At 36.5% G+C, this 60948-nt stretch overlaps 1 protein-coding gene across 2 annotated transcripts; it reads left to right on the forward strand.

The window, feature by feature from the left end:
• The first annotated feature begins 19806 nt into the window (after window positions 1-19806).
• On the forward strand, window positions 19807-56489 carry ALDH1A1 (aldehyde dehydrogenase 1 family member A1). Of its 2 annotated transcripts, none has more exons than XM_054186551.1 (14): window positions 19807-19936; window positions 20237-20355; window positions 30463-30567; window positions 34839-34979; window positions 38407-38536; window positions 39595-39656; window positions 41683-41811; window positions 44135-44248; window positions 45930-46032; window positions 46580-46764; window positions 49618-49782; window positions 51713-51870; window positions 53415-53489; window positions 55848-56489. In XM_054186551.1, exons 2-14 carry the CDS (start codon window positions 20266-20268, stop codon window positions 55918-55920), a joined length of 1530 nt encoding a protein of 509 aa, XP_054042526.1. In that variant the 5' UTR covers window positions 19807-19936; window positions 20237-20265; the 3' UTR covers window positions 55921-56489. The 2 variants fall into 2 exon arrangements, with proteins under 2 accessions (XP_054042526.1, XP_054042527.1); XM_054186552.1 differs by lacking the exon at window positions 19807-19936 and adding an exon at window positions 20051-20069.
• The last annotated feature ends 4459 nt before the right edge of the window (window positions 56490-60948 follow it).

Genomic DNA, 60948 nt, shown 5'->3' on the forward strand with positions numbered 1-60948 from the left:
GACACAAATAACCACAGCCAGCCAAAAAGAGCCGGCTCTTTCCTTCCCGCTTACCTGTCACATCCCCTCGGCTGTTGTTAAACCAGCCGGCGCTTTTATTAACCCCAATCCAGGCCACGGTAGAGAGGCAAGCACATGCATGCACGCATGTGCGCATGCGTGTCCCAGCACACGCAGGCATGGAGTCCAACAAGAGCATCTGATTTTGGCCTGAGGGTAGTGGAGACGAGGCTACACCGCAGCCCTTGCCTCCCCGCTGCCTTCCTTTTCCCCTTCCCCTCCCTGCTGCACGCTGCCTGTGGAATCTCCTCCTCATCCAGCCCCGGTCTGTTTTTGGCCTCTCCCACCTCTCCGCATGTTGCTTTCCCACTATTTCCCTCATTTCCCCAATGTGAAGGTTTGACTCCTTCTCCCCCTTCCCTTCCCTTGGTCTGACACCGTGTTTTCTTCACTGCCATTTTCCTTCAGGCTGACTCACAGTGACTGCCCCCAGCCTGCCCTCCTCCTTGTCATCACCAGCTCTCCCCTTCCACCTCCACTTCTCCTATTGCTTCCCTAGCTTTTATCAGCCCTTTTTCTTCCTGCCTGGCCTGAATCTCTAGTGGGGACATGTTGAAGTTGTGAAGTCCCACTTTGGGCAAGCCCTACAGCCTCAGTTGCAACTACAGCAGACATGCTCCCATCGTCCCCTCCGCCTCCAGCAGGCTTCCGTCCCCATCTCTGCACGTGGAGAGAGGAGACCCCAGGCACAGAAACATGGGATTGCTGGCCAGAGCCTTCTCCTGGCACTGGGGCAAAAAGGCACCCCTCTAAACATGACATTATGCGCACTATGTGCGCACCTGAAACTCAAGTCTAATTTCACACTTGCTCTGCATTAAAGTTGGTCAGTGCTATTTTATTATAGGTTGCGCTACCAGGCCCAGCAAATACCCTACTGGTAACAGCAGTGTGAGAGCAGAATCAGGACAGCACTGAATGTATTTAAGATCACTAGAGATTCAGATTTGTGTATGTACATAGGAAATCTTCCAAAGAAGGTCTATCAAAAAATGTGTTGTAATATATTCTGTTTAAAGATGTCTACATACAAAATAATTTGTAACAGTAAAAATGAAGAGTGAAAACATCTTGTACATGAACATAAAATCTAGAAATTACTCTATCCATAGCTGAGAAAATTACACACTGTTTTTACACTGGGACCATTCACTTCTACCTTCCTCTTTGTGCATTTGTGCCCATTTCTGACTCCTAGTATAAGGAAAATTACACTGAAGTTTGTTCGGTACAGTACAGGAAAACCTGACATTTCCCTGGTATTTTTTTTGAGGCTTAGAAAGAACAGACCACTTTCTTCCATGAGTAGTTCACATGGTATTTTGTTGGCAAAAATAACTACGTCAATAAATTTTGGGTACATGCTGGAGAAAGCTGTTGATAGCAGAGCAATAGCTGGATTTTGGAATCTGAGCTGTTCTCCAGTGGGTGCTGAAGTATTTCCTAACAACAAGCAAGAATCTGACCTCAGTACAATGTTGGATTGCTTATATTTCTTTGGTGTTTTTGCAAGGCATCTTTGCCTTTTCTTGGAAATAAAGGGCAAATCTGTTCTCAGGTCCTTCTCCCCTACTTCTCAGCCTAACTGTATCTGCAACTCCTCCCCCTCCCCTCCTTTTTCTTTTCCTTTCTCCATCCCCTTTAAGTTGTAATTCAATCTCTTCCAACTCATGATCTCTTTTCTCTTTCTGGCACTCCCTCCACCCTCTCTCTCTCATTAGTTTAACTTGAGTTAATTAGGAATAGTAGGCAGCCCTCAATCTGTTATGTGTTAAAATAGAACAATCCAAAACAGAGAGGCACAGACACAACTATGTGATTTCATTGTCTACGGGAGACAGAAAACCAGTGGGGATTCTCTTATCTAGACTAACATCTTCCCAATGGTTAATCTAACTGGCTTTAAAATGTTCCGCAAATGCAGATCTAGGATAACAATCTTTCCGTGTTTCCTTTTCTTTTTTTTTTTTTTTTTTCATTTCATCATTGGCAAGAATGAGTGAATTGGATTGACATGGAGGTGATAGAGGAAGAGAAATAGTCTACACGTCAAAATGACAATGTATATTACATGGTTAACAGAATGAGTGGTACGTGTAATGGCTGCGGGTATTTTCATCTGCTGTGTTGTACAATAAGCTCCTTTTTTTTTCCCAAGTGTATCATCAAGATCATTCCCAATTCAATGCAGATTAAGTGTTTGCTTGAAGGATCTCTTTCTATGAGTAATATCATTTGATAAATGTGGAACTGAAGTAAGAATCTAAGTATTCACTTGTTGCTATTACTCAATTGTGTATATATAGAGGTCATGCCTGGTACTCTGACTGTAGTGCTGATCACAGACCTTAGGGCAGAGAGTGCTGTGGAAGTGAAATATAACAGATCTAAGAAATCAAGCCCTGATTGTAAAGGTAAGGCCTTGCATTTTTGATTGACTACATATGGTACTGTTTGATTGAAATGCATGCTCAGGAAAGACAGGTATAACTGTGCAACTAATACAAAAATATGTAAATCCTATGTAAAACATATATATGTTTCTGTGTACTTGTATGTTTATATATGTATATGTAAAAACACAAATACATAAAGTTTAAGTCTTCAGAGAGAGTTGTGCAAGATTCAAGGACTATCCACAGTCAAATTTACGGCAATGGTTACATTAAATTGCTAATTTTGTATGTATGTGCCTGCCTGCACATGAAGATGTGTGGCAGTAATTAGTGTTAATAATTTATGCATTAATTAGCAATGCTAATGCAAATATGTTTGAAATTAAAAGAATTCCATTGGTCTTTTTGAAATCTGACATTCAGGAAACAGAATGAAAAATCTATTTGAAAAAGGGAAGAAAGATATTGAAAGTACTGCAATTGAAATGTCATTATACATGTTAAGAAAAATTAATTTCCTTTCTGCCAAAAACACCTCTTTATGATAGAGAAAATTTCAGGCTAATGGGGCACAAAAGGAATGTGTAATGAAAGACAAAGTATAAGCTTGATTATGAGAACGTACAAGAATGTTAAAGCATTGTAGAAGATAATATCCCCTGAAAAGGTATCCTTGGCCGTTTCTTTTGGGGGAGTGTGAGGGAGGTTCTAGCTAGCCAGAATCAACATGAGACCAAATAAGGAGATGTTGCACTAAGTTTAGGGGATTTTTACAGTTTATGGTTAATATATTGATTATTTATTTCACAAAATATTGGTACAACTATGTGCAAACTGTATTAGATCCAGTGAGGAGAGACAGATTTGGCCCTTATAATGATCCTCTGTTTGATTTTTGCTTTATACAGTAATGCAAAAATGCAGTGATGGCTGTTGGTCTATTTTACACCACAAACAAAAAATACTTTTCTTTTTCCATGTAATGAAAAGAATTTACAGTAACACCTCTGTTTCAACATTGATGATTAAGACTGTTTAATTTACATATCATCTTTTTCTATAAGCATTATAGAACACAATGGGACTGTTGCATAGGAAAAATGTATAAACGTGATTAAATAAAATTCCAGGGTATCGTAAACCTGTACACTAGATGACATTAATAATTTTATGCAGTTTTAACACCTGAAATTATATTAATCCCAGTTCTACATGGATGCTGAAACATCTTCAGGAAGCCATAAAACACATATGAACTCACGCTTAAAAACATTATTTAGTCAGAAAGTAAAATAGTAGGGAAAAAAAGTTAATCTAACATCTATCCAACAGATATTTAGAAAGTGCATACCTTTAGAAAGGCAGAAATTAATTGCCATTCTATCACATATAATAAACGTACTGGTGATTTTACAAGAATAAACATATTTATTCCCCCACATGCAGCAGATTAGAACCAGAGTTTTTGTCATTCCTTATTGCTTTCCCCACATAAAACTGAAGTGCAAGCCCCTGAAAATGTTCTGTGCCCATAACAGCACACTTTTCAGTGCAACGCACACAAAACCCCCGTCTTCCATCAACATATATACTGGCATGGCAAAAGCAGGAGAAAGACAGTGCTGTGGTCTGAAAAGAACCACTTCAGTATGTAAAAAGCTAGGGCAAATATTTGTAATGAGCTGAGCGGAATGACTGTAGAAAATTGTTACGTAATGCAAAGAGGAATCCACAGTCCTGAGTGTTTTCAGCTCACTGCTATCTATGAAATTTAGTCCTGACAGAGTTTCCACAACAAGCTCAGTTTCAGCCATACTGGGTATGAGACTTTGTCAAAGCTGCAGAATGCAGCATCAGATAATAAACAGCTACAGGACCGAGAGCGAAGTAACTTTTAAAATGCACAGGTAGTGAAGGGGTGGCTGTGTTTTGTGGGAGTTAGTGACACACAGCTATTCATACATGTGGTTATCTAGCCCAGAATATTATAAAAGTATGAAGCCAATTGTTTTAGAAAATATCCTTTAAGAAACACTGTATCAAGTGGATTAATAACTTTGATATGAAAAACTGCTGTAAATCATTTTGGTGTGACGACAGTTTATCATGTGTTATCAGTGTTTATGTTTGTATTGATTCTGCTTTATTCTTGAGCCATAGATTCTCTATCATATAGAGAAAGATTTTATAACACATAAAGATTATATATCATATAGAGAAAGATTCTATATCATATAGAGAATGATAAATATAAATATAGAATGAAACAACGTATTTTGGCACTTGAAACAATGGTGGGTTTAGATTTGATATAATGCTTAAATTCACCTCAGAACTAAAACTCAGATTAAGAAATATTTTAAAATGCATTGCTTATATATTTAGGCAGACTGCTAAAAATTACATAAAAATTAATTCTGCCACCTAGACAAAGAAATCCAGGAAAAAAGAAAAGAGGTACTGAAAACATAAAGGCAATAAAGCTCACAATGTTCAAGCTGTAGCAGTATAATTCATGATCTCAAAGAATTTAGTTAGGCTAACTATAGAATATTAACTATGATCAGAGTCATCTTACGTGATATCTCAGGAACACACAGAATATTAATCAGATTGCTAATTTTCTCAGAAGCCAGAGGTTCAGCAGAAAATTTTGAGGGTTAATAAGCTTTAATATGTTAATAGGGACACTGGAAAAGGATTTAGATAGTCAGAACAGCTTGCTGTATGTAGAAATAAGCTACAATTTTTGGACATGCTCCTACAGTATATTCCATTATGCTTACTATTGCCTTTGGCAAAAAAAATCAGTTTAATTAGTTCTGTACCTTTAAATACATTTGCATTGTTGGACTGATGCTAAAAAAAGTATGATATATTAGACAATGAGGCCCTATATAAATGTTATAAATCTAAATCTAACATTTTCTCATAAAATATTAACTCCATACAGCAAAGTCTTCCTGGGATTTAGATTTGAACAGATTATTTTTGGTATCTGTGTGAGAATAGCAGATTGGGGGGGGGGGGGGAATATATATATATATAAAAACTTCATAAATGAAATGGAAAATATTGAGAAAGGACTTCAAGGTCCCAGCAGACACAGGAACCACCCACAGCTTTAGGTGAGGAAGCTCTGCTTGATGACACCACCATGCAACGACCCTGCCACTGTAAATAATTCACTCTCACTGACACATGGCATGGTCCTTTCTTCTGAAAGATGTTTTGTTTCCATAAAACAAACTCTTATTTCAAGGGTTTTCAATCCTGATGCAATATGGTGTGATTATTCTAAATGTTAAGGAAGTTTGCTTGCTGTTGGGGTGTGGGGGACTTGTTTTTTGGTTTGGTTTGTTTTTTTTTTTTCTTCTTTTATCTTTTGACTGAAAAAAATAGAGGTATGTGGGTAAAAATACTCACTAAGATTTTGGATGGTGTCTGTATCTCAGGTGACAGCATTCTTTTTTTCATCCTCGTACAGCAGCAAAAAATCTATAAAGAAAATATTTTCAACTTTTATGCAGAGATATTTGAGTGCTTTTATATTTCAGTCATAGAGAGAGATATCTGATATTATTAGGACAAAAATCAGACAGATTCTTACTGTACTGTACTGTAGTGTACTGTACTGTGGAGTCACCCACACAAAATAGCCTTTCCTTTTTTGAACCCTGACCATCCCTATTCACAAACACTCCCTTTTTAATCCACTGCTTGGCATTACATAGAGTCCCTGCTTCTGCAAATTCTCACCATACGGCAAAGCACTTTCTACCATGAATATTCATGCTGAATTTCCCATATTGGCTGTCCAGCTGCAGGGACAAACATATTTGACAAAATGTCTTTACATAATACTCAGGTTAGTATCTTTTCTTGGTTGTTGGCATATTGCTTACGCCTGAATTTGAGTAAGTGAATTTAATTTGTCTTGTTTCCTAACTTCTATTAACATGAATAATTATTCCAAAATTAGTAAAGAAAGTTCAGAGCCCTAAGAAGTATTATCTTTTTAGATCAAAGCAAACAGCTTTTCTTGTTTTGTGGTCAGGTCTGGGGGAAACTGAAAAAGAACTCAGAGAACATTTATTTGGAGATATTTGTGAAGTCATGACATTCTCATGTGTTTGGAATTTTAAAACTTTTTCCAAAACAAATTGCCATGACTTACGTTAAGAAATGTTCTTTGCGGTCTTTGTATAAAGTGAACAATGAAATGTTGTACAAAAATACATAGCCTTAAGAATACGTTGTCAGTGTATATTATTTAACTAACTCTATAGTTTGTTATAAAATTAGGGACTGGATAGCACACAAAGGGAAGGGATTTGAAATGCTTTATCAGAACTTCATTACTTTTTAAGTTCACTCTTGCAGTTTCCACAGAGGTAGCATGGCCAGATAGTTATTCTTTTATCCTTATTAAAACACTTACACAAAAATTAGTAGATTTGCTGTTGGCTTGCATTTGAATGCATTATTTGTACAACTGTAGCTACACAAAAACTAGACAAGACGTGCTGTCGCAAAAAGAAGAAATGGGAAAAATAAATCATGAGACTAATATTGTCAAAACAACTCATGCACTTTGCCTTTCAGAGATTCTTACGTTGATTATCCTTCCATCCAAAAACTGCTGTCTATGATTAAATATTTTTAACTATATTAGGTGAACTGAAAATGCAATTCTGCAAACACTGAACATTTCTGAACTGTAAGTACTGAGTATTTTGGTAAATTTACTTACATACCAAGTGACATCTTAACAGTCCCCTTTGACTTAATATGAACTTGCATGACTTTTCCAGATAGATGAATCTGCTCTTATCTTGCAATTGCTCTTCCTCTTCATTGCAAATTACAGCACTTGAATCTCATGTAATTTCCCCTCAGAGAACAGATAGTCTGTAGTTTTTCTAAGAATGATCCAGAGGAAAAACAACATTTTCTCCACTTTTGTAGAAATACGGCAGTATTCTCTTTCACTATTCATTAAGTGTCCTTGGCAATGCAGGACACTTTACAAACAAATGAATTAACAGATAGGTTTCTGTTCATAAGAACTTACAATATCATGAAGATATTAGACAGGTATTGCACAGGTATTACACAATCATTACTAGTATCGTTTTATTATTATTTTTTCATTTGATTTCTAACAAGAAATCAGCTACATGGATTTTGCTGGCAAATTGGAGGCTGAAAGAGGTGCTATTGATGAAAGATTGAAAAAGGGAAGGGAGTCTTGTGAAAAACAGACCACAAAAGGTAAGGATTCACAGACTCCAACTTGATACTGCAGTTGCATCAGTGCATAGAGTTACTTGAGAGAGAACAAAATGGAACATATTCTAGTCTACGGCATATTCTAGCTGTGAACTTTACCACTCACGCTTGTAGTGCAATATAGTGATTTAAAACAAGGCAGAGGAAAAGCAGATTTATTAAAGGGACATGAAAGAAAGTAAGACGTTTCAGTGTTAGACAGAAGTTCAAGAGCCCCTGTATGGCCCCAACCACAGTGATTAACTGGTTAGAGTGAAATGGAAGAACACTGGTTTTAAAAATCCATTTGCTGCAGTTCGAGCCCCAGCTCCCAGTAACTGACAAGCTTTACAGTGGCTTTGGGATTATTTCTCTTGAAAAGGCACATCACAGAGATACGGATGCTAATGCACTGAAAGAGAATGTGAGTTGCCTGCTTGTGCTCTCACTGAGGTAGTGAAAGGGGGATTTGGCCATCATTGACCTATATTGGGATTTTCCCAATCAACGTGCAAACTAAGAAAATAAAATTTGCTATTGAGGTCTTTTCTAACAATTTTGCTTGCATTTTCTCATCTCATTTAAATAATTTGATACACACAGTTCTCTTAGATTCTAATGCATATCTTAGCCCACAGTGGCTAAGTCTTCATCTGCTCAAACATTTCTTTATCTTCATCAATGTTCTAAGTTTTAGCTTGCGTGTATTTTGATAATCTCTTCTTCTCCACTGCTTCTCCCTTCAATCTATCTCCTTTTTTGCCTTCTGGTCTGGTAAAAAAGTTTTCATACTTGCCTATGCTGAATTAATATGAAATTCCAGGTGAAACTGTGAGATAATGTCAGAATTTTACTTATTTTTGATCTGAAATTGTAATTTTTTCTTGGCAGTGATAGGAAAGGAGTAGTTTTATTCAAACCTTACCCTGAGCAAAACAATAGTGAATTTATGTTGGTTGTGAAAGACTAAACACTGTCTTCCACAGCCTGCAAAACTTCTTTGTCAGTGGAGTTTGGCAAGCTAACTAAACAAGAAATAGTAGAAGTATTTTAATTGTTCAAGCCAAATTTATAACTTTAGCTACATGCGACTTGTTTTTCAGGGAAAAAATTGTAAGGAATAAATAGTAATTCTACCTTCGAGCACTGTCTCCTGCCTGTGACTCATTTTTGCCTCTCTACTTTCTCCAGAATCTGCTGATCACTGGTAAATTTCAGTTTATTACTATCTTTATCACCACCACACAAAACAACTTTGGGTTGTCATGCACATAATGTAGAATTTGTAGAATTTTTTGAGTGCTCAGTATAAGCATAATAATTGTGCATAAAGCTTCACATTATCACTACCAAAGCGATAAGTCAGAGTGTATATATTAGACAAGCCTCAGAAGGATGTTGAAAAATGCACTAAAATGTTATAACGTGCACTGATTTTTCTTGAGAATATGAAAACTTGATGTTTTCTGTTCTCAAATGCTTCCTTACACAAAGTGACAGAATTAAGAAGTTTTTTTAATTTATTTGTTATCTAGTAAATGGGGCAGTCAAAACAAAGTAAAACCTCATTTTATTTGAAAATTTTAGAAAGATATTAAAGTCCTCAGAGATTTGCTTTAAAGGTCTGAATTTGTTTCTTTTTTTGGAACACTTTGGCAGCAACACCCAGATGATGTTACACAGAAATGGTGTAAAAAAAGGGTTTATTTACATTCTTAATTATATAGACTACCAGTGGCCTGGATCCACTAATGATCAGAGCAAGCTTTGGAGCATTAGCCTAAAGTTACAAGAAATCAAACAAGATGAAAAACAGTGTGAGACTCAAAAGGTACTTTTCACTGTTTAATGTGCTTATGGAAAGAAAAGCAGTGCACGCCCCACAACTCTCTGACAAAAAAAAAAAAAGAAAAAGAGGAATAGTTTTGTTGCTCCTGTTTTCTTAGAAATTGTGTAACAATCTAAAATATTTGCAGCCATTTTTTTTCTCAGAATTACAATAAAGTAGTTAAGTACTGGTACATTTTATTGGTCTACACTGTTCCCAGGTCAAACATTCTCACTCCTTAGAAAATGGAGAGCGTTTTTTTCACTTTTCCTATTTTTCTTCTTAGAAGGGATGTGAAACATATTTGTTGAATGAGTCCCAAAAAGTGGATCTCGTTCTGTCACTATCTGCAATAATCTACATATATATTCAAATGCACACACGTGCACACACACATCCACAAAACATATTTCTAATTTTAGATTAAAAGTGAATAATGTCGCACACCACATGCAGAGATGTTGTTGTCACTGTAAGCTTGGCTCCTTCCAAGATTTACTGTTACTGGGTTTGCATTTGTAAATCTGCTGGCTAACATGTTTCTGTAACAATGCAGGAAATTGGTTCCCAGAGTGTATGTTATTTATCTGATTTCTTGTACTAGGATGTTATCATCTTTTTTTGATCCTGAGTTCATAGGATCTTACAGAAATGACTAATATAAGTCAAATTTGTCACAACACATATTCCATTTTAATTACAATTATTTAATTAAATGGTACACAGGACTTAAAACTACTCCTTCACAAGACAATGGGAAAGCTCCTGACAGCATTCAGTGGAAGCTAGGCTAATCACATCATCTTTCTAAAAATCATAGTCAAGTATTTTAGCTGTTAATTCTCACTTACCAGTGATGCTAATGAGTAGCGTATGTAGACTTGTACAATACTTCTATCAAAAAACACATGAGATTTGGATTATAACCATGAGAAAGTACAGAAAAATGGGTATAACAAATGACAAGCTAATGGGATCAACTCACTACAGCTAAACTTGAAATTCAGATATAAACTACAGGACAGGGGATAATGTCAATCTTACTAATTGCCTTAAAAGGAGAGTAGATGTGCCAACAGGAAAACAGAGACTCTTCATAAGCCTTATTCTGTAGTGGGATTTGGATTCTGAGTCCTAGTTCCTCAGAGCACATGTATGCAGAGATCTACAATCTGGTTAAAGTCCATTTTTCATTAGAAACACTGACCTCTGACAGCATCCACAGAAGCCTCCCTGAAATTTGCAAACAAAGAGGGGTCTTTCTTCCTGTTTGTTGTTTGTTTGTTTAAGTTAAACTAAATAGTTGGGAAATAGAGGAGTTGGAAATCCATCAAAGTCCTCCATTGGCATTATAACGCAAGGAAAATACTTGAGTGTCGCAGTTAATTTGGAAATGCTGTATGATGAATCTCTGTGCCAAGTTATTTTTTATTTCTAATAACTCGTATTCCTACTGCAAATATGGTTCTTTCCTAGCATTTCTTATTCTGCTTCAAATGTTATAAAGGTTTTTGACCCCAAGATTGCTTACCCATATGGGTGGTCTCTAGCCAACTCTGTAGGAACTTTCTGGGAATAATCGTAGTAAAAGCAAGTTGGGGAAGGAAGGGAACAGGATGACACAAATTAACTGTTGTTAATTTCATATCAGTTTTACATCAGTTTAATTGTAACTTCAGTCAACATTTGTTTGATTTCTTCTAATAATAGCAAGTTTCAAATCATGTCTTAGCAGTTTACTACCATGATGTAAGGAAAATGCTCACAGGCTCTCGAGTGAGATGGTTTTTGTTATTTTCGCTGCAGAGACCTCAGGGCCCAATATATCCTATACCAAAAGATACAAAAGTAAATCTCACAAAAACACTGTAGTTATAATCATGATGATTATTAATATCAAATATTAACACTAGGAATAATAATAAATGACACAAGGAAACTAAGGAATACACATTTAGAAAATTATTTTTATATATCAAAAGAAAAGGTGGGTTAAATATACCCCTGATGTTATTTTGTTTGCTTGTTTGTATCAGCTGTGCAATAACTTTTTTTTGTATGCTTTTTAAAACTTTAGAAGTAGAAAGAGGGTTATTCTGACACGTGAGGCTTTCATAACTGAAGAACACAATCACTACGCAAAGGCTTATAAAGCACACAGAGCAATTATGTAAAATCAATTGAGGCTGTCTAAATCTTGGCTTTGAAACAAAGGTTCATGGAGGAAATGCTGAAAATTACTTGGCAGTAATTGTTGCTAACAATGCAGGTTAATAACTAGTCTTGGGTCTGATTCTGATCTAACCCTGACTAGTTTTTCACTTGCATGAACTCTATTGATTTGCATCAAACTATTCATGATGTTAACTGATAAGAGCTTTTGTCTGTGACCTGTGGCATAAAATCTACCTCCTTAGTCATAATCAATTATTTGAGGAAACTTTAAACTATTTCCTTACTTATTACTTGCTCTCATTTCACCTGTGTATTGAAAAACAGTTAAAAAAAAATTTAGTTTAATTTTTAACAGTAAAAAGGAATAAATTTGTTGTTCTGACTCATGCAAAATGGACTTTATTTACTGTCACACTTTTTAAGCATAGAATAGAGACAAAAGTAACAGTATCACAGAAAGATATTCTAAATATAAAAGTAATTCTATTCTTCCAAGACTGCCGGGACTGAAACTATAGTCGATAAAATTGCACTCATTTATTAATTAAGATGTTGTTGTGATCATACTGTTCTTTTATCAGTTTTCATTTTTACAGCCCATATATTCTTTCCAGTTTTCTCAATGCACCATTGCAAAAGATAAATGTCCATTAACTTTCAGCAATAGTTAGAAAAGCAATAGACCATTATTAATGTTTTAATTAAATAATATCCTGTTGACATGAAAACTAGTTTAGCCTGAGTGAAAAACGCACACTTTTGCCAGTTGCTAATTTATGAATGGACTGTTTCTGTGACCTTAATTTTGCAAATATTTGATGTCATGATTGAATAATAAGGAGGAATTAGTAAAGTAGGAAAAATTCTATTGATATAAGTAAAATACAATTCTTATGTTTTATATTTTAGGGCAAATATGAACATAGATCTTTACAAGTCACAGATACATTTTTTTGGTATGCTTTATTCCAGTTTTATGAGAATTCCCTTCTTCTCCAGAAATGTAGACACATTTTTGATGCATCAGACTTTAATGAGTTATTTTGGTTTGGTTTTATTCATTTGATTGCCTTCTTTACAGAAACTATCACCACTTTTACTTTTGTCTTGTTTGATAAATTCAAGAAGAGAGAAAAATAATTACAAGTCATATCAATTTAAGGAAATTAGATATATTACATGTTACCAAATATTCTCGCGACTTTTAGGAAATGCGGTAATGCTGAAATAGCTAGCACTTAGTCTGCTGATTTGTGTTACAAAGAAAATTGCTTACTGTGGCCAAAATAGGTTATATAGATAACTGTTTTTAAAAATGGTGTTAATAATTCCTGAAACACTACTCTATCTCTCCTTGTCCTACAACATATCCAGTTCCTTTTTCTTTTTTTTTTAATGTTATTTTTAGGATTGCATTTTAGTCATTATTCTGTATGCAAATTGCCCTATATACAAAGATAAAACATCTGTCCCCAAAATCAATACACAGTATGGAACATGCCACAGAAAATAAAGACCTCAAAGAGCAGATGTCCAGGTAGCAGAAAGAGAGATGAGTGCTGAAAAAATGTATTTAGACTGATGTACATGCTTCTAATAAAACATTTTGCTCTAAATAAACCCAGCTAGTTTTTAAATACATATTGCTGGGCTCCCAGTCAATCTTTTAAAGAGTAAAGACTCTTCAGCAAAGAGGATGTGTTTGTCTTGTCCTGAGGGCCTGCTATCCACAGAAGGATATTGTTAAGCTTATTTGCACTCCAGAAGCAATATAATAGTTCATAAGTGACAGATAGGAAGCCCTCTCCCTTGAGCGGGGGGGGAGTAGGGGGGGAAGTGAAAGCCATCTCACTTGACAGTACATATCTCCAGTAAGGTATTTGTTTCAGAGGCAGATGAGTAGACTTCCTTTATAGCCACCGACAATTATTTACCTATGGGATACTGCTCAGTTTACTGGGATACTGAGCTACTTTAGAGACCTCCTTTGGAGTGAGAGGATTTCTGCTCTAAAATATCTTGTTTCTCACCACTGATTATGGAGAGTCGCGACACAATTAGCTCAGACATAGGTAGCTGTATGGGTGCGACGTAAATTTGTTGAAGCGTGCCCCTTTCCATTGGGCTAATCACGATACATCATGTTGTCCCACCCTACCAAAATCTGAGAAAGTGGAAATATGGTTGCTTTTCTAAAGGTGATTTTTGAATGGTTTTCTTCATCAAACTTGATTTGCAGAGCCACCGACTGCTCCACAGGCCAACCTTGGTACCATTGCACTCAGGCATTATGTGTTATCGCACTGTTGCTAATCCAAGAGTGAGTAGGCATTGTGGACTTTCGGCTCTGAGCCCCAAGCTTCCTTTCTAGGTGCTCTGTTCTCTCTTGCTCCATTGTCATATTTTGTTATCTGTTGTGAAAGGATTTATGGTGAAAAGGTGAATTTATCCTGAAATTTGTTGTGAAGGTCTGTGTTCAGCACACAATTGAACAGACAGTGTCTGATCTGTGTATGAAATCAGAAGCAATGATCTTTCCCCACTAGCAGGCAGGGCTCTATGTGAATGAAAATAAACATCCAGTTGCTGTTGCACAGGCTTCTGTGTAGGAGCAGAGGAAATGCTTATTTGTCCCTCCCTGCAGAAGGTGTCTTAGGACCAATGTGTCATTAAAGATTCAGCAGAAAATAGGCCTCATGAGAGCATCCAGTGTCAGCCCAAGCACTGATATCAAGAACTTATTCAATATCTTTTGATACCAAGATTACAAAATTAGTAGCACTAGTTTTTCTACTTCTTGCTATGCCTCTGCCCTTGTTGCAGTGAACCAGCTCAAGTTAAATCTGGCCATTACTGGAGCAAAGGTGTTAGCATGAATCAGCCAAACAGTAGCTAGTATTATGGTGTGTGTTCAGACTTGTTTGTGGAGGCATTCTGCAGAAATATCTTCCGGGACATTTCTTCATACACTTTTATCGTCCATGTAGCAAAAGGGAAAGATTTTTCACTAAGTGAGTTCAAATTTCAAACTCAAATAAATAGTTATGCGCCTGTCGGATGCATCACTCCATGAGTTTATACCTTACAGAAATTTTATAATGACTAAAGAACTGCTAATTGTGCTCAGAGATACTTGTATTTATACAAAAGGAACGCTTGGATTTTCAGAAATCCAGGTTATCCATTGTGCTGCAAAAGCCAATGGAATTTGTTCAGTGGCCTTGAAAATATTGTCATTTTGACTTCAGTGCTTCACAGTTAGAGTTATCAGAGCTTGTACATCCTTTGGACTCTCCATTTAGATGGGCAAATATGGCAGAAATTCCACACCAGTTCTGCCTAGTTTCTGATGTGTCTGCCTTTCCACATCACGCTAAACAGTGACCACTGTTTCTGTTCTACTGCCATTAATGGGATGTCATAAGAAAGATTAGCAAAGTGAATAAAGCATTTCACAGTGAGAGTCCAGTGTTTTCATGAATCTCAATGATTTCCACTTTTTAAACATATTTTGGTGTTTCTGACACTTACATGCACTTATATCTTTCACTCTTAACCTAATGTCAGTTTCTGCCAGTATCAGCAGGGGATCTCTATGAATCACTGAATAACTCCCTTTCTTTAACTCCCTGTATAATTTGAGTTTGGAATAAGTGGTTCAGCTGATCAGAATTTTCAGTAACAGTGATATTGTCTCCATAGAGATTTTTTGAGTGAATTATTTTTATAAGGTTTTATAAAGTGCAAACACGTACGTAGGCATGTATAAATTCATCACAGATGACACAATACAGCTACCAAACTGTGGAGTGCTGCAGCCTATTCTGTTCATATCCTATTCCAGGGAACAGTGCCCTAAGTCACCAGGAAAGATTATTCACCCTCAGTGCTTTAAATTATAGCAACTTTAACTTTCCGGAGGTTACTTATGTTTTTATGCCACCTTTTTGAAGGCATAATTGTTACACAGTTCAAGATGTAATTTTGATAGATCATCAGATGCCAAAAATATGCCATTTGGAACATTCCCAGAGCTATAAATGACAAAAAACAAAAGTAGAGAACATCTACTGTCTGTTAACCTGAAATAAAATTCTTGCACTGTCCTAAATTAGAGGTGGTCCAAGATAAATACATGCAGTGTTATCTGATCTGCATAGCTTTGAGCATGTCTAGTACAAGATAATAGTTAGATTTCTTTAATGATCTAACATATGTAATTTGAAGGGCAAAGTCTGCTTTCTGTAGAAACCTATGGACCAGAATTTCTTACGGCTGTGATTACAATCTCGGCATTACTCAAAGAGCAAGTCACCTGTCCCCTATCGCAGGAGAATGGAGACACCCAGGCTGTGGGAACTGGGAAGATAGTTTGGCAGTCATTCAAGAAAGAAGAAAAAAAAGAAAAAAGAAAAGACTGCTTTGAAAAAAGACAAGCTTGTACCTACTTCTGGGGAAAAAAACCCAACAGCCTCTGTCCTTTAGGAAAGTCAAAGTAGTTTCTGGATAAGAGATAATTCCATTCTGCGAATAATCTTCTACAATGTAAAGTAAATATTTCACTATTAAATGCTGGAAGGGGAATTTCTATAACAAGTATATGGCTTTCAGACTGTATTAGCCCAGCATTCACCAACATAAAAATACCAAGTAGAATCATAAACCTTATGGTCAAGTCATTTCCTCTGACATCAAGTGCCACTTGAGCTGCACAAGGGGTTGAAGGCACTGATATAACTTTGGCAAGGTGACATAGGATCTACAGGACTCTCCTGGACTGACATGTCAGAGCAGCTAGGAAAGGCCAGGGCATTTCAGATAGTGATAGTATTGTGTTTAGGGAAGTGAACCCAGTCACAGTTTACCTCTGGCTGATTCTTGTGACACACTGATTTCATTAGTTGGATTGCCAGCTAGCCCAACGAAAAGCTCTGCTTTTGACTGTGTGCTGCTGCCTATTAAATCATATCTCTGTAATGAATATTGGGCTGCAATGAATCTCAAGGATATAAGCTAAATAGTTTGCCCACCTAGACTACAAAGAACCCAATCAAACAGTAACTGCTAACAACATAGGTGATATCCCACTGTATGATCACATCTGAGGACAAAGGTTACTACATCTGAGAAGAAAGGTTATTTGTACTCTGGAATGCCGTGTTTGGTTAGTTATTAATTATTTTTTTAAAATCTTTCTGAAGAAACACATAGACAAATGATTTACAGCTTCTTCCAGCATAAAACTTTCATTTAACTTACTGACACAGACACATCAAACCTAAAGTTCATGCAGCCCTAAATCTTGTGTTTTAGCACCATCAACGTCACACAGTAAGGCATCTCATAGCTTAATTACCGTTTGCATGGTGAACCACTACCTTTTGTTTGTTCTTCTTTGATCTTGCATTGAATAAGGGAGCTCAGTAAATTTAAATTGTGAGAAATGTTACGCATTAAAGTGTAGAAAGCAGTATCACATAGTCACATAATATATCACGTAGTTCTCTGAGGTGTGAAGTGTCTAAGGTTCATTCCTTATCAAGGAAAAGGCAACAACAAGTAACATTCAAATTATTGACTAAAAGAAATGAAAAAAATAGATAGAATCTAACATTTTCCATGAAAGTATTAACAACAAAACTATGTAAACTTCCATGTAGAATATCTGTAATATCCAAGTGTAAAAGCCACTATTTGAAAGAATATAGTCCACTAACATTGTAGTGCTTGAAGTGTACATCTTAATTTATGTGAAACGTGTAACAGTAGTGATGCAGGATAGGGGAAAAAATGTCACAGAATGAAAATAGCAGGAAGCTGTAATAACCAGGAACATGAGACATGAAGAAAAGGGTATAATTTCTACACTAGGCTAAAAGGAATCCTAGGCTGAAAGTGAATAGGAAAGTTATTGGATGGGAGACGGGAGTGAATAGGAAAGTTATTGGATGGGACATGATTGAGATGGTCATGAACAGCTAGTCTAAGCAATAGTTAGAATTTCCTAGAAAAAGGGAGGAGATTCAGGCACATGAGAACACAGAGAAGTTAAAGGAATTATTGACATTAAAGGTAATGCCTGGAACAAGTCTCAGCAGATAAGAAACTATGATAGGATAAGCAAATTGCTCAAGATAGCAAGTAATCTTTTTAAGACATGAGACCTTTTTAACAATACAGACGGTTTATAGAGAAAAGGAAGGACTTAACAGAAAGCATGGTAGTGAAGGTGATTCATGCCATCCAAGAGTGAAAGAGGGAAACAGAAAGGAAAAAAGAGGGTAAAGTATGTGTTAAATGAATGACTGGAGTGGAAAACAAAACAATGATTACCAGCATGTTTGGAAAAGTTGAAACTTTTCACCCAGGGCTGTACCTCTAAAGCCTGTCCAAGCAGATTTCAGGCTATTCTTACAGGCATGAGATGAGAATAAATGCTATCATTTTCCAAATAAGCTATCATAATTCATTCCTAGTTTAATCATTTTAAAAATATCAGGAAGGCAACGGTACCTAAATATGAGAATGTATTTAGAACACTGCTGCCTGGGAGAAATATTATTTGTTTTGCTTGAAACCAGACAATTCCACTGATCTCTGTCTTACAACTCCCATTAAATTCTGTTTAATTTAGGCAAATCTGAGCAATTAGTAGGTGAATTAACTAGAGACAAACTCTTTGGCATTAATGGAGAAATGAGTGGCAGGAAGATTATTAGAGTAGACTTTAGTGTCTAAACCAGAAAATCACATGTACATTTAAAAAAAAAAAAAAGAAAGAAAATCACAAAAATTTGCTACATGAAGATAGCACAGAAAATATATATTCCAAATAAAAGTGAACAAGCCCTATTTAGATATTGTCTTTTTTCAGGAGATTCAAAGACATTCTTTACGACAGGCAAACATTGTAACCCAAAATGTTAAGGCCTGAAAGTGATGTTCACAAAACTTTCAAACATACCATTCTACATTGAGATGTCTTGAGCCAGCCAGCAAGGGCAGAAGAGCTAAGGGATGCATCCAAAAAGAAGTAACTGAGCTGGTAACCCTGGATCTCATGGCATTATGGCAATGGAAACGGGTGCCCTTCATTTCCATAACAGAGTGAATGGTTGAAACTTGTTCAAGTCCCCACAGCTTTTTACATCTCAACAAGATGACTATTATGAGAAAAGAATTCTCCCTTAAGCAGAAATTACTTGGACCTTTCTAAAGGCCAGAAATTGTTGCTCCAACCATATGTCCAAACACAAAAATCATCAATGATAATTACAACATGCTTTTTAATTCAGAAAGTATGTTACATATAACTAACGCATCGTAATTAATCTCATGATAAGTCCTACATCATCCACCAGTTAAAAGCAACAAAGCCTCCATTGCCAGATAGTTTAGATGATGCCTGATACATGAATTAACTGATCTCAGTGACTTTTTCAAACATCTGTGTAGTCTCAATGAAAGCAATAAGATCATTGCTCTTTATTACTATTGCACAAATCCATTCTGCATACATTAGAAGCTTAGCATATAAAACCAAGTGCTAATTCAGTCCCAGTTTGTTCTGTGATAACATTCATCAGAAAAGGTAGGACTTAATGAAGAAAGGAGTTTCTTCTGCCTTATGAAATGATTTGCCAGCACCAGAGATATTTTTGTAATTGAATAATCAGAACTGGGTATATATACACAACGTGTTCCACCCTGGGTAGAAAAGTCCTGTCTATTAAATAACTTCTTTTGAAAGGCACAAACTCAGATTTTCCAAAGAGTACTGTAGTAAAAATTGTGTCCCTAAAATTGTAGTGCTACCTGGAAAAAAAAAACAAGTTTTGCTTGGTTCTACCCATAGACTATTTTTTCTGGATTGATCAATTTTATCCTACTTTCACATTTCTTGAAAAACATGTGAGACATTTTGTATCACCATAGTCATCCCTTATCTCTGTGATCTAGAAAGCAGGTATTAATTACAGGAATTATAAAGTACTCTGAACGCATTAAAGTGTAACTTAAGGTAGCTTGCTTTTTAGTGAACACTTTCCAGCTCTGGGAAATATTCTTGCCAACTGTCCAGAGAGAAGGGCTTAATTTGTTTCCGGAGCTAACAAGTCTGTCTTTTCCTTCAGAGGTGCCTTCAAGAACGTGAAGTACTTCACTTAAAATCTGGGGACCTGCCTGCTGAGACAAAGAAATTTTACAGGTAAGATGAGGAGGCCTTAAACTGTGTTCCCCAATAAGAAATTCATACTGCCTGGCTAAGCAGATTGTTTCAGCAGCGTTTGTTTCATCGAGGTCTCAGCTCGGTGAAAAGGCTGTTGCTTTTGGTCTTAAAAGTAAGTAGTGTCATTTTCTCTTTGCAATGAATTCTTTCATCCAATCATATTCCTGTATGCAAATATACCATAGCTGGTACAGATAAAAAAGCACAAATAAAGCTAAGAGCTCAGTCAGGACAAAAATCACTGCGCTTCCCTTATATCTCATTTCACCTGTGTTTCAGGAACATCCTCAAGCTCCTCAACTGAAAATATGAAGAAGCAAGGTTCAGACAGCAATCCTGCTCCAGTTTTGCCAGCGCTGCCAGAACCACTCAAAGATCTGAAAATTAAGTACACCAAGGTTAGTAGTGTTTGGGTTTCTTAATTTTTCTTATGCATTCAGCTCAAACAGTAGGATGTGCTCATTTTAATCTTATATGAACCATGGAGGCAACTGTAAATCAGTGCTTAAAATGTTTATTCTGACCTGCTTCTAATATTATACATATTAGCAATTAATCTTCAGTGATCCTTTTAACCTAAGTATTTCAGGAAGTGTGCAAGTGTGATAGAATCATTTCATATTTCACTTGGGGTGGGTGTTATTTTTCTCCTGAAACAAACTTTCTGCCGTGATAAGTTTCTCCGAAAGTATAAATGGAGCAAAGGAGGAAAAGTTTCTATTATTATTTTATTTTTCAGAACAGCAAGAACAAATTAAAATGTTAGTGTATTGCATCGTATTACAATCAGATTTAAATAATTATACCAAATAAGCTTATGTGGAAATTAATGTGTGAAAATGAAACTAAAATAAAATTCATTCCACTCACATATTTTTCTTAGTGATAATGAATCTGTTTTTCAGCTTAAATAACTATCATTAAAACAGAAAAAGTCTGCCATCACTAATTAGTAAATATTACCATAAACTTTTTGTAATAGCAAATTCTTTCCATATGTAGTTGGAAATACACAGATAAAGAAGGTCTGAATCCAAACTTGCATTCTCAGCTTGAAAAGACCCTTTGCCTGTTTTATATCACAGTATGCAGATATCTGCAAGAACGTAGAACAAACTGTTGGCAGAGAATACTGAAATTTTGCCCTCTGCAACATTCAGGTAGAACAATTGATCAGAAAGGACCTTTTCTCTTTGGAGACTCCTTGGTCACTTTACATTTTTTTTCTCATTACCATTGCAATCGAAATGAATTTTATTTACTAAAACCACTGTTTATTTTCTTTTCCAAAAGCAAGGTGTTCAGTGATTATCTAGATTAGTCCTTTTGAATTCCATTCTATCTATTTTTTTCATGGAAAAAACCTAACCAGATTTCAATGCATATCTTTCTTGAATAAATCACACAGGACCTTACTTTGTAAATATTTAACCAGCTATGAAAGATATGTAGTTCTGCCATGTGATAGCTCTCTACTGCTCTTCCTGTCTCAAAAAAAAAAAAAGCTTAATTCAGAGAAGATACTTTAGTACCTACATCGCAGTGGTGTGTCAGAAACTACAGTTTCGTTTGGTTTTTTTTATTCTTCCAAAGGAAAACAACTAATATAGCAAAACATCAGCTCAGAAATCTGCTGTAACTAAATATGCAAGACATACATAAATTCCTGTAAACACTTCTATCCTTCTAATATATTTAGTTAGCAAAAACCTATTCCATTAATACAAAAAGCAACCATAAGACAGCCAGCGTGGCTGAAATGTCTATGGTGTGCAATCAGGAAGAGTGTCGCATAGCAGATGCATGTTTCTTTTGCCTTGACAATAGATACCACTTCCTTAAAACTTTATATAATGTATAACTGTGCAGAAGTGCAATGCACTTGTTTGCAAAAGTGTATACCCACAAGTGAGCAAATCCAACACACCTTTGCAGAGGGGTGGTTTTTGCACTGCTGTCCGCCTCTCTTGAAATATCACACAGGATTTTCTGGAAGCCGCAACAGTGTACTGAGGGACAGGGAGACGGGATAATAGAAATGTCATCCAATACTCAGCAGTCATCCCACGGTTTAATAAAGCCTTTCCACTCTTGTATTCTTACCCATCCTCTTCCCCTCCTGTCCCATACAAGTGAGAAAGCGGGGTGTGGGATCGTTTTGACTAGTTACATTGGAGGGATCAAGATGAGGGAAGCATTAATTACTGCTGAGGTATTTACCTTTCTGAAGCACCTTGGACGTTGGCAGATCCCTCAGCTCTAGAAACTCATTTTTCTCTTTTTCTACCATGGCACAATAACAACAGGCACCACGCAAGGATCTGAAGAAATGTCTGCAGGAGATGTTCCAAGGACTTTTGTTTTTACTTAACACTCTCTCTATTTTATTTTCTATGAGAGGGATCATTTGGGGCCTTTAACAGAGATCATTTAAGTATTTCCATACGTCTATGGATCTATAGGTTGGTATAGCTACATTTCAGATTATGCCTTTCATGTATAGCAAAAAACTAAGCACTCTTCAGGGAATTTTAAATTAAAGAATTTATTTGAATGCATTTTAAGCAGCTAAATTGGCTTGGATGTTGAACCACAAAGTGAACTTGGATTGGATTCATATCTGAATCTCCTTTAAAGATATTCCAATGAACTGATGAGTGTTGGTAACTAGTAAATATTTTACTTAGTCAACGCTGAGGAATTAGGCAATGATTGTTTGACAAATGATTTCTGTCATGATGCTTTCACATACACTAATCCCTGTAGTGTTCCTTTAATCAGAGAAACTCAGATTAGTTAATTATTAGGTTGTCAAATTACATGAGGGAGAGAAAACAGCAGCACATTCTCTCAATGAGCTGCATGTGGAATATCAGAAAGTGTGCTAGGGTAAACCACTGTGAGTGAAGAAAAACTGTAGCTGAGTATCACATATGTTCCAATCACTTGACTCACAAACATAAATGAGGGGTAAAACCACAAAAATTTAATTAGAATATCTGGGAAAATGTTATCAGCTATAAAGGTACTACAGAAATATGTTCTTTTTATGATCAGCTGACTTTGTAGATACATAGCCACTAACTGACTAATCAAAAAGATCTAATAAATAATTAATAGAAAGGGTATATTCTCTGATTATGAGTTCATTGCAGCAGTAAAATATAACTCCTGCATCAACAATGACATAAAATTCCAAGGTGAAAAAAAGTTATGAGAAATTTTAGACAAATATCAACTTCTTGTATGGAAAAACTGTGGGGAAAAAAAAATAATAGAGATTTCATGGCAAGTATTCTATATTGATATATTGCTCAAAGCTTCAACTTCAACTTTTAGTTGTTCCTCTAAAGAATGTCATGTATTTTAACTGTATTGAAGAATACAGTGAGACTCCATAACATATTTGGGACTAGTAAATCAGAACTTGTAGCATTTGAAATGAACCTCCTCTTGGGCCACAAATGTCTTTCGGGTTTAGGTGTTACTGTAAGATTTACTTCCACCATCAAACTCAAGAATATCTGAATGACTCTCCTAATCTATACGAGCAGGTGTGAATAGGGGCCTGCAACTGTTCAGCACTGTGCATCACCACACCTGAATGATGCAGAATTGCCTCCAGCATGCAGTTGCCCAGCCACGGACCTGGTGCCTTTTCACTGTTCCTGGCCTCTAAAAAAACACTGGTGGTCTCATTCCCTGGTTTACTCTCTGCACTGGAAAGGTTGTGCGCAGTCAGCTGAGCAGCGCTGTGAAACAAGCAGCTGGGCTCATTTGAAGAGCATTGTCACAAAAAATTTCATCATAGCAAGAACTGGAGGCTATCTGGGGGCAGATTTATGGTGGGAAGAGGCTACGCTTTTTCTTGTACTGTAAGTTTGGAAGAGTTTCTGGTATCTAAAGAGAAGATAGCTTAGACATTTCATTCCATATTTATAAAGCTACCCGCAATAGCTAAGTTTGGGAAAGTCCACATTTTAGATAGTTCTAGTACTTTTCTTGGCTACATCTCTGTGTATGGATTATAGTTTTTAACAATAATAGTGAATTACATTAAAATTCTTCCCTGACTAAGAAGAAGTTTATAAACAGATGTTGAATATGGGATCACGCATAGGAATATTGCAAAATCAGAAATAAGTGGTTTTTTTCTCCAAACTGCACTTTTAAATCACTTTGACAGAAGTACTGAGGCCTGAGACCCTGTACAGACTTTGACCCTTTTGTACCTGCAAAAAGGGGATTCTTATTCTAAAGAAGATGCAGCAGGAAGTTATGTTTCAAAAGGTGATGGTACCAAATGTAGACACCCTAAAATCTATTTCAGAGGAGCTACGGTGTGGTCCATCTGAGACAAAGCTGTCTGGAGTCAAATACTTTCTTTCCTCATGCAGCACAGACACAAATTTGGCCCTTCCTACATAGCAGATACTTTATAAAATGAACACACAGTTGTATCAAAATACTCAAGGACTGAACAGAAAAAAACACTGGGATAACAAAGAAAGGCAAACAGCAGGTCTTGTTTCCCTCTTTTCTGCTCAGGTGATTTGAGTGACCAAATCAACTGTCTAAATGATGGCAGAAGTACTGTAGTCTTGCGGGTAACTTCAACCCCAAATGGTGAATGATATCAGGTTATCTGAACGGAAATAAATCATTTCAGAGAATCAAGATCTTATTGCACTCTGGCACTGGGAAATAAAGACAGTCAGAGAGTTTTTGACTGCAATAGCCTGTTACCTGGGCTCTGTTTTAAATACTAAGCTTTAGCAGTGTGCAGTCTAATCTACAAGAAATCTATATACCTAGGTCTAGTGCAAAGTCTGAAAGCCATTAATTCCTTAGGTTGTTGAAATAAAAACCATATTCTTTCCTAAAAATGCCAGTGAAATAACAGTTACAAAATGCCTGCAACAACATTTCTAAATCCTTGCAAAATAAATCTGCAGCCCTAAGTCTCATGGACCATAGTCAGTCACCACAGCCAACCCTCTGCACAGCACATGCTGCAGAAGCGTAGATCTTTCACATTTATGTCTGACAAACCAGCACACAAAAAATAAAAACAAACAAACAAACAAAGCACCTTGGCTGCATTGGAGTTCTGCCTGACAGGCAAAGCACTGCAGCCCATTGCGAGATGATTCCAAATGTTTCTTTTCAGTGGGACAGGGGGAGTCACCGCAGGCAGCTGTTGGCTAGTACTTCAATGCCACCCGGACGTAGAGATCCACACCGTTTGTTTGCAGCATACACTCCACAGCAGTAAATGAGCATGGCTGCATGCACATTTATGAGTGCAGCTGCCCGCAATGTAGGTAACGCTACTTACATGGTCAGTTTTGAGTTTTTCCTTCTTTTTCCCGTCTTTTTATACCTGCATATGCAAGACTTCTATCTAGCATACGGAAGACATCTGGGTAGTTTGATTTATATAGCCCTGATACAATGTTGTGTATAAATTTAATATAATGAGGTTATGCTTTAAATGGGAATGGTATTAGAAACATTAATAAGAATGATATTCTAAACTAATATTGTGGGTGATACTGGTTGGTGCAATAAATGTAGTATTTAAACAAATACTTTAAAAACTTCCAAAAATGGTATGTTTTGCTATTATTCCTTTCAGAGACAGATATGAATTTGGCATACTGTAACATCATAGCAGTGTTATCTTAATATTTACCTTTTACTTTGTCTCTTTTCTTGGCAATGTAGCTAGTTACTAAAGATGGCTTTTTTCATATTAACCATTTAACTGCTATCTTTGCTCATTCATAACAGCCAGAATTTTGTGCGGATATTCCCGTAATCAAATTCATCACATATCTGAAATTTCCAGGGACTTTCATATTTATTTCCCTGAAAGCTTTTGTTATATCAGAAGTTTGCTAGTCAGTCCTGATGGTCACAGGCCGCAATGACGCTCTCTATACAATCATTCCCCCTTATAAACAAGCTGAAATATACAGGAATATATTAATAGCAAATTGTTACCATATCCATTTATAGATAATATTTTTATTGATCTTGGTAGTTATTACCAAACTATTCATCAATTATTAACAATCACCCAGACACTCAGTGTAAGTAATTTCAATAATACGCAAAAAAACTCTTCCCTGAAAGCTGACATGTTTTTGAACATATGTGGTTGTGGGGTTTAAATCCCTGGTCTGTGTGACAAAAAGCATTTATCCTGCAGTTTTGGTGTCTTCTTGACTTTGTACTGCAAGCAAAGCAATCATTGGCTTTGATTTACCTGCCCCATAGTATTTTCTTGTTTTCTGTTCAAATGTTCCTCTTCCTCTGAGCAGTAACAGAGTAGCTCCTTTATCCTCTCCTTTATCCTAATGGAGAGGAAACGGGAATCACATCTTTTCTGCCAGTTGGTCTCGCAGCTAAGCTCCCATGACTAAAGATGGGGCAAGATGCCATGACCCTAAAGATAGGGACAGTTTGAGCAAAAAATACCTGGTACAGTCAGTCATAGCCTGCCATGGTCTCAATGACGAGCATGATCAGTATCTCACACACGTGCCAGCAATGCAACAACACTGGGAGAGAGCAAGAAGGGAGGGCACCAAGCCATCAGCTGCAGAAAGGTGGACTCATGCACTGGGGGGGTGGCTTAGGGTGTGGATCCCGCTCCCACACTGACTCAAATGCAGAGATTGCAGAGATTCCAGATTGAATCTCGAACCCAGATGGTTAGACAGAGGATGGCAGGTACTGTTAAGATTGGACTATATACAATATCATGTCCACTTTAAAGAACAACCTACACAACTCTTGGTAGCAACATAGCCTCCTCTTTGCAACATCTGTGCCATGTATCAGATCTTTCCGATGAGATTTTCCTTTCTGTTTCAAGGCTAACCTGCAGAGCCAGAAATAAAAAGTTAACTCATTTTGACAATTTCACCAGCAGTGGCTCAGAAATGGCATGCTCTAGGGTAGCAGAGATCTTGTGGGTAAGGCCCACATTCTATTTTGCATTTGTGAACAGGGTTAAGTACCTCAAATTTCACCCAGTGATCCTTAGCCTTCACTCTACTTGTCCTCTAAATTTCCACAGTTGTGTAATATCATATAATTTCTCAGTAACTACGACTAAAGTACAGCATATTTTTAGTAGATTGTTTTATTCTTTGTCACTTAGCAATTGCTGAATCAATTCACTTTATATCATCTTTAGTATAACAGAAGAGAAAATTCTGAAATTATATTTAATAATGGTATAAAGTACATCTTTTAAAAGACAGCATTTACCTTTTTAGAAGAGTGCGCATGGTGACATATTTTCCCTACAGAACTGAAGAAATATTTTTCAGGAACAATTGCAGTGGTTTATTTCCTGGTTGGTTGGTTTTGTTTTAATGGAAAAGCAGACTTATTTCCACAGATTTCATCAACACTCTTATTAATATTCAGTAACTAAAAACCTAGAGACTTGCAGGACTTCTCACTCCTAAAACCCTCTTTGGACATAGTTTTAAAGGATGTATACAGTGCAACTGAAATTAGGACACCAGAGCGTGAAAGAGAAGGAAAGTGTCATACCAAAGAGACAACAAAATTAATAGTAAAAGGAAAGAAGACATGGTGGGAATTTTGTGTTGTCTTTGGACAAAGTATTCTTGTATGACACTGATGTCTAGATTTTATAAGAATTTCAAACATTTAATTATTCCTTCAGCTGTAACAGTACCTTTGCCAATTACTTATTCCCATACAAAAGGGCCTAGGTTTGAATTTCTGGTGTTATTACACCACAAAAGATTACGGATCATAAAAGTTCAATATGGGCAACAACAATGCCCACCTTGCTTTGTTCAGGTCTTGTTCTAAGTGTGCCAGCAATGTTGCAATCAAGAATTGATGGTATTTGTTACAGCCATGCAAAGTAAATTCAGCACTCAATGTGCTTTCAGCCAGTATAAAAGTTGAGCAAGGACACTGTTCCTAATGTTTATTAAATGAACTTTTGGATATCAATTTCATTGCTGCTGTGTAAGCTGTTATGATTAACTTTGGTGTAGGCCAGCTGCTGTGCAATTGCTGTTCTTTTGTGCTTCTTAATAGCTAGCTATATATTGAAAAGCTTGAAACAGAAAAATATTAAATAACAAGACAGAATCTTCTAGAAAAAGTAAGGAAAGCACTATTTTACCTCATTTTCTTGGTTTTACCGTTAGATTTTTTTCCAGTCCTTGTCAGGTAAAAGTCAGGAGAAAACAAGAAAACCAGCAATGCATGCTGGCCTGGTTTCCCTGGTACATGGATGTTCCACACGAAGGCAACAGATTAGTAAAAGGGGTTAGATGACTTCTGGGAGGATGGAAAATCAAGAGTGGTGGCACTAGGCAAATTCAGTGTAGAAACATAACAGAGATCCTAAGAGTTGCAATGAAGTGTGAAAAACTATCAAAATTACACAATTCATATTAATTTGTTGTAATATCTCTTGCAGTTCAAATACTAATATTCAGACATCGGCACTAATAGTCAGAAAAACAGGAATATGTTTGCATTTTATGCCTAAAGGCTGAAAGGGGGGTAGGAAAGTCTCACCAATGTCAGTGTGACAAAAGATTTGACAGCTGTGACCATTATTGGTAGAAATTATTGCACAAATAATAAATAGCATCAAATGGCTAGGATCACCTTAAACAGAAGATAGTCATACTGATTATAAACCAATGATAACTAAAATGGCTACCCGAGGGTCATCTTGTCAAAGCCTGAAGTCACACGAGGCAAGTAGATTCACCCTTCAAAAGCAGGAATTGCAGCGTGTGCTGGAGACCAAACCCAGAGAGGTTTGAATTCCTGGTGTTTTGCAGAGAAACCTTCAGGCAGGGAGGGGAGAGAAAAGAGCCCTCCCATATACATGGCCGTCAACTTTAATCCTGCCGAGCTGTGAGGGCATGTATACTGTCAGCACCCACATTTGCTGCATGTTTGTATGCCTATATTCACACGCTGAGTGCAGGATTATGGTAATATGGCACAACCCCACTTCTGGGACCCATACTATAGCCGCTGGGATGTAACAGCATTGTGATGTGACAATCTTCAGACTGAGATCCTTCAAATAGTCTTTCCAAAGGAGGAGCAGCAACTAGCTTTGAAAACTGTGATCAGAAGCGCCACTCGCTGTTTCCCATATATTTTCATCTAAGACCTGTTGGGTTGTATGGGGTATATATGCAGCTGATCCTCAGCTGTATATATGCAGCTGAGGATCACTGTCATCTTCTGGCCATAAACCACCCATAAAATTCCCCTCATTGTCAGCTCTTGAATATTTTAATTTGGCCAATGTAAACATTTTGGCATGTGCTAGTTCAATCTGGAAGGCTAGTCCTCCTTTTCTTGTAAGATCAGGACAGGAAGAAAAACAGCAGGTAAAGAAAAAGGTGTTTGTGATTTCATCAATAAAGTAATTCAACTTGTTTTCAAGGCAACAAATATACATCAGAGAGGGTTTTTCTCCCAGTTTGTGCTGCTAAGTGTGTTTTAAGACAGTGTCTCTGTGAAATGCACCAACTACCAACATCAAGGACAGTCTAGGCTTTCTCTGAGCTTGCAAACATCATACTTCTGGTGAATGCATCAGCCATTTCTTCCTATCTTTATTTAATGGAGTAAATTCTGGTGTGTTTTTTTTTTTTTCTGCAAAAGATTAAGAGCATTGTTTCTGCTGTTAAATCTTGATTAGGATCACATTCAATGAAGCACCAATCAACACAGACAAAGGATTTTGGGGAAAAATAAAAGAGCATTCCCTAATCTCTAATTATTTTTCTCCTGTAACATGAAAATACAGAAGTATACTTGCTTGCTTTTTACTCAGTTTAAGCGGTTCTTTCTTTGTTTCCTTCAATTGACTCTGGTGGGGATTTTTATTCTTGACTTTAATTTGAGAAAAATATACTATTAATTCTTTTTTGTTGGGATTTTCTTTCTTGGCAGGAGTGACGAGAAATCAAAGCAGAGATAAATAAAATAGTGTTCTCCAAGATACAACATGTACTATATATACCAAACGCACGGATTGGGTTTACTTATGTTGGGGCCTGTAACAGAAAGGCCCTCCATCATTACCAGCCCTGTCAGCATATTAAACCCAGGTAGTTTTCAGTAGGTCAGTTTGGGCAATACCTCCCTTGTACATCGCAGACTTCAGCTTAAGAGAGGAAGGACCCCTTTGTAACAGTATGTTTTTATGACATGAAACAAAGTGAAAATATTGTGGAAAGAGAGAGTTTGCCTCTTCAAAGGAAGCCCATTTTATAAAGCTGTTCCTGGTTAAGTGGTTATGCGATTACCCATCTCTTCATATTACTGGAAGAGCTATTCCATTTTTGATTCTGGTACCTATCAATCAGGCAGCTCTCGGCTATGAAAGATAGATTTATTCATTCAAACAGATAACAGACAACACCTATACATAGGTTACTGATATTGTTGCACTATTTCCTCTCCTGCAGATATTTATAAACAATGAGTGGCACGATGCGGTCAGTGGTAAAAAATTTGAAGTCTTTAATCCTGCAACTGAAGAGAAAATCTGTGAGGTTGAAGAAGGCGACAAGGTAGGGGTTTCTTTCTCGCTCTTAACCCTAGCTTTAAATTTAATTCTGCATTTTAAAAGCAGGAAGGCAACCATCCATCTCTGCCAATGTAAAACATCACCTCAGGGATGTATGTACATCATGCCGTATATCTTCTGCTGCAAACGTAATTCTTAGCTTTCTTATGAAGCCCTAATATTGTTTGTAAACAGACACTGAAAAACCACTTTACTCTTAGGACCTTGCTCATATGAGAAGAGTTCTGAAAATTCTGAAATATTTTTTGTTATTTTTTTTTTAATATTATCAATTCATTTTGTTATCTTTGATTAATGACATCTAATAATTTAATTGTTTGGGGGGGGTGTTATTTTTTCTTAGCTCTTCTTTACACTGTGATGTAATCTGTTCATTACACAGATACGCAAGGCTTTTCATTATAGATAACATGAAGTGGACAAATACAGATATTTTCCCACACAGACTGTGCGAAGATGATCATTACTGTCAGCATTTTTAGCTATGAATATGTCTTCTCATTACTGCCCCCTTCAAAAATTTAGTTTTGTGAAAAACATGTTGAAACATAGTCCTAAAATAGACTTTGAAGCTGCAGGTAACCTATCAAATAGACACAAATTCCACGAAGACTGGTTCCCTTACAGCTTGTTGAATTGATGAATTTAAGCAAAGGACTAAAAAGATAGTTCGCACTTGTAAACAAACATTTATTTTTTATATTGATGAGGTTTCTTAGTGGAAAATTACAGGTAGATGCCACATACTCAAAAAATACAATGAAAACCTAAGCCCTCAAATAAGCAGCTCTGCGTTTTTTTTCTATTATGAATTTTTCTGCTGAAAAAGGATTTTCCTAGTACTACCATATATTTTAAATGGAAGTTATCAAGTAAGGGGTTTTTTTACTTTTTACTTTTATTTTTTAAATAGAACAGACAATGCTGCTTCGACAGTTTTAAAATCAATGACTAAAGAATATTTTTTTATAAACACTGAGAAAGCAAGTATGAAAAATGAATGTTCTATTTCTACTTCACAGGTATACAAAAAGTGATGACTGTGACTGAAAATAAAATTGGGTTTATAGTTACTGTTTTGACTCTTGCACATATTTATTTCATTTTTGATACTTTCCCCTTCAAAGTCAAATTTTGGCATCCAAAAGTGAGAAAATTTTCTCACATTTCTCAAAAAATGAAATCTGATGTTCATTTTAGTAAAGATATATGGATGTTTAGCATAATTTGCATAAGAAGTGTTTTAAACTTAGCAGTAAAGTGTCCATTAAACACCTTTTTTAACCATGAGAACTACTATAAAACTTGTAAGCCATTTATCTGTGTTATAAATTCACTAAAAATTTACTGTCAATATGATAAACACAATCTCTTTCCGAATATTTTAATTTCCTGTACAAAGACTCACTCTGAAATGAAATGCTCTTTTCAGAAATATATAGAAACCCAGTCCATTTAACATCCTGAGCTCACGGAGTCATAGTTATTCTGTTCTGTTCTGTAATTTTATCATGAATCTCCTGGTAAACTTTGTCTCAAATGCTATCTGTCTAGCACATGAGCGATAGTAACTACACATTATTAAGAAGGTCATAGTGACGACACATTTAAAGCTTTTTATTAGACAAAGATGGCTGAAAAGGTCTGCATTAATCTGTCTTTTGATAATTTCATATATTTAATCCTAAATTCTTCAAATGCCTTGTTCTTCATTTTCTTTACTCTCGGTTATCTGTATATAGTGCTCAGAGTCACTGAGATTATTTCAGGCTTTTTTTGTTCTCAGTCAAAGCATTTCATAAACATACTGTTAACATCTGAATTGTATCCAACGAGAACCATACATGCTTTTGATGTAAAATGCTACTTCTACCTCTTCTCTATTCAGTGTTTAAAAACCAAATTACATTGCAAATCAGGCTGGCCTGATATTTGATCATCCTCAAATTAAATTACTCATGACCTGCAACTGTTCACTTACCATTCAGAATTTTTTGTAGTTTTCATTCCTTACAAGCAATCTAACAACTCGTTAAATAAAGAGATAATAGTGTTCGACACACAGGTTTGCTTTCTCTTCAATAATTTTGCAAACTAATGTGTAATGACAACTGCTATTAACTAAATTGCCAAGTGAAATGTACAAATCTAGTAAATTACACAGTCATTGTGAACCTAATATTCTAGAGCCTAGTCTTTAGATAATGAGCCAAGAGATTTTAGGAATTTAATTTGTGTGTACAATAGGGTTGACAAAGGGCTGTACACTGCCTTGCAGTGGTATTTAAAAAAACAAGTGGAGATTACAAAGCACAGACACATATGTGGGTGGGAACTGTTTTCCTTTCAGTTTGATGGCTCTTTCAGGCCACATTTGCTAATCCTAAAGGCCCCTAGTAATAATAAAACAGCTCAACAAATGGTCAGTGGGATGTAAAGTAAATGTACTTCTGCAAAAGTCTAAACTAGCTCTGGAAGGAGCTATCAGTCTTTACATTCATGGTGTAGATTTATATACCCAAATTAAATTTCTTAGAGCTAGAGAACATCTTTTTTTTTTTTTTTTCCTTACTTTTCATTTACAGCCCTGTATTGGCTTTATATAATTTTGCTTGGTTTTAATTATTTCTGCACTAGTAGTTGAAAAAACACATGGCACTCTATTTAGTTTTAATTTACATCATTCACATAAGTATGACTTATGGTTTTCCCTTGTTCTTTTCCAGTAAAGGTCAAGGCGTATACCCTAAGTCATACTGCAAAGCTGTAGCATATGTATGATAGGAAGAGATAAGAAAAATATAGAATTAATTAAATATTCATTGAATACAGTTTTCTGGGTCACAGATAAGTGATGAGGTATTTGATGAAATTCTGACAGATTCTGAAGAAAAGTAATTATTTTTAATCTGGTAAATTTCACCTACCTGGGATAGGTGACTGGTCAGTATTACTTTATAGTACTGACTGTCCCATTTGTAAAGATCCTTCCTATCTTTTTCCCAAACTTCCTGGAAAGAACTTTGGGAAGTTCTGTGGGCCTCCTGCCTAGCATATCTGTGCTGGATTTTCCATGCCACTTATCCACCCCACTCCTTCCTTTTAAAAATTCATTGTTGGCTACCAACATCAGTTAAAGATTCAAGATCTGGTTCAAATTTAGAACATTTGACTTCAGTGTTGACTTAGTTAACTTTGCTGTCTTAGTTAACCTCGATAGTGATTTCCCCAGAGGTTATTCTAGCAACCAGCAGTACAAAAAGAAAAAAAAAAAGTTTGAAAGAAATTCTTTAAACAATGCATGTAAATTGGTTAGGGAAATGTGCCATGCAGAGATTCCTTTTCTTTTTCCCTTGAAATTTGTTTTTAATTTCTAACAAAAACTAGAATAAACCTCCATTTTTTGTCATTGTTTTCCTGGGAAATTTTTTATAAGAATTGTGAAATATAGAATAATTCCAAGTACTAAAAGCCATTTCTCAAGAGATTTTTAATTGGGTATTTTATATCTTGGAACACCCTCATATAAGTCATTGTAGATTTGCCTGCTATAGCAAAAACCAAATGATAAATAACAAATTATGCTATAAAAAACATTAATGGACTGACAAATTAGCTTGCTTAATGCAAAGACAATGCTTGGAGTTCAGAAAATTTAGGCTTTGCATTTCAAACCTGGTCAATTAGTCAATTGGTAAAATTATTTTAAATACAAATGTTCCTTAAAACTTTCAAAACCAAATGCATTGATTTGTCTTCCTCAATAATAAATCTGTATTAATGTTACAAAACATTCTAAGGAATAGATTTTTCTAACCTGGTCTTCATCACACCACCAGATACTTTTAGATAAGGTTGAGTGCTTAAATATTTAACTTACAGATTTATGCAACTCTAGTACATAAAAGAGATTAAATTGCATCAGCAGTGTAATCGGTGGGTATTCCCAATTAAAGATATAAGGAGGCAGAGGGTTTGAAAATCTAAATTTTAAAAATGGACTACCTTAATATGTTTTTATTTTACAAGCTTTGAGAACCCATCTGTTTCTTATACAACTTCACATTGCTAAAATTATAGCAGAAGTGTTTGAAAGAAAATAACACATGTATCTAACATTACTGTACTAGTTCTGATTAGATTGGGGCTGGTGCCTCTTATTTATCTTGCAAAACACCTTGCACATTTAACAAGCAAGAAGACTGATGACAGAATCAATTATTGATTATGAAAGTTTTTCTGTTTTCCCCACAGGCAGATGTTGACAAGGCTGTTAAAGCAGCTAGGAAAGCTTTTGAGCTCGGGTCACCCTGGCGTACAATGGATGCTTCAGAGCGAGGAAGGCTCTTGAATAAACTAGCTGACTTAGTTGAAAGAGATCGGCTGATTTTAGCTGTGAGTATGATATGTGAACAAAAGGACTGTGAAAAAAAAAGCCTATGTCCTGATATTTAAAGAAAGATATAAACAAGCAAGCGTAACATACTAAATCCTTGGAAAGTCAGGCTGTCTCAATCCTTGTTTTTCTACTGTATTGCAAATGGACCTCATTAAACTGTCTTGCAGTCTGGTCTACTAACACCTCATGTCCACAAGGTATTTCAGTATTTGATTAGCTTTAAGGTGATACTTAGGCCACCTACACTGGATGCAATTTCAGCTCATGATTCTTAAGGACACACTAACACTGACCACATGCTTAATACTTGTCTAAACCAAGGGCTGAATCAAGGCCTAAACTCAAAGCCTGGCTCAGTGCTTACGCACAATACAAGTCAGAGCTGGGAGAAATTTTGAATTTCATGGCTATATATTTTGTTGTAACTGGTTCTTCATTAACTCCAGCTTGCAAATGGCAATAAGTGAAAAACCTTAACCAGAACCAAAAGCAGCAATGAATTACTTATCAGTAGGAAGAACCTGTGGGGTGGGGAATGATGTCTGTCTTTACCACCTACTGTCTATTGGCCATTTTACCACTCTTAGCAGCAGACACACAAGCTACAACACCACCACCTACCAATTGTGCACTAAGACAACAAAGAACATTTAAAATAGAAATGCACGACCAATTTGATAAAGGGTAATACCCCTCACTCTCATTTCAAACTCCACATATGATGCTACCATTAAGACAATCATTTTGCTGTTTCAAGCACCTTCTGGAATTATCATTTAGGCAGGATAGTAGTTTGCAATGGTTCATCCTGAAGATGAACCCTGCTTTTCTGCCAACAGTGTCAAAAATTTAAGAGACCAGGAGACGAGTATCCAACATGCAGGATCATCACTGAGATTGGTCTAGTCACAATTTGAAGTATTTAGCCATTAGCTACAACTACACCATTGATAAGCTTATAAAACTTAAACCTTCAAAATATGTAAAACCTGCAAAGAATCTATTGCCCACACTATTGTACTTATACTATATATATATATATATGTTTATACACTTATACTATACTATAGTATAAGAAGACACTTGCATGCATCCCAAACAGGTTTTTAAAAGAAAAAATGAAAATTTAAAGGAACTGAGGTTATTTCCTTGAGCTCCAAAGTCTGCAACTGTCAAATTTACACTTTTCTTCAACCAGATTATTTCTCTAAATGAATCTTGTAACCTTGATAGGATTGATGATCATCTAGCTTCTCAGAAAAAAACTTGGGTGGCTAGAACTCATGTCTTTAACAACACTAGATTTTTTGGAGTTGAGAGAGACAGAATTTTAAGGGAATTACATTTTTATTAGCAAAACTATGTCCTCTTGTCATTTAAATACTGGATAAGCTGGCATTTACTTCTTTATTGTACAGCCTAAGGCATTACACATGCAAAGAGGATGGAGAAATCTTTTTTCTACAGGAAACCTGAAGCATTAAGTTAGTTTTTGTTCCCACTTGCCATTTTCATAAAATGAAAGTATAGCTTTTCTCTGGGACCCCTCCCAAGTTTCTATTTTACTGAGTGTTTTTATTTTCTACACATTACTTACATTATTGACTACTTTTAGATAAATTATGTTTCAATGAAGTGCTTTCCAGACTTTGTCAAAATGGAGAGAGATTTTCTCGAGTCACAGCTTATCCTAACTGCAGAACTAGTACTATAGAATAGCAAATAGCCTTGTAACACTAGAGGTCCAAATAGACCCCCAAAGCTCATTGTAAATGCATTTTTCTGTGTTTGTGCATCTGGCCAGGATCAAAATTATTCCATTTCAGTTTTTCGTATAATGATAAGATGCCCCTCCTGAAGCTCCAGAGGCTCAATAGCCATACAGGTAGGCTACTGGAAGAATAAGTCAAAGCAGCGTACTGAAAGAGCCACTGACAATTTTGTTTCTTATGTTTCAGTCTGTTGTGGTGTTCAAAGCCATAGAGTTCGCAAGTTTGAGGCCAGGAAAAATTTTCTCCCATGTCCACACAGAACAACACAGTGCTGCGTATATCGCCTGGAATGACAGAGGCATATCTCATTTAATCAGTTCCTTGTCGCTGAAAGCCATCAAGCATTGCTGGCTTCTCCGTTTGTTCTGTTCTCTTCCCAAGTGTGATATCTGCAATGTGTCCAGTTAACTAAAACTGCAAACTCCACAGGGGAGTTGTTGGTGATACATTGTGCTTGCAGAATCAGTCTGTAGACTCCACCTGAAATGCTGAAGAAATTTAGGCATATAAAATAATAAATTTAGAAAATAAAATAGATCTAACTAGATCTTGAAACTGTAGTTAGGGGTTTTCCTACTAAGCATTCTAACAGGATTGTTCCCAGTGTCTTTATGCTGAAAAACAAGAAAAAAACACTAGCAGTGTCAAGAAGACGTTGACACCATTGAAGAACTGCACATGTTCTTTACTAGATGTCCCAACAATATAGGGGTATTACAATGGCATTAATCCAAACCACACTCTCTAGATTTGGCTGGAAATCAACCCTACTTAGGGTTGGTGTCTCTGTGGGATCATTAGAGCACTGTGGGTGGAACAGAATTGGTCAACTGAAAAGTTGTAGATGTTGAAGAGTATTCACTGATTATCATTCTCAAGGTTTATATCTGCCTGGAATGGAGATCCATGCTATGGAGAGTCAGGCCTGGCTTCAAAGAAGACCAGTTAGTTAATTCAGTTAATAGTTAGCCAATAAAAGAAGTCTCTTCTGTGTAAATATTTATTTTTTATTGTGAATTTTTCTCAATTAAGAGTTCTTGGTGGCTCAGATCTTTCCTTTGCACATCAAAAACTCAAGGTATATTTGGGATATTTTATTCCATGCTTTGAGTCTTCCTGCTTATATAAGTTGCTAATTAAGCGCCTAGAAAGATGTTCCTTAGTAATTATAAAGCACAAGACCCTCAGTTAATGTGACAGTTATTTCCAGGAAACTACTGCCTACCTTGAGTCTCAGTGCGAATAGTCTGAGGGAGGCCACTCATTTTATTTGCATCAGTTATTTGCATAGACTCCTAGCTGATCTTTTCATCTACACTTGTAGAATATTTAATATAAATTAAAACAGTGTGACTGATTCAGATGGGAGAAACGTTATTGATTTTTCAGAACATCTCACCATTACAAATGTGCCGTGATCATGTTGTCTGCATAGCTCACTGTGAATAAACCATCATGAAAATTTCTCATTTGTACGTTTCTACCTTGGGTTTTTCAAATGCTAAGTATCCTTCAGAGTGGAATTAATCCAAATGTTTGTACTAAAGCTGAAAATCTCTGAACTGAACAACCAAAAACTAAGTGATAGAGTACACTCATGAGAACCATTGTCAATACTAGATATTAACTTTGCAATTGCTGTTGTCTGCAGACAATGGAAGCCATTGATGGTGGGAAACTCTTTTCCACCGCCTACCTAATGGATTTAGGTGCCTGTATCAAAACATTACGCTACTCTGCAGGCTGGGCTGATAAAATCCATGGGCGTACTGTTCCAATGGGTGAGTAGTTTTGAGATAACAAAAGGACAGAACTGAAGCCAATATGATCTGTAAAAAACTGCTTTTTTCTAGAAGTTGTGCAACACCTATCTCAAATGGAAGATATTTTGGATAGCTTAATAGAGGTTATTTAAGATTTATCATAGTGCTTGTTTTAAACATTTAGTGCAATTATTCACATTTATTTCTTGTTCTATACACCACTAATATACACTGTTTATTGACCAAAATGTTTTAGTCTGTATGTACACCTAAGAAGTCTGGTAGGTTACTTTTGCACAGTAATATATAGCTTATGCAATGGTACACTAATGAAAACCAGGTATTTGCTTATTAAAGCTAAGATTAGCACAAACAGTAATATTTGTTTCAGTTATTGGATAACATATTAGGAGGAGTACTAAGACATAGGAATGAGGAAACATTCCTTTATTTTGCTGAAATTTCATTTCATTCCCTCTCCCATTAAGCAGCTCTATGAAAACATTGCTTCTAGCTTCCTTCTCTCAGGACAAAGAAAAGAATGGTAATAAAGAAGGAATTAAGGAAAACTAGAGTGATAAATACTTCCAACTTTTTTGCATCACATAGATCTCTATACTAGGCTTAATGGAACACATGTTTATTTGAATCAAAGAGAATTCTATACTTAATGGATTTGATTTAAGCTAAGATCTAATATTAAAAAAATGTCTGATATGTACCTAGGATTGCAAGTAGTTTTTAAAAGAGCACTTTCCAAAAGCAAAGGTGATAAAAGAAAAAAGAAATGAGGAATGCTCATCGGTGTGCTGTGCATACCATATTGAGAAGCAGGGTTATCACTGCAGAAAGTCAGTCAGACTGGCAGAATCAAACCTCGGAGCTATGAAGAAAGTAGATATTGAATCCAGATGTACTTTATGGTTGTTTTTTTGCATAGTTAAGATTTTGAAAATATCATTTATAAGTAAAATTTTATCTTGCTAAGTTTAGCATCCAACTTTATCGTCTTTCTGATTTAACTGTTTCTCACAAATGCTTTGTCTGAATGCCTAATTTATTGCTTCTTCCCCTAGATGGAAACTTTTTTACGTTTACAAGACATGAGCCTATTGGTGTTTGTGGACAAATTATTCCTGTAAGTTGGAGCCATTTATGTAAAACACAAACATTCCTGTTACAAATGGAAGTCTTTTGAAAGTTTGTCTATGCAAGTGCATTTATGAAGCATTACCAATCAGAAACTTTCAGATCCTGAAAGACAAAGGCTACCCTGCGTACTCATCAAATTCTGCAACATGGAATTTTTGATGAGTCGGTCTGGTCTAGCCTTATCTCTATCCTCCCTGTATATGGAGGGGAAAAATAAATCTCAAAAGATTGATTGATGGATTGGTTTGAAAGACAGAATTGTGTTTTGTTAGAACTGAAAGAATTAGAAATAAACAAGTAGAAAATTTATTAGAAATAAACAAGTAGAATATTTACAGCCTATAAACAATAACCTCTTTTGGACCTGGAATATCTGTACTGCTCTGTACAGCATCCAGACAGCTGGATCTTTACTTATGACTAAAAGTCATTCACTGTGTTGATGGTGCAAGTAACAACACAAAGAATGTGTCCAATAAGCTCAGTGATACTGAGCCATATGTTCCCAAACTCCTGTTCAGAGTGTCTAAATTCCCAGCTTTGAAGACACATATTTTAAGTGAAGATTCAAAAGGCCTGCCTGAGTCTGAACATCCAAAACACTGAGGAACTCAACTTTTAAACTTATTTGTGAGGTCTACACAGCTACAATGAGTTGCTGTGAAAATGGTTATATGCACTAGACACTCCTAATCCACCCACCTCTTTGCATATGGTAGGTGTGGGCAGCCTAACCTGACCTGCTTGACAATTTAACCAGATTCTGAAACAGTCAGCTTGTCTATCAGGTTTGCTCAGACATACGTGTCGCACATGTTCCTGATGTCTTTCAGTTAAGCTTTCAGAGGTGCTGTCTCTTTTGACCACCACATTGATTTAGAGAACATCACTGGAGTATGGATCCAGCTGCATATTTGGGAATCTGCTGGTTTAGATTCTCTTGTATATCAGGCATAGGGTATTTCAAGTAAAGCACTCACAGTCAAGATAGACTAGACACACTACATGTTGCCATTTTTAAAAATATGCAATCTGGAAGTATAAGCAGTTAGTACAAACATTATAAAATGTTCAAGGACTTCTGAGTGTATCTTTATTTTCACTCCATTGAAATGTGAACCCACGAAGTTGGAGGTTTTGTCGTAAGCTGAAAACCTTGAGGACTATGTGAATGCTACAAAACGCTTTTGCTAGCTCAGCAATTCGATTTCCCTTCCACTCACACATTTCCACCTTAATGATGAAGATTCAGAAAACCCTGTAATCCCTTACTTTGTGGTATCTGTTGTGCTCCTGTAATTTTTAGGGGTGGGGTGAGATTTAAATGAGATAAGAAGAGGGATAAAGAACAGTTGCATGTATACTTCTCCAAACCTTTCTGACATAATAGGCAACTGTTAAGTGCCTTTTTCCCCACTTTCATAAAGGTAAGGCACACTGCATCTTTTGTGATGAGGGTCATGGGCTCATTGCTTCCAAAACTATTAGAAATATTCTCGAAGGGGCAACCCATTTTTCCCCAGTCACATTGTCCATCGTACTGCTGAATATGGGGTCAAAGGAGTCAGTTGCTCTGCAGTCTGGCTGGACTGACCACAATGGGGAGCTGCCAGTGAAACCTCCAGGGAAGAGAGCAGGGGCAGCGTTACACGTTATTACCTTGTCTCCCTTAGAAAACTGAATTGATGATGGATGTGATCATTTAAGATAGCAAAACTCCCAATTTCACCACTAATCCACCAACTTTCTGTAAGGCTTTGTTAGAGGAGTACACTTATTGTCTCTTGAGCTTTTAACTAAAACCTTGAATCCCCTGGACTCACATACACCAAAATCACTGGTCTTTGTATAACACGGCTTGCCAGTTGCTTTTTCAAAATATCTTCATTCTGAAAAGAGTTCAACAAAGAGTTCAACCACCCAGTTCACAATTTGTGCTATTATCATAGAAAAAGCAAAGGCATTTTGGTGATGTATTAGAAATAGGATACACCTTCTCGTCTGTCTTTCAGTGGAACTTTCCATTGGTTATGTTCATCTGGAAGATCGCCCCTGCCCTTTGTTGTGGAAACACAGTGGTTGTCAAACCAGCAGAACAAACTCCACTCACTGCCCTTTACATGGGATCCTTAATTAAAGAGGTAAGTCAGCAACAGCAGTGTATTTTGCCCTTCTCAGAAATGTAAGAGTACAGTGCAGCTGAAGTGCCACAGAGGTAATATAAGCCAGACTGTCCTCTGCAAGTACCTCTCATTGCATGTCTAGCCTTGTACTATGGAACTTAACTTACTGTAAACCAGTGAAGCAAATCCAGGGCAAAAGCATGCATATCTTTCAGCCTAGTCCATACACCAAAAAAAAACCCCACAATAGCAATTTAGTAAACTTCATTCCTTGGCAAACATATTTGTATTACAAAAGCACAGTACCTTTCAAAGTCAAAAGCAAACAAGGACTCAAGAGCAAAGTACTTCGAGTTGGATGGCAATTACTATATTAACATAGTTATCACAGAAAAGGACCTGTTTGTACAGCTAATTATTATTGTTCTTTAATTGAACAAACCTTTCATCCACCTGGCTTTTTTGTTAACAGGGAGCTGTAAAATTGAACTGGTGTCTGCTGCCAAATTTGTGAACTCTCTTTGCACAGAAACTGGGAGAATATACTTTATTGAACACAAGGAGCGTGGTAGTTTCTCCAATGTCTCCAAAGTTACGTTGACTATTGTGCCCAGCCCAGCAAATACCCAAAGAACAGTTAAATAGTTTAGCTAACTTGCTTCACAATGAAATCAACAAATGTAATCTAACATGTTTGAAGAGTTGGCGCAGATGTCAATAATCACCAGCACAGTAATCTTGCAGAGTGTTAATGGAAATGACTTAGCACATTTTATTATTCTGCTTCAAAACAATGATTCAGCAAAGCATACAGACTCGATATGTGTTAATATTTCACAGAAACTAAGTGAGTATCAGGAAGGAGCCAAGTCCTGCTGCTATTGCATCACACAGTAAATGCTATTAGATAATATTGGGGAGGAGGAATTTCTTTAAAAAAATATGAGATATGGTCTCTATTAATTTTTAACAATAAATATCAGAAAATATATTTGTCTGAAAAAAGAACTATATAGTCGCTTTTGGTAATCCTCATTATCCTTATTAAAAGTCCTTACAAGGCTCCTTTGCTAATATGTAGAGAATAACTTCTAATACAGACATGGAAATTAAATGCCAAGAGTAACAGTGTGAATTAGTCCTGTATTCTTCTTATTTTTCTCTACAAATTAAGTATGAAACAGAATGCTAAGCAAATTGAAGCAACCTCATTATCTCACCGGTTCCTGGGTAGATTTTAACGTACAATATGAAATGAGCATAAAAAGTATTGATGGTGCATATCTGAGCATGAACCTGTCAGGAACCAAAGTTGCTCAAACAAAAGTAATTATCTGGTGTCCATAATGCAGGACATGAGGTTTAGGAGCTGTAACTCACCAGCTGAAATTCCCTATTTTCCAAATGAAAATGAAACCTTTGCAATTCCAAAGTCCTGTTTAATGCTAAAAAGAGACTCATTTAAGTGATAATACAGGAGATGCATCTTTTTGGTCTTTTAATTCTGTGCTTGCACTGCTTTGTAAGTGCCATTGAGATCCCACAGCTGTTTCATAAGCCAGCAGGAAATCCAGTCACACTTCACACATCCGTGGAAGTTTGCCTGACAAGCTGTTGGAAGAAAATAACTTATTTTGCCTATGAACGGAACATAACTAACACAGAATTGGTGGGAAACAATAGGTTTGATTTGGCCTACAGGAAAAACCTCTTTAAATAGAAAATTTTCAAGATAACGGAAATGTGCATGTCTCAGGTAGCCAGGTTTTTCATGCTTGGTAGCTGATCTACGTCTTTTGTGCTGTCAACTCCCATGTTGCCCACTCTACTTTCAACCCACCTCCAGAGGAAGAAGCAAAGACTTTGAGTTTGAAGTATTATTTCCATCATTTTTCTTAATAGAATTTCAGTCTAAATCAGCAGATCATGAATTAAATTCCAGCTAGTGTAAGGGTTAGTGAGCAGAAGTCAGTAAGCACACAGGATGATTCAAATAGCTTTACTGAAGCAGGCATGAAATTAAGCAATCTTTTTCTTTACACATCTGACTGGGGGAAAAAAACCCAAATTCATTCCTTATCAATGGTACTGAAAAAGAACTAAAATGGAATGTTCTTTTTTTGTTGTTTTGTTTTTAAAAAAAAAGAGCCAGTTAATAGCCTAAATATAGGTGAGGGAAAGAGGGCATAAATCATGTGAGAATGAACACATTTGGGGTATTAAGGCTGAGAATAACTGTATGGGAAAAGATGGCTGGAGAACTGAAAAGGGAAGACTATATGACATATTCTTTTAGTCATTATCCTTCCCCAAATTTACAGGGTTCTCTCTTCCAATTCAGGCAGGATTTCCACCTGGAGTAGTGAACATTGTGCCAGGCTTTGGACCCACCGCTGGAGCAGCAATTTCTCACCACATGGATGTAGATAAAGTAGCTTTCACAGGCTCTACAGAGGTACTATAATGAATGCAAGAAAATATAAGCAGGAACTGTGCCCCTCTGATTCCCAGTAATGATTTAATGTCTAACTGGTTCTATGTAACTATTTTAACTTCTTTCTTTCTTTTGGCTTCTGGTTTGTTAAACAAAGTCTGTTTAATGATTTGTTGGTTATTATTAACTTTGTACATATTTAAACAATGTTTGTATTGCAGGAAAGCCCTTCAAACAAAGGCACACCATGAGATACAATAGGTTCTAGTATACCAAAGCTATTTTAAGTCTTGTCCTTTAAAAAGAAAATGTTTTCATAACTTTATGTTTGCTTCTTTTTTTAAGAATAATTATTTAAAAAATGCAAAAAGTGAAACAGGCTGTGCTCCATTCTCTTGAATTTTAATAACAACAGGATGGTAGGAGGGTAATTTAGAAATTTCATTCCCGGTTCTGCACACACTTAGAAGAGGTGTTGGCTTTTTGGTATTTGAATGACACTGATGATCATCTGTGTGGTCTTATAAGGGTATTTGAATATTTATCACTTTAATAATTAAAAGGAAAGTCACTGATAATTTTCCCTAACCTTCACTCTGAAGAAGTGTGAGTGATACAATTGAAAATTTCTCCATACAGGCATTATATAGCTATACCATTAATGCAGTACATTATATTATCTCTCTGCATTCATGCTACATGGAAGACCTGACAACTGGTCTCTTAGCTTCTTGGATGTACACTCCAAAGATAAGTATCACTGTCTCATGTCAAGGACCAGTAGGCACTGAGTACAAAAGCTATGTTTACTCTTAGAAACCTTTAACTTTAAAGTAATGGGAAAGGAAAACAACCCAAAACCCAAACATCTGAGAAATATCCCACAGATGTTACCAAATGAACAGTAACAACTACAATTCTCAATGCCCCATGTTCCTCTAAAGGCAGGTGGACCAGAGGGTGTATTCATAGACTTTGGTGACAGTCCTCTTCTGACAGTGTAATTTAACAGCAAGAAATGAAGGCAGGAAGGCTGGCAGAGGAAGGAAGACATACAATGGTTGCTACACATGAACAGTTACAGATGAAAGACGCAAGGATCACCAGCATGTTTTCCCTTCACAGTTTTTCCAGAACAATTCATATTAAGTAGTTCCTTTAATTATGCCATCAATGGAAAGAAGAAGGACAGAGATTCTGCCTTACAGTGTCCGTTTCCTCTTCTTTTTTCTCCTATGGGAGAAACTGGAATAAGGAAGAGTTGGCCATGCAGACAGTGTAGATATCTACTTTTTCTCTCATACACTTTGTGCATCAAAGGTCTTTTCAATGTATAAAACAGAGGATTTTCAACCTAATGGGAGTCACTGGCAGAGCAGGAATCAATGCCTACTTTAGATTACAGACACAACTAAGTAGAGTGGTGGTAACCAAAAAAAGCACCAGATGTCTTTGGCAGTTAACATGAGCGTGTCCAGAGGGAAACTCTTCTAGAAAGCATTCCTGGTTTGTGGACTGCAAGTCATCTGCACCCGGGCTCCTCTTTTCAAACTATTATTTTTTAAAATTTATTTTTCACTTCTACAGGTACTGGAATAGTAGACAGCTGTGAACTGATTTTCACTTTTGAGGAACTCAGAGAAGTGTTATTGAGGTCATAATAAACTTTATGAGATGAAGCTGTCTTCTCCCTACCTTTTAGGTTGGCAAACTGATTAAAGAAGCAGCAGGGAAGAGCAATCTGAAGAGAGTTACATTGGAACTTGGAGGAAAAAGTCCTAACATTATATTTGCGGATGCAGACTGTTAGTAGCATTTTTATTATATAAACCTACTCCTTTTGCAAATCCCATGTTCTTTTTCTTTTCTTTGTCAATAAATAATTTGTATTTGTTTAATGAAGGAGTAATTTTTAAGGTTTTCTGGTCATGCTATAGTTTTAAGTTAGATTGCCACCAAAAATTATTAGCTCCTGAATGGATATGAACCTTTACTGTAATTAATGATCATCCTACCGAAACATGAATGCAGACCAAAAGCAGCTAGATGGATCTTGTACAGGTTTATTAATTTTCTAGCCGAGTACTCCTCTTGGTACTGCTGATAGAGCAAATAATATTGAATCTATGTTTCACATAGAGCAGCTGAATGTTTGTTTGTCCAGATGTACCATGCTGCTTTTGATAAGAGTAGTTTTGGATATAAGTAAATGAATGAGTATCTGTGTTTTAAAGGGCCATAAAAATAAAAAGTGCTAAAAGGGGAAATGTAATGGAGTGGCAAAGGTCTGTAAAGAATTTATGATGTGACCATTCAAGTTTATGATCTGATGAACTCTGCATTTCTTTGCAGTGGACAGCGCTGTGGAATTTGCACATATTGGTCTGTTCTACCACCAAGGACAGTGTTGTATAGCAGGATCTAGGATTTTTGTGGAAGAGCCTATTTATGAGGAGTTTGTTCGCCGGAGCATTGAACGAGCAAAGAAGTATACTCTTGGGAATCCTCTGTTGCCTGGTGTACAGCAAGGCCCTCAAGTAAGTAATGTTATGCCTTTCCAACATAATTGTGACATGACATCACAGTTTAATGTACTTCTAAACCTGTTGCATTAGTGTCAAGGCTAAGTACAGTTGTCTAGTGGTTAGTCTGCAGGACCAGCAGGAAGAAACTGGAGTGATGGTTGTTTGTGCCACTATCATAAGCCTAAGGGTGAGATTTCTTTCTCTTTTCTATTTCCTTTTATTATGGAATAGAAACAACTACGTAGAATTGAAATGCTTTGAGAAAGCTCCAATGCAACAGCTGTAAAAGTGCTAGTATGATCATCCACGTCAAAGATTACTAACATTATATTCAAACAGTGCCACTGTAAGTGAGTAGCTTGGGGAAATACAATTTGATAGTGTCTTTTCTCCTTTTTCAAGGTGTTAGTGTTCATTATGCTGCTCTCTGTTTTAGAACATTACTCAATCAAAATGCATCATTTTGTACTTTTTCCCGCTTATGTGTAAAGTTTATGCCAACAGCTTCCCTGTTAAACGAATGCTAAAATGCAACATTGAAAAACATTGCTATCACAATGCTGTGGATTCAGTGGATCACATTAGAGCATTGCTAAATTAGTTTTCACCTAGAGTCTTATTTCCATATCAGCTTGTACTACAAGATGTACACTTTCTTGGCAGAGCTGTTATGCACATATTTCATTGTCACAAAGTAAAAGCCGCAGACAAAGCAACTCCCACACATTTGATAACATAACAAGTTCTTCATTCGTTATCACAGTCACTTTATACAATCAAAGACACCAAGTAAATTGCAAAACTGCATTCCAAGCCACACAAGCGTTGGAGAACTTTAAAATACTAAGGATGCTATTTTGGTATCCTGCAATGTGTTTTGCTAATAAGTTAATGTTCACCTGAGTAAGACAAAATAAGTCCTTCCAGAGCACTGGAAGATTGAAACAAGTAAACTCCAGGTGTCTGGTGAACAGCTAATACAAAACTAACAGGAATACACTCTCTTGTTATTGTGGCTTTACTGAGTTTGAAAGTCATGCTAACAATCTAAATGAGAAATGAAAGTAAATTTTTATTTAAAAAAAAAACAAATCTTTTACTTAAAAAAAAAAAGAGAAGGTTAAACTTGTGGAAAAAAAGCATTACTGAAAATATTTGACAGAGCATGAAGACTCTTTTCTCCTCCAGTCTCATCATTTGCCTTTCTTGACCTATTTTTCTTCTAAGCAAGCTTTAGCAGAAATCTGAACTTTTTTATAGATTAGCAAAGATTCTCCTTTTAGAAGTGGTATGGTCCTATTTAATGGAAAATTGTAACTACGCAGTTTAGGTTCATTTTTTTTGTGGTAATTGTGTTAAATATCTCTCTTGGTCTTCAAATTCCTTGTGCTTTGACTAATTCTTTCTAGAAAGAAAAAATTATAGCCTGTATCAGGCATATTCACTGTGCTCTCTTATCATAGAAGACTCCTTGACAGCTGTATTTGTCCTTCAGTTCACGGGCCCTCTGGGACAGCACCTGCCTCAGGCAGCAAGTTTGGGTAATGCTTTGCACAGTGGGCACCAAAGAAGAGCCAAAAGCCCTACTGTAATGCAAAAGATCATATATACACTAATTCACACGTTATTAAGAAAAATAATGATGATGAGAATAACAAAGGAATGACTGACAGCAACGTGATCTGTATCATCTAAAACTTGTCTTCTCTTCAAGATGTTTATGTACAAGAGATATTTGGCCACCAGGGTAGCAGAAATTTTATGTCTTCAGCATGCAGTGAAGCAATTGTTTGAAAGCAAAATGACAAGGGAAGCACAGAGAACTAAAAATCACCTCCTTATAAATATCCTTATAAATTCATGTCCTTATAAATATAAGCCTTTATCACAGCTTTAGCTGAATAGCTGTTTAGTCTAATACGCACCCAGGATTCCCCAGAACCTTTGAAAATACTGTTGTGTCCTATGACCGTGGTAATACTTGTTGCTTAAACTGAAATGCGACCTTATTACTGCATGAATAAGAGAATAAGATACACACCAAGACACACACCTACTTTGCTGACTGGTAAGTATGATCACAGAGAGGAAGCTTCTCTGCAAGAGTCCCTCTAGAAGTAATCTCAGTATCTTTATAAGCCAGTGCCAGAAGGGCTTAACTCTGAAAGAGTGAAGGAAAGAATAATGAAGATTAAACACATGAAAAAAAATACCAACAAAACAAGAGGGTGTCAGAGGTCTATACCAAACAAGCTTTATCATTGAGTTTTTCTTGACATAAATGTTATCTTGTGCACACTTTCCCTTCAGGTCTGAAGTGGTGATTGAATGATTTGGAAAGGGAGGAGAAGAAACTATGTCTGATCTGTTTCTAGCCCTCTTTTATCCACTTTGTCACTGAAAACTGGAAGGGGTTAGAGAAATATAAGCCCCTATTGTACTGCCACCATAAACACGTTTTCCTAGTGAAGTACAGAAGGGTCTTGCTGCCTAGACCAAACCCTCCTGTTATTTTTGCAGAATTTTTATTTTGATGAACCATTTGCAGTTGGCAAGAGTACACAGAGAAGTATAAAAGACATTCATTTTATAGATTTTTTTTCTTTTTTTACCAAAGAAAAACAGGGTATCAGTCCCTCTACAGCTGGTTCTCCTACGTCAAAATTTCTGATTACTGCTCCATTTGAGAAAAACCCGTAAAGTTTTGAGAAGTTAGTGACAAGAATAATTGCAGCAGTCTCCAGCTGTTCCACTTCAATACATGCAATTGAACAAAGCGGGAACATTGTTAGGTTTTGGTTAATGAGTTAGAAGACCAATTGTTATCAGTGTATGCTGTTTCATCCCTGTGATCTTTTCATTTAGATTGATAAGGAGCAGTTTAAAAAAATCCTGGAGCTAATTGAGAGTGGGAAAAAGGAAGGAGCCAAACTGGAATGTGGAGGAGGTCCGTGGGGAGACAAAGGTTACTTCATCCAGCCCACAGTTTTTTCTAATGTTACAGATGATATGCGCATCGCCAAAGAAGAGGTAAATAAATTCTTGGCAGTCTGTACTCTCACTGGAGATTGTCTGTTTAAATGTCTGTACAAAATATCCATTTATAAGGTCAAGTGGCTACATAAAAATGCTCTCATTAAATCTGTCGTTCCATTCTGGTGGTGTTTAAAATGCTTTTCTTGGGTTCTGATGCCTGTTTCACCAACTCAGTGGAGGTGGGGGAGAGGAGCATGAAGCTGGCCTGCCAATAAAGGCTCTGGTTTAAGCTGGCACTAGATAAGAAATGCTGAGGTCCAGACTGTTTACGTCACTCCATACTGCCCATGTCTCACATATCAGAGTCACAGTAACCTTTAACAGAGAAGCAGACCTTGAAGGCACAGCTTATGAACTCTTTGCATTGCCTAAGGAGCCACTTAAGTTGGGGTTTGAACACAACATACACCAAGCAGCTATTTTGCAACGAGAGAAAATAGATTGTGCTTCCACAGGCTTTTTTTGGTGGTAATTACAGCAAAGCAGAGTTTAACCTAGAGCAGTTTGCAGAAGTGTCTACATAGCGTTGAAAGAGCTTTTACTGACGCAACTACGGTGGCAGTGCCCAGGCAGCGGTGATCATCTGAAAGGAATGAGAGTTCGGACTGCAGAGTTGCTGTGCCATTGAGAAAAACAGTTCAGTAAACATAGCCTCAAAGTCCAGTCATGACCTCTTCTCTGTGCTTTGTTTTCTTTTTTTTACATTCATCTTGATTAGTAACTGCTGCAATTGTGCTGCAATTGGTGTCCATTAAACATACTAGAAAGCTCCTACAAAATTGTTACCAATCAAGGTGTTGCTTTATGTAGCCAGCGATACTGCTGATGCAGTCTGCTGAACATATCTAGTATATTCAGCAAGAGCCAACATTCTGAGTTAAAATGAACACCAGAGCATCTAGAGTTAATTGTGAATGGAACAGAGCTGTAAAACAGGAGACAGCTGTATGAGAAATAATTCTGATTGTTTCCGTTGGTCTAGGAGGCTGGTAGGAAACTGCACAGAGGTATGTTTCTTCACAGATGTATGTTTCCTTCATGTCAGCGGTACAAGAACTGCATTTCTCACACTATTTTAAGTGCATTGAATAATGAAACCCCAGAGAGCCAAGGCAACTAAAAGAATATCCAGGTTCTGAAACTCACAGTTTGGACAGTGAGGGAATGTTCGATGGTTTTTTTTGATCTACGTAAATCAATCCCTGGTTAGAAACTAGCACTAAACATTTTCTAGGAAAATCCAGTGAAAATCTCACGATCTATGGGAATGGAAGTAATTAGATGTGGTAATTCCCCCTTGCCCTACACAGCCTTTGCACTGGGTGGGTGTGTGTGGGCACCTCTGGCTGAGAAGACAGAGCGAGAATAGTGGGAAAACCAAGCCTGAGGGACTACTACCTCACATAACACCCATAATGCAGAGCAGAATTAGCTATCTCGTTTGGGGTACATGCCCAGTTGTGCAACTATCTGCAGAGATAAAAGTCTAGTAGAAAGTTTAGGGGAAGGAAAAGTTGAATGTCCTTCTCAACACTAAAACTGGAACTTACCAAGAAAACACCAGTCTGTTGGTAACCAGTACAGGTACGCAACATACTGCAGCAACATGCTAACTACCTTTATAGGGGTTGTCTTTTCATCTTTATTTATTTGTTTTCATCTTATTTATTTATTTATTGTTTTGTTAATCATTTTGCAATAGGTTATCCTGATTTGCTCCATACTACAAAAAATTTCATCTTTGTGCAAATTTATCATCTTTTTTAGATCTCTGTTCTGAGACATACACTCTTGACTGAATGAATTTAGGAATAAGGCCATCTGACACAAATAAATTTTAAAAATATGAATTATTTACTTTACTAAATTATTATTATTTATAGTAAGCTATACTAGTCCATATGTTTACATGTGTCTGAAACAGATATTTGGACCTGTTCAACAAATCATGAAGTTTAAAACTATAGATGAGGTTATCAAGAGGGCAAATAATACTACCTATGGCTTAGCAGCAGCAGTTTTTACCAAAGACATTGATAAAGCACTGACGTTTGCAGCTGCTCTTCAGGCTGGAACAGTATGGTAAGTAATGTTGTTTTTTTTTAATTCTTCATTCAGAAATGCAGGTGCCAATGGCAGTAATTGTAGGACATTTTAACACTTCTTTGAGTGGTATACTTTTATAATTCAATTCTTTGTCATCTTTAGAGAGGTAGATTAATCTATCCTCCCGTGTATCTCTTCCCCTCACCTTTCCATACTTAAAATGCTTACATGAAGACTTCATGTAAGTCTTCATACGATTGTCCTGTAAAGTTAGTCTGAAGGAGGAAACTGATTTGCTAAAAAGGAAAAGAGACAGAAGGAAATACAAGTGCCACTTTTCTTTGTGTTCAGGATCTGAGAATAGCCCAATACACACTTACTTTGTTGGGAAAATTTTCTGTACTGTGTAAAAAAATTAATTATCTGAAGTTCTCTGGCCATTAACCTGGGCAGAACAATGACCTGTGAGGGAAAAGATTGAAAAAATGTGGTTGAAAAAGAGAAAGAAACACAAGTGGGGGAGACCTGCTACGAGTACAAGGACAGCTGTTTCCAGAGATGGAAAGAGGCAACCTACATGCAGCTGGAAAGGCAAAGGCTGAGAGATACAAGAGTGAAATCTTGGAGAAATAACAGACTGAGTCTAATGATTGTCACTGACAGAGACCTGCATTTCCCTACAGTTATCTCAATGCATCAGAAAAAGACCAACCAATTTTACTTGAACACAAAGCCTGTGTCCGATTTACATTTTATCTGAAAGAACTTGCAACCAGCACAAATTCCTGACCAGGTCCTGTCACCTAAAAACATACACTTTCTAAAAATAAGTTAACTGTTTTGACTTAGGAGTTGGTATTCTTTAAATGGAAGAAAGCTTAAAATAGAAGTGTAATCTTTGGGTTTTACTCTTACATGATTACTGGTCTGTCTAGGAATCTAACTATGAGAAGAAACTCATTTGTTAACACCAGTAGACTGGCAGCAGGAGAAAGTATAAGATATGAAAATAGAGAATATCTGATTTGCCAACGTTGCAAGACAAAAAGAGCTTCTCAGCTAGGGAGCAGGATGCATATTCTGCCAAAACTCTTCATACTACAAATTCCACAGTGAAATTCCTTTCTTATTCATTATTGTATTTTTGTTCTCAACCACAATACAGAATATGGTCAAACATTGAGTAGAACCCAACAACATTTCCTAAATATGTACTGAAGTGACTCTGAATTTACCTATTGGAAGTGTACCTGCAGAAGGTTTGACTGTGACTAATCTTTGGTTTGGGAGTTTGTGCATTAGTTAGAAAGGAATTTTATCATAACTGCAGAGAAAGATACGACTGTCAGTCTGCTTGAAGACCCTTGAGTGTTAGAACCCTGATCATAAGTATAGTTTCTGGTAATGTTTTGTTCCTCTGAACCTTGAACTACACATATTTTTGCAAATATGTTAGTCAGATATAGTTTGTAAGTAACATCAAAGGCTTTTTACAATTAACTGAAAAGCACTGATTTTTCAGAAGTGGAAAAAAAAAAAGTTGTTTTATGCTGTCAAAATTAATTCTCCTGTTCTTCTAGGGTTAATTGTTATAGTGCAATGTCTGCTCAGTGTCCATTTGGAGGATTTAAGATGTCAGGAAATGGACGAGAAATGTAAGTAAATACTTTTAAAAATGTAGATTCACAGGAACTGCAAAATAAAATTCCATACCCCAGCTTTAAACATTCTAGTTTGAGATTTTGTCAAATTAGTCTATATAGCGTTTAGAGGCTTCACATTGCCAGACACAATGTCAAGCAAAGAATTCCTCTATAAAACAAATAAGAAAACAAAAATACACACTTTTTCAAAATGACCGTTTTAATTAGCTCTCAGTCTACTGATATCTAAAACTGATCATTGTGTTTATGGTTTACATTTTTTGCATATATACAGAAAGTGTCGTTTGCATGAAGATATATATGTCTGTAGTTTGTGGAATCCCCTTTAAATGCTAGGTTTTTGAAAACACAAGACATTTCAAAATCCTTGATTTAAGCAAGAGTTTTTGGTTTAAAAGTCTTGCAATAACAATGTTTTTACAGGATGTTCCATCTTGCTCAAAAGTTATGACAAAAATAGTCCCCTGTAGTCTTCAGACCTTTGGCCTTTTCCCAAACTAGAAGTGGAGGACTATACAAAAATTATAAGCTAATCAAATTCTTTCAAACTAAACAAAGGTTTAGTCCAGTTTCACCTTGAATCATGCCCTGTCTTACCAGTATTCATCCTGATCTTCATATTAGCAAGACAATCATGTAATGTGTTACATCATGAAACATTTGATATAATACATGTTCATTACATTATGTAGAGTTATGTTTTCTGGGGTTTTTTGGAACATAAATCAAAGGCAGTCCTTTGTTAAAAATTACATATATCTGGGAGCAATAAATTATTTTTAAAGCAATGAATAAAAATCAAAATACGTAAGCTTTCTCTTCTATTAAGTCAAATGCATAGTACTTCTAATGAATAATGGAAGTAATTAAAAAATACATGTGCAGATGAAGTGCTTCAGAGCTTCTTCGTCTCTTCATTTTTTTTTTAAGAGATAAAGACTAGGTTTTTCATGCTTGCTCATCACTGGACTCAATCTGCTCCTCATGGCAAATCTCCCACTGACTTCAAAGGAAACAGAGTTATGCCAATGCTGAGAGCTTTAGAAGATGTCAAAATGAAAAAAAAACAAAAACAACAACAAAAAAAAAAAAAAACCAACAAAAAACCACCAATAATTTAGGCCATTACTATCAAGTACTGGTTTGCATTTGCTGAGTGCCAAAAACTGGGAGATCATCAACTCTGAATTACAGAGTTTTGCAGAAATATTTTTGGGATTTATTTGCTATAAATAACAGGAAAACAATAATAGGCTGCCATAAAGATTAATATTCTCTGTAACAATGCATTTTGAAGGAGTTAAGCAAATGAAGTGCAAATGAAGTTTTTCCTAATGCTTTGTTCAAAATCACAATTGGTGGACCAGTAAAAGTATTCCTGCCAGAAGGCAAGGAAGGAATTAAGGAATCAGCACCAGATAGATGTCTGCTATGGGAAAAAAGTATTGTAAACATGTGGCAATCAATTTTAGGAGAGGCAGAAATATGTGTGAAACAACTGCACTGCAATAATCAGGAAGTCAGTGTGTTAAGCTGACTTCCTTGAATCCCAGAATAAAATTCCCTGTATAATTCTTGGAATGATAATACCATTATGAATTAAACTACTGAATGTCACATAGTAACAGAATGCCTCTTCAAAAATGAAGAGAACATTTTCCCATAGCACAAAAATCCTGAGCAGGGGTTTCTGTTTTGCATACATATGTATCTAGTATAATGGCAGTGAGAACTGGGTAATGTTGAACTGTAGCAAACACTTGTTCTATAAAACAATCAATTACGTCTGAATAGTTCAAGTGAGTCAGATGTCAAACACCTAGACACACAAACAAGCATCATCTCACCACGTAAAACATAAAGATGGAATCATGCTAATAACACGTCAGTAAGATTTAAGTGTTTTTCACCGACTGGGAGAATTCATAGTGAATTAAGTATGTCCCCCATTTACTTGAGATGAAGCATCTATTCTTTGACTCTGGAGAAAAATCTTGACATTAGAGGAAGGCCTTTGCAAATATACATGCTTGAACATGCTTGTGAATACCTAGCATGTGCCTGATTTGCTGCACAGAAACCCAGTTTAGAAATGCACTAAATTGATTAAACACCATTCTTTTGCACAGAAATGAAATTGTACTCTCTCCCATTTTTTCAGTAGGCAGTTGTTGTAGCTTTTTGAAAGGCTTCCAGCAGCAGTCTAGCTTCACAGATGTCTTCCGAATACATCCAGTATGCTTGTTATACATCTGGCCAATTGCACACCACCACCAAAAATCCCATCCAGGACATAACTCATATAAAAAGCATTAGCATAAATATTGCTCTTGGTTCTCTTTTATCTAGGGGAGAATATGGCCTTCATGAATACACAGAAGTGAAGACTGTCACAATCAAAATCCCACAGAAGAACTCATAATGCTGCTTGAGGGGCAGAATTTAGCATCTTCAAATGAATCTGAAAAGGCTATCTGAATTCTGAAAAGTTTTAAATCCCAAATAACTCATTAACCATTTTCCTTTCTGTTTGTATAAGAGGTACTTGCTTATATTAACAATATAAAGAATAATGTAGAAAATTTTCATGTGACTAACTGAGAAAAGGAAAATTTAAGGTCTGGTACATAGCTAACTAATTTCGAAATTCCTGTTCAGAAAGAAGTATTTTTTATTTTCAGTGGAAGGTCTCTGTAGTGCTGTGAAAATCTTCTTTTTTCAATATATCCTACAGGTAGAATCTGAATTTATGTGTTCTACTAAATGCTCTAAGCTTTCTTTGCATTTTCTTTTCTTTGTGGCCTTAACAAAAGCACTTATGAGTAATTAGCAGGTAGATACATTTCTGTGTCTTTCAAAAATAATAGACTTATTCTAGACATATTTCTTAGACTACTGAATTTGTTCATCATACTACACAAATGTAATCTCGGTAATATTAAACAATATTAAAATCCACTTTCAAAACGTAATATTGCTCCTTTCATTAGTCTTTTTTACTACACTGGTTTACCTCTGGGTACTCTCCAGCACATGGTTTATATCCTTAAAGAGGCACTACTGTCTTTCTGCTGTGTTTAGAGCATCAGAACTATGCTATACTGACTATAGGGAGACCAAATTCCCTAATTCTTTGACAGTATTATAAAAGGAAAAACATGAACACACAGAACACTGGACAATTTGCATTTGGCTTTGTAGTGATACATACATAAAAAAGTCTTAACAGATAACAAGCAAGAAATATTGAAGGGAAAGAAAAGAAGGGGAGGTGAGGAAGGCAATCTCCTTTGTGACCTACACCTGCTCTGTTTTTCCTGTGCTTATATTCCTGCACGTAACTTGTATGTTTTCCTCCTCCTCTTTCCTCCTCTAGTGCATTGTTTCCCTTCATCCTTCTTCCTCAACCTCTCTTTTTCATAGAGTTGCTTACTCTCATAAAGTCCCTCTGCAGATATATGTGTCCCAAGCTCATCATAACCTCTAAGGTCTCTCGGTCTGCGCAGCTTCAGTGTTCCACAATTCTCTGCCAGCGCAGCTATCAGCACCGTCTGACAGACACTCACCATCAGCAGCCACCAGATAAGCTCTGGGACAGTAGTCTACAGACAACAAGTACAACAATTACATAGCCTGCTACTGACGGGGTCATATTTTCTCTGGACCAAATCCAGAGCAACAATTCACCTCTTGTTAGAGAGGGTCAGCCTTACTTACTACCTTACTACAAGCTCTGCCCATTAGTGAGAACATAGCACACCACAAATTTTTAAGCAACAAGTATGGAGAATTTGCACAGTACTGAAATTAAATAAGTTCTGGTTTTTCGGATGTCAGTTTTGCTTGTCAATTTTATTTTATTTTTTAATAAGCTGCTTAAAACAAAACACACATCAGGTTTTCACCTATGACTCTTCTCTGGATGACTTTTTTCATGAAGTTAAGAACTGGACATAAGACTTGCATGACAGATATATCTCTCCAGAGGCTTCTCCATTATCTGTTCTTGAAAGGTGTCAGTTCCAAATCACATACATTTGCCCTCTGAGATAATTTCATTAGCCATAGTTGTCAAACAAACCCGATCCTGGTCCCATATAAGAAACAAGTAACAAAATAAGAGAAGAAGGAAACGAAGGAAGAGCGAACCAAAAGTAAAAATATACTGTGACAATAATTAGCAGAGATTTTTCAGCAAAGGAAAGTGTACAGAATAAAGCACAGAAATCAAAATAAATGCCAAATATGGGGAAAAGAAAAAAAATCGTCAAGAAAGAAGTTGCAGAGAAAAAAAAGAATGGCAAAACACTCAGAAAGACTCTAAAAGTGGTAGTGAACATAGTATTAGAGAATACCTGGACACAAAGAAAGAGTAAATGTTTAAAAAGAGTTGAAAAGTAGTCTGTAGAGTAGGTACGGGTCTGCATAAATCTCAACTATCCAAATTCTGCTTTTGCTGAACTCAGCTGTAGAAATCTTAAAGGAGAATAAATAAGCCAAATGACAGTAAGCCTACATTTGCATTTCATTTTGGATCAGGAGTGCACTTCCAAAATTATATTCCTGATCATCCCCACTTACATTCGTTGGTTCACATGGGAGACTGATACAGGAGAGCAGAAGTGGATGCCTTTTTGATGACACTAAGACAGGATAAGCATACTTGGCCTCTGTCTGTTATGATCCAACCACTAATAGCCATTCAGCTCTTAGAAGCAGACTAGGACTAGTTCGAAGTAACTCCCCTCTGAATGTGTACTGTGTGGGCGGTTGGTTCTCGTCTCCTCACAGTGTCCTTTGGCAGTATAGGTTTGCAAATCCAGTCCTACCAGGCTATGCTACCTGCAACTGCAAGCATAAGTAAAGAATGACTTCGAAGTATAACCCAATGAAAAAGAAAAGCCAACATAGATAGAGTAGTATCAGAGAATATTGCATGGTATATATGTATTGTGTATATATATTGTATATTGCATGCATATATGTATTCTTCTTTACAGTGCTTAAAATATTTTAATACTGTTCTCAGCAATATTGTAAATCTATTTCAGCACTCGTTTGACAGAGTCTTTCTCCTATTCACAGGCAAAAGAAAGCTGGTGATGGTCTTGTTTTGCCAGTTTAAACATTTCCATGTGATTAAAATGTAGCGCCTAGTAGTGACTCTAAGTCCGCATTTTTTCAAAAGTCTTGACTCAGATAATGTTTCCATGTGTATATTACTCATGAGAAAGACTGAGAGAGAGAGAGAAAAGAGCAAAAGAAGGCAAACAGTCATTCAACAAGGTGGAACACCCAACTTTTTAATCAGAGCCAAGTATAGCTTTGCGTTAATCTGATGACACACTGAAGTTGTTCCCAAGAGATGCCAATGTAAAGAGATACACCTTTTGGCATCCAGTAAGCTCAAGGAATTCAACACGTGTGTGTTTGCCTAAAGCACTTGAGATGTGTTTGAAGGAGGCAAACAAGGTCTCAATAAATTGCATAGTTGGTTTACCTTACAGTTTACCTTACAAGAGCACGCCAGTTCATAGTGCATAGTAAAAGTGTCCAAACCATAAAAATTTCAGCATCTAGTCCCATTGTTCCTCAACTGTCAGGTTACTAACTCAGAGTCAAGGTCAGGAGTGGATTTCTCTCCACAATGCATACAGTATTAATATTAATACAATCTCTCTGAGTGTACAAGAAATGTCCTTTCACAATTAAGAGTGTTTGTAACTGTGTTCATAGCATTAAAGACTCCCTCTGATGTAGAAATATCTTTGCTATGTCTTTACTTTATATCTGCACATGGTTGTATATCTGTACAGTGGCTTGTGATCACTCAGTCTGTGCAGGAACAAATGAGGACTTAAACTCCGCAAATATTACACAGGTAATTAAGTAGGTGCTTTCTTTCTGGGCTTGAATCACTATCATGTTACTCCTGCTACATGCCAAAGCAGCACCATTGAAATATACTGGGATGAAACACAAGAAAAGCAATAGTTGATCTCTATGCAAATATTGCTTATAATGTTAGTGAAGTTGTAAACAGCATTTCACAGAGAATAAAAATTAATGAGAGAAGTGAGCTTGTTGCACTTCCTTTCAAAGCTCCTGAAAACTGACTGCCGTAGTCAGGAGCAATTACTAAATTTATATTTTGTGTTTGGTTTCAAATGGTGCTCTTTCTCATATAGCTCTCCAAGACAGTGGGTGTCTGGGTAAATAACCTACAGCAAAATCCCTGCAGATTTGAATGGTACTATTTCTTTTTCCGGTGAACTACCTTTCTACCCCCTTCACATTTTTTAAACCATACCTTTAATTTTCTTGAAAGTACGATCAAGGAGATGTTTTCGCAGTCTTCTTTGAAAGTTATCTGTTTCGGGCAATTTTATACCATGTAGAAAAGAAAGTCCTAGAAACTTGGGGACCTTAAATACATTGTCTTGCCATCATGGAGGCCATCCGTGCCCCTCCCCTGCCCCTGACACACTATTTTTTTTAAGAGGAGGGAAGCTGCTGAATGGCAACAGCAGGACAGAGGGACCCTCAGGCTATTTCAGTCAAAATAGTGAAGCTGTAAGGAATTCTTATTCTTTCTCAAGAAAGAAAATTACTGATAATCCTCAACTGCCAGTTATCCAGGTCTTAAGACAGACAAGAGAAGATATGGAAAAAATATTCAGAGCAAGAAAGGCATCTGGCTTGGATAAGGAGTAAAAATTCCCTGATGAAGTAGGTTTTAGGGAGGAATTTGAAAGATCTTGGCAGGCAAAAGGGTTTGTGGGGAGGAGAGTGGGATATTCCTTCTGGGACACAAAAGATAAATGCAGAAAAGACAAGTGCAAGAAAAAAAGGGAGAAAGGAAGGGACTAATAGCAGAAGTATTAGGAGTGTGACAAGGAATGAAAGCAAAGCTGAGGATCACTTTGAGGTTCTGTAAGATCTCACTGTAAGATCTCATAATTCTGTAAGAGTTAACATGAAGGGCTTTAATAGATGAAGTGTCCTTCCCCAGCCTTTCCATCATAACGTTTGCTATCAGATCATATTTGCCCTGCCTGATCGTTCTGCACTCCCTCTTCTCATTGAAGTCATGCTTCAGTTCTCTTGGTGTTGTTTTCTTCCATCTATTCCCCTACTGAAAAGTGAGATTTAAATAAATCCTTATTAGGAAAAGTCCACCTTAAAATAAAGTAGCTAAAAAAGAGTCTCTGCAAATTTGGGAATAATAGTTCCCTGTGAACTTAGTGGGAGGCCCTAAGGACTGAATTATAACCTTTGTTATGCTGAGAGAAAAACAGTGGCTTGATGAATATACTGCTCTGGAAACAAAAGTTAAAGATCTGGAAGCACAACATAAACTGACTCAGTTAAATAAAATGCTGCATAGTCTTGTAAGAAGGACATAAATCACTTGTTGCATGAAAAATTGGACAGGCATAAAGATCCAATA

The sequence above is a fragment of the Rissa tridactyla genome, chromosome Z, assembly GCF_028500815.1.
Source record: "Rissa tridactyla isolate bRisTri1 chromosome Z, bRisTri1.patW.cur.20221130, whole genome shotgun sequence".
NCBI classification, from domain to species: domain Eukaryota; kingdom Metazoa; phylum Chordata; class Aves; order Charadriiformes; family Laridae; genus Rissa; species Rissa tridactyla.

Excerpts from the sequence above, each read along its gene's own strand:
- ALDH1A1 (XM_054186551.1), top strand. The coding sequence starts at position 20,266 with ATGAAGAAGCAAGGTTCAGACAGCAATCCTGCTCCAGTTTTGCCAGCG. Across the intron at positions 34,980-38,406 it reads GAGATCGGCTGATTTTAGCT|ACAATGGAAGCCATTGATGG; the intron begins GTGAGTATGATA and ends TGTTGTCTGCAG. Across the intron at positions 46,765-49,617 it reads GTGTACAGCAAGGCCCTCAA|ATTGATAAGGAGCAGTTTAA; the intron begins GTAAGTAATGTT and ends CTTTTCATTTAG.